At 40.5% G+C, this 72,089-nt stretch overlaps 2 protein-coding genes across 5 annotated transcripts in view; one reads left to right on the forward strand and one right to left on the reverse strand.

Moving 5' to 3' along the window:
- Nucleotides 1-2,199: 2,199 nt before the first annotated feature.
- eif2d (eukaryotic translation initiation factor 2D) lies at nt 2,200-53,907 on the reverse strand. 2 transcript variants are annotated; one of them, XM_048553245.2, is made up of 15 exons: nt 53,706-53,907; nt 48,709-48,899; nt 42,774-42,857; nt 39,477-39,567; nt 38,923-39,030; nt 22,490-22,869; nt 20,869-20,986; nt 19,760-19,805; nt 18,044-18,147; nt 16,303-16,455; nt 13,248-13,337; nt 10,639-10,734; nt 9,793-9,913; nt 4,699-4,873; nt 2,200-3,465 (listed from the first exon to the last, which is right to left on the reverse strand). In XM_048553245.2, the coding sequence occupies exons 1-15, from the start codon at nt 53,759-53,761 to the stop codon at nt 3,392-3,394; spliced, it is 1,887 nt and encodes a 628-aa protein (XP_048409202.1). In that variant the 5' UTR covers nt 53,762-53,907; the 3' UTR covers nt 2,200-3,391. The 2 variants fall into 2 exon arrangements, with proteins under 2 accessions (XP_048409202.1, XP_059509355.1); XM_059653372.1 differs by lacking the exon at nt 53,706-53,907 and adding an exon at nt 45,435-46,775 and having other exon boundaries at nt 48,709-48,821.
- A 5,668-nt stretch (nt 53,908-59,575) lies between these two features.
- The window catches only part of LOC125462948 (dual specificity tyrosine-phosphorylation-regulated kinase 2), a 19,365-nt gene continuing 6,851 nt past the window's right edge, over nt 59,576-72,089 (forward strand). For 2 of the 3 annotated variants that reach the window (XM_048553479.1, XM_048553480.2), the window contains exons 1-3: nt 59,576-59,981; nt 62,611-62,726; nt 68,665-69,880. In XM_048553479.1, the coding sequence (XP_048409436.1) occupies nt 59,930-59,981; nt 62,611-62,726; nt 68,665-69,880 (1,384 nt within the window). In that variant the 5' untranslated portion in view covers nt 59,576-59,929. Of the gene's footprint in view, nt 59,982-62,610; nt 62,727-68,664 lie in introns of all 3 variants that reach the window. The other variant, XM_048553477.2, reaches the window with a different exon arrangement.

The raw sequence follows: 72,089 nt of genomic DNA on the forward strand, positions 1-72,089 counted from the left end.
AAACCTGCCTTGATAAATAATTTTCTGCTAAGGGGATAGTCAGCCTCTATTTTTCTCTTTGCCAAAGGAGATTGGTTCACTTTGTTTTTGAATGGCATCTCTCCCTTTGAAGTGCTGCTGTCTGAAATTCCCTCAGCATTCTTCAGATGCAGTATTTCATAATTCCTCTTGATAAGCCACACAGGAACATTCCAAACAACCAATGAATTTATATCCCCGGCCATTTTTTTTTGAAAGAAATAAAATGTCATACTTAGAAGTTCAATAATTTGGGTCATGATCCATTGATATGACAATAAGAATGAGCCATTGAGTCAAACAGCATGAAAACAGACCCTTTGGTCCAACTCGTCCATACTGACCAGGCATCCCAATCTGAATCAATACAGTGTTGAGCTGGAGAAACACAACAGATCACGCGGCATCAGAGGAGCAGGAGAGTCAATGTCTCAAACCGGGACCTAGCCCCATTTGCCAGCATTTAGCCCATATCCCTCTAAAACTTTCCAGTTCATGTACCTATCCAGATGACTTTTAAATGTTGTAATTGTACCCACTTACACCACTTCCTCTGGCCGCTCATTCCAAACAGACACCACCTTCTGCGTGAAAAATATTACTCCTCATGTCTCTTTTAAATCTTTCCCCTCTCGCCTTAAACCTATGCCCTCTTGTCTTGGATTCCCCCACCCTGGGAATACATGGTTAGTTACATCTCTAGAGCAAGTAGGACTTAAAAAGGGACCTATTGGCCTGAAGACAAGGAAACTCCCACTGCACCACAATAGCTCTCCATTTTGCATGATAATGATGGATGAGGAACTGGCATTTTCTTAAATTACTCCAGTATTTCTGCCTCCAGTACCATGTCACACCTCATTGGGGTAGCACTTTGGAAATCAAGCCCCACTACTCCCAGAGTCATCACAAAAATTTGCAAAGTTCTCCAACTGACCAATCTTTTTAGACTCAGGTTAACAGAAGGCATGGACCAGGTTTCCGTACTTAGCAAGAATGACTATTTATAAGAAATAAATAGATTCCAGCTGTAGGTAAACACGTGAGCCATACATACGACTCTACTAATTAAAATCTAAACCACTTCTATCCATCCTCCCACCTAATCACATACAGTGGAAAGCTCAGAAAGCAGTTTAGGGACCCCGTCCACGGGATTCTAAGATATTCCTTATGCTTGTAAGGATCTGCTATTCAACAGTCTCTATGAACTTGAAGTCATCCAAAACAACACTGGCAATGGTCTTGACTTGCAGCAATCCAATTCCTGCATTACATCCATCATTATCTTGCAAAATGGAGAGCTGTTGCCATCTTAGGATTCCGCATGGATGTTTCTGGAGATGCCTGTGCCCATGCTATAATTGCAATAGAACCCATCCTGGATAGTGTTAAGTTCGATACTTATTCCTGTAAGTTTAATGCCTTGGTTGAATTTTCTATTAAAAGTCATGCTACAAGGGAGTGTAATAGATTTTGAAGTGGCACAATGCGAGATGTATCAATCCTTTATTTTGAGGATGACTGACTATTAATGTATTTTGGTACTTGTGCAGTAGCTTACAAGAAAATTGTATTATCCAGTTCTTCTGGGAAGGACAGTTAGTTCAACTGCTTCCTTTCGAGTAGCATCTCAATCTGCACCATTAGAGACTACTGAATGCTTGCTGACCTGCACTGGCTCCTGGTCAAGCATCATGTCGACTTAAAAATTCTTATTCTTGTTTTCAAAACTTTACATGGTCTTGTCCCTCCCCATCTTAGGGACTGTAAAGCAAATGTTGTCATGTTGTTATTGAGTTCTTGTGGATTACAATCTATGAGCCCTAGAATGTGAAGTCAGCTTTTAAGCTATCCTTGATTCTGAGGGATTGCTTAAAAAAATCTAAGGTAAAAACAAATTAAGGCACATGAGATAATACCAACTACACGCATGTTGTGGAATGCCATTGTTTCCAATTACTATTCCAAATTAATTTGGTCAAGGATTATTTTATGTTAAGGTAATGGTGAATATGAGGAAGGGCATTTGGTTATTTGAAACTGTGACTTCAAAGATCTCAACAAACTAGAAGAGCTGTAATTCAAAACTAAATTATATTTACTGTCATTTTACTGAAATATAAATTCTACGAACATTTTAAATATTCAACCCCCATTAATAACCAAAGTGATGAAAGGTTTCGTTCTTGCAATTTTTATTACAAGTCATCACATTTTTACATCATCTTATCACACTGAATTGGTTCTTAAGTCCTCCTCACAATATGTTACATTGCCATGTGCTGGTTGGGCACTGGGATAACTCAGATACACTACAATGATGCTTCGGGCCTTCCAGAGTGATTAATTTTTCCAGAAGCTAACTCAAATTACTTCCTGTGATTGATTACCTACACACTGAGTTTACATATAGTTTCCAGGTAGGAATAACAGTTGCTTCTTCAGAAAATAGTTTAACATAAAAATATATAGCAACCTGTTAGGTACTTTTAGTTATTATTTCAGTTTGCAAAAGTAAATTCCCAAAAGTGACAGAATCACTTCTGAGCTTAAGCTCATTAGTTGTTCACTTAGTCTGTATAAGTAATCTATGATCATATTTGTGTCTATCAACAGTGCATAAGGAATTCACACCGATGCCCCAGTGATACAGTTGGCCTTCTCAGGGGACCGGATTTGAAAGCCTGAAACTTGATAGATGAGGTTTGTCACAAAGAACTTGTTAATGACTTCCTCTGTTTCACTCCTGGCCAAAAATATGTCTGCTGGTATATCATGCTCAGGCAAGTTACTCCATGCAGAGCATTGAGACTGAATGTCGGAAGCCAGCTGAAGATAAGTAGGGTGCAACATGGACAGTTACAGGATGAACAAGGAAGAGATGACTGTGAAGACAGGAAATTGGGCAGATGGGATAAGGGGAAAGTTCTGGTTATGATGTGCATTGGTGAATTCAATTTTCAACCACATGTGGGCAAGATCCTCTTTGCCAGACAAGAACACAGTACTTTGCTGCAGAATGTGACAGGGTAAATGCTGAGATCCAGTGTCGAGGCAGCAACACCCTATTGTTGATCCAGTAAGTTTGGGTAATAGATGATTTCTGGTCTTCTTTGGATGTTCCCAGGACGAGCAAAGTCCTATGTAGAGTCATTCCAACGTAAATTAGATGGACGTCAGGCTTTAGTCTCTGAGTATTCACATTTATGTGCATTTCATTTTGGCACAGTTTTAGAAGAACTCAATGTGAGATGCCATGTGCTGCAGTGATAGAAAATCTGATATCGCAAATTAAACAACAAACTGACAAGAACAGGTCATGTCTGTGATTTTATTGCTGTGACTGCATTCATTCTTATTAGAAACTATGTTATCGCTTCTTCTTGCCAGATTTTGGAGCTTTTTCCAAGCCCCTAATATACTTTGGAGTGATCCCGTATTCCTCTGCAATATGATGACAAAAAAAACACTATCAAAACAATTCTCAGAACATGGCTTTCCTCAGTGTTAGTTATGAAGATGGCAATGCAAACTGAATGCTTGTTCTTTTAATACTTAATTAAGATATCACACAAAAGCAAACCACATCATGAATAATGCAATTCTTTACTATGGATATGATTTATAGAACAGATATAGAGGGAGCACCTTCTAATGAAATCACTTGCTTCTTCAATTCACCAATGGATAATTCCAATCACCCCCCCTCCAAGTTAAAAAGACTATATCATGTCTCCTCTTCCTCTTTCTCCCAAGTGTGCATTCTGATAGCTTTAACTGATGAGCTATACAGATGCTAGTAATGCCTACTTCTCAGGAAATAATAAAAAACGAAAACTTAAAAGTTAAACATTGGTACAGTATCATTTTAAATGTGCAGGTGTGCCAAACATCATGCTCACATTAAAACTGTGCCTCTTTGCTTTATATAAAGATAGATAAAGTTATATTAATTCTCACATTACATTTATTCCTTTCTAAAAAAAAGGGCTGCCAACCACTAGGTGACACAAAAAGTGTACGTGCAAATTGGCATCCAGTGTTGCTCGAAAGCATCAGAAAACAGCAGTCAGTCTCAAAGATACACTACTGGAAGTTCCATGGATGTGACAGAGGTCAGTTTGTGAGAACTTTGAAGTGTGGCTGTCACAGTGGGGTGAGAGCAGTGGCTTTGTTCCAGTGGCTCTCCATGAAGAGTCTGGGACCTGGACAAGGAGAAGAAAGGTATGGAAACAGGTACAGCAGCAGCCCCAGCCCTCGATCTCCCCAGGCAGCACCACTGCCTGAGAGGGTGGATAGCAAGGGAAAGGCAGCCAAGGACTGTTCGGGTGGAGTTGGGAGGGGGAGCTCTGCATCATCAGCTGCCCGTACATAGACGCTCCTGTGACCTATTGCAGCCAGCTAACATCAATGGCTGCTGCTGCACCAGTGCAGGGTCTTTTGAGAATTCTAGATGATGACACACTTTCAAGAAAAATCTCTTTGGTCATTGTTCTAATACATCTAGATTATGTTTACAGAGTTCATCCTACTTCAAAAAGAATGCACTAATGCCAATTATAAGGTAAGTTTCACATACTCTTAAAACAGAGAGATCACACAAAATCCTACAGGCTTAGGAATGAACAAAGCCGTGTTATATTACTGCAAATGCTTTGTTGAAGTAAAAATACTTGCCTGTTAGGAGCTTGGCAACATGATTAACCTGGTTGCCTTGAACCTGAAGTGCCATCTTGCCTTTTGTACCAGGGACTGGACTTACAGTTACACTGGCCTGAGCTTTTTGCTGAAGGGCATTTCCCAAGATTTGAGGGTCTAAACCAAATGCTTCAAGGTTTGTAATAATAGTTACCTGTCACAAAATATGCAAGGCAATAAACAGTAGTACAACAATAACATGCATTTACATCGCACACTTAATGTTCAAGGTACTTTAAACATTCATATGATGACATAGCGTTAAATTCAAAAAAAAGATAGAGAAGATGCTTAAGACAGCATACAGTACAAAAGCAAGGAGGTAAAGCTGAAACTGCATACGATACTGATGAGGCCACAACTGGAACACTGCATACAATTCTAGTCATTACGTTATAGGAAAGACATGATTGCACAAGAGAAGAGAACACAGAACATAGAACATTTCAGCACAATACAGGCCCTTCGGCCCTCGACGTTGTGTCGACCTGTCATACCAATCTGAAGCCCATCTAACCTACACTATTCCATGTACGTCCAAATGCTTATCCAATGACAACTTAAATGTACTTAAAGTTGGCAAATCTACTACTGTTGCAGGCAAAGTGTTCCATTCACTTACTACTCTCTGAGTAAAGAAACTACCTCTGACATCTGCCCTATTTCTTTCACTCAATTTAAAGCTATGCCCCTTCGTGCTCGCTGTCACCATCCTAGGAAAAAGGCTCTCCCTATCCACCCTAACTAACCCTCTGATTATCTTATATGCCTCAAATAAGTCACCTCTCAACTTTCGTCTCTCTAATGAAAACAGCCTCAAGTCCCTCAGCCTTTCCTCCATACCAGGCAACATCCTAGTAAATCTCCTCTGCACCCTTTCCAAAGCTTCCACATCCTTCTTATAATGCGGCGACCAGAACTGTACACAATACTCCAAGTGCGGCCGCACCAGAGTTTTGTACAGCTGCAGCATAACCTCTTGGTTTCAGAACTCGATCCCTCTATTAATAAAAGCTAAAACACTGTATGCCTTCTTAACAGCCCTGTCGACCTGGGTGGCAACTTTCAATGATCTGTGTACATGGACACAGATCTCTCTGCTCATCTACACTACTAAGAATCTTACCATTAGCCCTGTACTTTGCCTTCCGGTTACTCCTACCAAAGTGCATCACCTCACACTTGTCCGCATTAAACTCCATTTGCCACCTCTCAGCCCAGCTGTGCAGCTTTTCTATGTCTCTCTGTAACCTACAGCATCCTTCATCACTATCCACAACTCCACCGACCTTAGTGTTGTCTGCAAATTTACTAACCCAGTTGCAGCTGGCTGTTCCCAAGTACCTGCTACTCTTGTCCTTCTAGATAACAATGGTTACGGTTATGGTTTTGAAAGGTGCTGCCCAACAGGAGAAGGTGCTGCCCAGACTGAAGAGTCTGAGATTAAGAGGAAAGATTGAGTAGGCTGGGGTTGTTTCCTTAAAGCAGCAAAGGTTGAAAGGGGACCTTTACAGAAGTGCAAAAATTTATGAGGAGTACACATCCGGTCGATATGTACACACTTTTCCAATCCTACTGGTATCAATAATCAGACAGCACAGATTTAAGGCATGAGACAGAAGGCTAAGAGGAGAGTTGAGGATAATTTATTTTCACTCAGAGGGTGGTAACAGTTTAGTACTCACTACCTGAAAGGATGGTCTTGACCAAAATTTATGTGACAATTAAGCTATATTTAGATTTTCACTTACTTTGCTATAGGCCCTAGGGCTATCAACCAAAGCTAGAAAATATCATTAACGTTGTTAGATCTTTCTTGATCAGCACAAACACAATGTGCCTTATTCTGGGTGGCAAATGTCCATGGGGATTATAAAGCAAGAAACACAAAAGAGTGTAGGTGTTTAGGAACGTGATTATAGACTGAGATGACTAACAACACAACAGTCAACAATGAGCTCAAGTGGTGTAATGCACCAATGCCAACAACTGGAAGAATGGAGAGGTCTGGGAGCATAGAAATGAGGCTGAGATGGTAACTTTAAAGGTTAATGAAGGATAACAACAACTAAAAAAGATCATGATTTTGTATAAGCAGAAATGTAACTTAAAATGGGGGCTTTGGAAGACCAGAACCCAGTGCAACCAAAAAGTTCTAGGACGATAACTAGAACTTGGTGAGGAATAAAACATGGGGAGTTTTAGGTGAGCTGAGAACAACTATACTGCAACCGTGAAAGACTAAAGCCTGAGATGATGGCAATAAGATGACGGGCTTCATGGCAGCTCAGTGGTTAGAACCACTCCCTCAAAGCACTGGGAACCCAGGTTAGATTCTGGCCTTGGGTGTGAAGTTTGCATGTTCTACCTATGTGTGTGGGGATTTCTGCTGGGTTCTTCAGTTTCTTCCGACAGTCCAAAGATGTGCAGGCTAGGTGGATTGGCCATGCTAAATTGCCCTGTGGTGTTAGGGACATGCAAGCTACTTGGGTTAGCTATGGCAAATATGGGTTTATGGGGATAGAGTGGGGTTCTGGGTCAGGGTCTGGGTCTGGGTAGGGTGCTCTTAGAGGGTCGTTGCAGACTCAAATGGGCCAAATGGCCTTTTTTAGCACTGTAGGGATTCGTAGCACTGCAGGAAGACGAAAGGTAGGGAGTAGATAGAATGACTAGGATTGAAAAGACCAAAGGGGGCACCAAGAGAAGATAAGAAAAGGTGATAAAGAAGCAAGTTTAGCTCCAGAGTGCACTTCTGTACTGATGGTGTAATATTAGTACTCAGAACATCAATTTAGAATCTCACGACACACAAACTTCCGTAGACCTTGGCTGCATCAGTAGATCAGAGGAATTTTGATTAGGGGCTCTTTAGGCCTAACATCTTATGTGCGTTTTGCAACATTCACCACGGCAAAGACCGGTCTTTGAAGAATTCTGAATGAAGATGATAAATGGTATAATGTAATTCATGTTCATATAAACTTGTATAGGGCATTTGACACAGCAGTATATAACAGGTTTGTTAGCCTAAATAAAGCCTATGGAATTAAAAGGACAGATGCAACATAAGATACAAAATTGATTAAGAGACAGAAGGCAGAGATCAGCAAGGACTGGTTGATCTCCAGACTGAGCGAGCTATACAACTGTGTCCCCAAGGGGTGAGAATACGGCCTCTGTTCTTGTTGGCACAAATGTTCACCTAAACTTAGGCATACAGGGCATGATTTCAAAGGTTTAGACAACAACAGTAACTAATTGAGGACAGTAACAAACTTACAGAGGACTGATAAACTTGTGAAATGATCACTTGACAGACAAAATTTGCTGTAGAGACATGCAAACTGTATACATTTTGGTAAGATAACAGTTACTGAAATGTCTGCAGAACAACAATGAATCAGCTTGGCGAGCCATCCAACCATAACACCCACAACCCGAGCTACAAATCTACTCCAAAACCTTAATAACAATAATATGAATCAAATGGTACAATTTTAAAAGAGATACAGGAAAGAGGATCCTCAGCATGTACATACACAAATGTTTGAAGACGGCAGGATAAGTTAAGGCTGTTACAAGGCGCTTACACTACAACTTCATGAAACACTTGAGACCTCAATCTAGAGATCTTCGGACTCCTCAAAGCCTGTCTGCCATCTACAAGGCACAAGTCAGGAGTGTGATGTAATACTCCCCATGGATGACTGCAGCTGCAACAATACTCAAGAAGCTTGACAACATCCAGGACAAAGTAGTCTGCTTGATTGGCACTACATCCACAAGTATCCACTCTCTCAAACAGAGTGTACCACCTACAGGATGCACTGCAGAAGTTCACCAAAGATCCTCAGGCAGCACCTTCCAAACCCACATCTGCTTCTATCGAGAAGGACAAGGGCACCAGAGATATGGGAACACCACTACCTTCAAGTTCCCCTCCAAGCCACTCATCATCCTAACTTGGAAATATATTGCCGTTCCCTCACTGTCGCTGGGTCAAAATCCTGGAATTCCCTCCCTAATGGCACTGTAGGTCAACCCACAGCAGGTGGACTGCAGCGGTCCATGAAGGCAGCTCACCACCACTTTCTCAAGGGCAACTTGGGACAGTCAATAAATGTTGGCCAGCCAGTGATGCCCACATCCCACAAATGAATAGAAAAAGAGTGTTAAGTTCTCGGCACTTCACTTCAGAGAGAAGTCAGAGCCTTAAAAAGGGTGCAGAAGAAATTTGAGAGAATGGGACTATTGTTAAAACACACTAGGAGACTGGAAAATATGTGATTGTCAGAAAACAACAGAGGACATTAGGAGAACTGCTAATGGCAGTCAAGATTATGAACGATGGAGTAAATAAAACGTGTTTATAATTGGAGGACACAGATTTAAGGTGATTGGTAGAAATGGAGGTAACACAGAGAAATTTTTTTACCCCCACTCAGGTGGTTGTCAGGAATGGGTGATGGAAACATTCAAAAATACTATTCAAAGGGAGCTGGATAAATACTTGAAGGGACATTTTACATCGACAGTTTAACTCCATTTGTGTAAAGTGCACAACATTACTGTAAGAACAGCAAAGGAGGGATGGACAAACAAACGAGACAAACTATGCTTAGAATGCAGACAGTATTCATTCCTCAGGCTAAACAATTCCACAAGAATTAAGCAGTCCTCCTGTGCATACAGAATGCAGTGCAACAAGCCCCACATTCCAAATCAAAACAGCTCTGATACAAATACATCTTATAAGAAGGTTGAAGATTGAGAAACAGTAACTCTGCAAATTCAACATTTTATATTCTATACCAAAACTTTTTTCATTCCAACTTCATGTGGCATCTTCAATTTTTTAAAAAATGACAGTGGTAAAGAGAAGTTTGTAATGAAAATTCACAATTTTGAATGCAAACTCCAAATATCACCAAACATTAATATAGTAAAAAAGAAAATCAGTGAATAAACATAAATCAATCATTCAGCTGGTAATGCACAATCCCATGTCGAAATTCTAACTCACAATGAAGTATCCATTATTGCTCCTTTGGTAAATGGATTTCTGCTACTGACCTTTTTATTTGATGCACGCTGTGCTACATCAATGTCAATGGGTTTAATTTGACCCTTTCGAACAACTGGCTTTTGTCCAGGAAAAGTCACTTCATGACATTCCTGCAGGCTCCTGAGGCACCTGTAAAATAAACTATAGCTGTAATTCACTACAGCAGCAAATTAGACTCAGCAGAAGTCTTGACTAAAATTTGATTAAATCAATCCCTATGAGGACAATTACTGACACCTCCAATAGCAGCAATAGTGCTATCTTTGCTTGCTTGAATGCAGAATATTTAAGTAATAAATTAGGAAATGTTCTCTAACACTTTTGAAGGACCTGAAATTGAAGTATGACAAGAACTGATCTTGGAAACAGATCAATCATTTTAAAACACATTCCTTAATTACACTGGCTTCTGATATTTTAAGGTCTGAAATTTAATATTTTCCTTATCATTAAATCCCTTTGTTCTTTGCTCCTCCAATCAATATAACCTTCTTCAGACTTATCACGTGTCTGAGAACTCAGGGTACCTCCACTGTAACCCATGGTGCAATCCCCATTCCCCGTGTCTCCATTGGTGGCACTTGACTTCAGCCACCTAACATTGAGCTCTGAAACTCCTTTTCCACTTCTCCACGCACAATAATGTCCTCAACATGCTACTCAGGTCTTTGGTCAAGATTTTTGTAATCCCTCCTTATATCTGCATCCTGGTCGTAGCATCTCTTTTTATCAGATTACAATTTTAGAATTACTTTTTCTTAAATAGATGCAAACTGTTCTCAATTTTGAAACTTCCTAGTGGGCAATGTGGTAAATTGACAGCCAGAATGCAGCATTTTAATAGCTCTGCTTACCTGGAAAAGAGATCATCCCATGTAAGTTTAGTTACATTATGGTACTCAGATTTTTCCAATATGCAATCACAAAGAGTAGGATTAATGGTGACATAACTGAGGAAGACACAAAAGTGAAACGATCACTATAAAATGCATAAATCTTAGAAGACTAATTATGCACTTTTGGACTGAAACAAACATCATACATGAGGAGATCTTCAAAAGAATCAAGTTTTAAGTTTCATAAAGTCATTGATTTGGTAGCTTTCTCTTTGAGGAACATGGCATTAATTTTACACGATAATATAATTCATGAAGACATTACAATGTTACTTATGCTCTTTGTCAGAAATACTAAACATGATTTTTCTAAGTGTGCTGCAGAATTACGTTTTTCTTTCAAATTATAATTTAGGGATAAAATATACCAACATGACAAGAAGTGAGTCTATTAGAGAAACGCATCAGGTACAAGTCATTACAATGAAAAGAAATATAATTAAGTCAAGCAAAATATAAACAAATCATGTAAAATACAATGGCTACACGATTATAGTACATAAAATATATTGTACAGACAATGCACAGAGGGATCTGGCATTATAAACCAGAAGAATGGCCTTCATGGCTGAAAGCACTTAAGTCAATTCATCTAAATGACTGACTGAATAATTGGATTACTCCAACTGTAACCATAATAAAATGGAACAAAAATAAATACTTCAAGAGTGGGCCACTAAAGGTTTAAACGCAGACACTGAAAAAAGAATGTAATAAATAGATGTAGGACAGAACCATTCACCCCCATCATTCAAACAGATCACAGCTGATGTGATCTGGGCCTCAACTTGACGTAACTAAGTGAATGATGAACACAGCAGGCCAAGCAGCATCTTAGGAGCACAAAAGCTGACGTTTCGGGCCTAGACCCTTCATCAGAAAAGGGGGGTGGGGAGAGGGTTCTGAAATAAATAGGGAGAGAGGGGGAGGCAGACTGAAGATGGATAGAGGAGAAGATAGGTGGTGATAACAACATAAGCGGGGAGGTAGGGAGGAGATTGGTCAGTCCGGGGAGGCTCGACAGGTCAAGGGGGTGGGATGAGGTTAGTAGGTAGGAAATGGAGGTGCAGCTTGAGTGGGGGGGGGGGGGGGGGGTGGAGGGAATAGGTGAGAGGAAGAATAGATTCGGGAGGTGGGGACGAGCTGGGCTGGTTTTGGGATGCAGTGGGTGGGTTGGTGGGGAAGAGATTTTGAAGCTTGTGAAATCCTCATTGATACCATTGGGCTGCAGGGTTCCCAAGCGGAATGTGAGCTGCTGTTCCTGCAACCTTTGGGTGGCATTGTTGTGGCACTGCAGGAGGCTCAGGATGGACACGTCGTCTAAGGAATGGAGGAGGGAGTTAAAATGATTCGCTGGGAGATGCAGTTGTTTATTGTGAACCGAGCGTAGGTGTTCTGCAAAGCGGTCCCCAAGCCTCCGCTTGGTTTCCCCAGTGTAGAGGCAGCCACAATGGGTACAGCGGATGCAGTATACCACATTGGCATCTGCTTGATGTGGAAAGTCATCTTGGTCCATCCTGGGCCTCCTGCAGTGCCTCCCATTCCTTAGACGACATGTCCATCCTGGGCCTCCTGCAGTGCCACAACAATGCCACCCAAAGGTTGCAGGAACAGCAACTCACATTCTGCTTGGGAACCCTGAAGCCAATGGTATCAATGTGGATTTCACAAGCTTCAAAATCTCCCCTCCCCCCAGTGCATCCCAAAACCAGCCCAGCTCATCCCCGCCTCCCTAACCTGTTCTTCCTCTCACCAATCCCCTCCTTCCCCCTCAAGCCACACCTCCATTTCCTACTGACTAACCTCATTCCGCCCCTTTGACATGTCCATCCTCCCTGGACTGACCTATCCCCTCCCTACCTATACTCTCCTCTCCACCTATCTTCTCCTCTATCCATCTTCGGTCCGCCTCCCGCTCTCTCTATTTATGTCAGAACCCTCTCCCCATCCCCCTTTTCTGATGAAGGGTCTCGGCCCGAAACATCAGCTTTTGCACTCCTAAGAAGCTGCTTGGTCTGCTGTGATCATCCGGCTCCACACTTTGTTCTCTCAGATTCTCCAGCAGTTCTCATTATCTCTGATCTCGACTTTCTTGGCTGTTCTGAGCACACACCCATCTTTCCATAAATCTCAACTCGCTGACAGATCAAAATTCAGCACTGAATATATTCAATTATCCAGGCTCCACTGCTCTCTGGTGCAGGCCATTCCAGATTTGGGCACGTCCAAGAAGATAAATTCCTCCACATTTTGAAAATGGGAAAAAAGTGCATTTTCTTACATGAGAAGAAAACGTGCATCCGAGTTTTAGATTCTCCCCCATTGCTTTTGAAACATTGATCAGTGAACCCTCATTGACAAATGACTGACTTAATAATACGTTTTCTGTTAACAAAAAAAGAAGGCACACTTGAGCCTCTCAGATGGAAGAATCTCCAGGTTTTTCCAATTACTGCAGTTTCTCAGTATAATTATGTCAATTTTCTGAGCCATTGTTTGTGCCTTTCCATGTACTTCAAAAAAGTATGCATCATATTTAATATTCATTTACGATACGTATTACTTACTTTTTATTATAGTCATCTATCAGTTCATTGGACTTCACATAATTTGTGATGATACTTCTAACATCTGCATTTGAAAGCACAGCATCTTTTCTGAACACAAAGAAAACAAGTTTACCAAGAAAGTTTTTAAAAAATTCTTTATTTCTGAAGATAATTTTGGATCTGAATGCATGTTTAAAGAAGCATGGAGATTAGAGTGAGCAGTGAGTTACCACGTCTCTAGGACCAAAATCAGAGTTCTGCCTGGTTTGGGAGCTTCATTCTACATATTTAGTCTAAAGAAAAATAGAGTTTCAGGAATCTTGAAACCATTCCTGGTGGAGAAGTCCCCAGCGTAAAACTGGCTTTAATTAGCCGCAAAATGATAAATTTGTTTCAAGACCACAAAAGTGAGTTACTGGGAGAAAATGAAATGCTTTGAATAGAATCGTTCGGAGTTTATAAGGCACGCACATGGCAATGTCAGGAACAATTATTACAAAATTCAAAGCATTTGTGGCAACAGAGGATATGTTAGAATACAAAATTATGACATAATAAAATTATGTGGTGATCGACAGTGTAAGGGTGTAGACTGTTTAGTAACATAAGATTAAAAGGATGATGTGTCTTGGGAATGCCTGGAAGCTAAAAGAAAAACATCCTTACATTTTTGGGTCTTTGTTACCCTTTCTCATCTTGACTTTTTTGGTATACAAACTATATTTAATATATTCAATACGCCAAGGTGTCGACACCAAGCTGAAAGTAACTATCAACCAGTTAATCTTAGATTATTCAGACAGTTATTGCACTATGTGATCATGAACAACAAAACTGAAAAGTATCCATCAAAAATTTAGTCCGATGGTATGTAAACCACAGAGTGGGCAATCCTGCTGGTTCAATCTACATGGCTTTGTTTTGAGAATGTGATCTCCTCGGTGGCTGATAGCATCCCAAGACTTTGAAAAGACTTTTCATCAAGTACTTTGTGAAAGGCTGCCATATAGCTTTGATCAGTAGCTATTGTTTGTGAGCTAGAGGCAGATAAGGAACTTATCTGGAATTTATAAAGTTGAGGAGAGGGGGCTTTATTAAGTTATTAAAGTTGGCAAACGCACTGAATGGAGCACAAAGGATCTAGAAGCCCAACCATTTCTGATCTATGTAACTTAGTTTACTTAAAACCACAAAGCACAGATCAGAGAGTCTGCAGTCTGAAAATGAAATTTGCCACACTTGCAAAGGTTTGTGCACAGGATGAGATGAAAAAAAGCATTGTACTCGATGATTAATGCAGCACAGCCAAATTAAAGCAGAGAGATCTGGGAATGGTAATGGATTCAACTTTGATCATATCCATTTACTGTAGAGCAGTAATTTACCAAGCCAACAGCATATGGAGCAGTTCTGTCAAATCAACAGAATTCAAACACAAAATTGTAAAATATGATGGTCGGGTAAAGAGAAATGTTCAAGTCCTCAAAACGTGACAGCGAAGGGCCGGGGTGAGTCACCAGTGTTGAAGGTCTCAATTATGAAAGAAAGGAAAAGTCTAGGAGAGGCTTTTGGCTTCAAGTGAGGCGAAGCAGAACAGGTCATGGTGATGTACACAGTACTAAGTGGGTTACAGGCTAATTTCAAGTTAAACCTTAAATGCAAGGCAAGTTAGCAAATGCACAAAAATAAAGTTCAGCTAGTTACCAATATCTTAGATGGTCTTGGTGTGATAGCAAAAGAAAACATCCCACAGTCATTCATAGGCTGCCACATGCTATGATGAGAAGGAATGATGGACTTCTATGAAAAACGTGCCACATAGAACGGTTGAAGCAGATGGCACTGATCATTTAACAACTTGCATCTAATACAATACATTTAACATGGTAAAATGTGAAGGGATTTCATAAAAGAGTGTACTAATCAAAATTTGACACCAACACAGTGACAAAGATATTAAGTCTAAAAGGCCAAAAGCTTGGTCAAAGAGGCAAATTTACAGTAGATTGTAATGAAGGACAGAGACATAATTAAAAAGTCAAGGGCCAGTCAGCTGAAAGGGTTATGCAGAGCCAAGGAAATCAGACACACATGTCCCAGAATCGAACGTGCACAAAAATCTGAGTTTTTTTTTTCTGTTTCGACAGGGGTTGTGGAAAACAGATGATACAGATTTGAAATACAGGGACAGATTAGGTCATGGAGAGTTCTGAAAAAAAGAATTAAAATTTTAAAATTGTAGGATTACCAATTCATTTGGGAGGAGGCAACATTAACCCCATGGGGTAGATGAGAAGTGGCAAGGAAGCTTGGGCAGAGTATAAAAACTGATATAAACCAGTGGGCCAAATTGTCTGTTGCCACTCAATAGATTCTTTTTCAACCTTGGTGTTCAGTGTTAATTATTTCTGCATAACTCCATTTCTGATCTATCTATAAGCTCAGAGAAAGTGAAAAATATTGGACCTCTCATGCTTTAAGAAGATCACAAAATCTCATAAGATTCTGGAACTGACACTATGGAGAGAAGTTAATGCCCCCTTTTATATATTCATTTTTGGGATGTGGGTGCCACTGGCTGGGTGAGCTTTTATTGTCAATACCTAGCTACCCTCCATGTAACAGCCAACAGTTGTCCTTCCTCTGTCACAAGATTACTGAATCTGGTTATTCATTGTATGAACAACCATCGTAACCTCACTTTCCACATCATTCCTAGCTTGTATCCATGTTCCTTGTCCTAAGAGTTATGGAAATCAAAAGTAAAAATTAAGAATGCTGGAAATATTCAGCAAGACCAGCAACATTTCACGTCAGCTGCACTGAATAATACATATACTGAAATAACACTTCTCAAAACTTTCATTATCTATAAGGTGCCATTCATGGATCCACACAGAGTTACGAATTCATGTTGTTTGTCAGTCATACTCTTTGCTCAGTCACTCACTGTGTAAAAATGAGAACACGTGGTCGGCCCTCGAAGGAATTTTCACTTCTAGAAAGATTAGTTGTTCACACATGTGGGAACAGGCTGTGATACACATTTCAGACAGAGTTTAAAAGTACCTACTTGAGATCCGCATGCTCAAACAGGGGAATTAATTTACTGGAAACTCTGTAAAAGGACTTGATTTCAGGTGGTTGGTAGGGTGTGTCACTCCCTCTGTCAATCTTCTCCATCTCTTCACTAGTGGCTGTTGCAGGAGCTTTAAAAGATTGCAGGCTGCAAGCAGAAAATATAATTCTAAATGACAAGCAGGCAAATCCATTTAATAGATGTCCTGATGAGTTAACTGCTCCTTTTCCCAGTAGGAAAATATATTGACATAAGTTAACTTCTTTTATAAGCATTTCACATTTTCAATTTCAATATACATGAACAGAATTGTCAGTAACGTCTGGCAATGAAAATCTGGTCTTCCTTCAGGAACTTTCGTGTTGGAATGAATGATTTAGTTCTATTTACAACACAGAATTAAACTTCATAAAACCTACAGCACAGAAACTAATGATTCAGTCCAACTAACTGACGCTGAAGTTTCCCAAGCACACATGCTTCCTTCTACTCTGATTGTTACTTTAGTCTGTACTGCTCTCACATCCCTCAGTTCGTTTCTCTTTTGTGTTTGTGTCAAGTCTCCCCATGTGTCAATGCTGTCTACTTCACTTACTCCTTTGGTGGTTACGTGATGCTTAGGAAAAAATGCGGTCATATCTATGAAGGGAAGCAAGACATTTGTGTAACTATTCATGGAATCAGTTATTTTAAACTTGGCAAACGTACCTATTACTTTAATTTTTACCAATAGCATATTATACTGACTCTTGTCTAATCCTGGCTTTTATTTTAAATTTGCAGAATTTTTTTCAATAAAATTAATGACAGTGACCTTTTGATACTGAAAATGAAATAATGTTAAAATATCTAGACAGGCGGAGGATGAGTGTGGAGTGGGAAGGTGATGATGAGGTCTGGAAAAATAAACAATATTCTTTCACAATTGCAACATTTCCTCCTCCATAACATGTTACATAATAATCACGTTACTCATGGATAAGATGACTAGCCAAGGTCTTTTGCTCGGGGGTAGGTAAGGGAGTCTTAACGGGCCTAAGGGGCAACCTTTTCATGCAGAGGGCAGTGTCTGTATGAAATGAGCTGCCAGAGGATGTGGAGGAGGCTGGCACAATTTTGACATTTAAAAGGCATCCGGATGAGTATATTGCTAGGAAGGAGTTAGAGGGATACAGATAAAATGCCAGCAAAAGGGACCAGATTAATTTAGGATATCTGGTCGGCATGGACATGTTAGAACGAAGAGAGTCTGTTCCATGTTCTATAGCTCTCTGTCTCTATAAATGACAACCCTGACAAAACTTCAGTCACGTATCTTCTGTAAAAACTAAAATTTGTGTTGTTACAAGTATTAGTTATTTGACATTGAACATCAGCTCACTGTCACTCTGCATTTCTTGATTAATGTTATGACAGCAAAAACAATACTACATGCACAAGTACAGAACCTATTAAGCATCAGTAGGTCGTTACCATCTTAGCCACAGTGAAATGTGCAATTGTTTTTCAGTTTTGCTCAACTGAAAAAACTAATTTTTGGTAAGAAAAATTATTTTTGTCCCAATCCAATTTTTTTCCTCATCACAGCAATAAAGTAATAGCAGAGTTTGCACAATACTTGTTCCATAAACAAGATCTGGAACCACAATCTGCAAATCAGAAACATTTGAAACTTAAGGCACTTTCTTTCTGGTATGGACTACTCATCAAAAAGTGCTTGTTTTTGTATACATACTCTGTGTGTTTCCAGTTCACACCAGTAATGCTTTCAACTCCTTTTGAGAGTTCCTTCACCTGAATTATCTGTCGTTGCTGCATGGTCTGTAGAAACTTGGAGAGCTGAGGACAAGATTGAAAAAAATCATTTCAACATCTAAGCAAATCAAACAGTCGTATGACAGAACTGAACTTGAGGACAGCAGTTAAAAGACACTTTGTCAAAACTTTTAATTTAATGCCCATGAAGATAATATGCAAGAATACAAACATGTGGCAAAAGTATTTATCCTGTATGAGAGAAGAATACCGACTAATTGGTTAATGGTTTCTGATTGGTAGAGATACTATCATGGATAACACACCAATTAGATGATGACAGACAAGTTTTGGTTCATTGTAAACCAGGCAAGTTGAATCTGATAGTGCAATGTCTTGACCAAAGAAATGAACCAGGCAATGGTAGTCGCCTATTTTGTTGAGTTGGAACAGGTCTAGTGTGTAGATTGTTCCTTCTGACTGTCAATCAAAAGGGCCTTGTGTATTAAGAAATGTAACTTCCTCTACACAGGTGTGCCATACTTTAAGCCCGACTGACAATTATAAATTGGCCATCAATGTACTTCTTCACATACTCGGGATTATTTAGCTAACGGTGACGATCCGTGAAATTGTATCTAATGTTAAGACACTGTGCTTGAGTTTTGCAAGCATGGACCTGTGTGTACGGCCAGCAAACTGTTGGTCATTAGCTAAACAGTACACTTTCCATGGCAATTCCTTCGATCGAAGTCCACTTGCCAATCAATCAATCAATCAATCCATTAGCACTTTCCTCTCATACAGTATAAATGGTGTTTCTCCTATAGATTGATATTCTTGTGATTTGTCCCAATTGGTCGGCAAGTCTACTTGGATTGTTCAAGGTTTTGCTATGGTGAACACAGCAGGGCACGAATACTCCCCCATACTTTTGCTTAGTTCTCAAAGGCATAATGCCTGGACACGGTCTTTCTGTCTGCAGGGGACACATCTATGAATATATATGGCATCTAGCACACGCAAATGAGGCACATTGTAAGCTTGGCTGATAATCTTAAGTTGGTTGAAACGAAAATGCAGAGCAATAGTTCCATGCATTGATGTATTGTCCATAGTATTGCCTTGAAAGATCCAAGTTGATTTGCTAATCAATCAGAATACTTTTGTCATACAGCATTAATTGTTGCTCCCTTTACACGTTAGCATTCAGGTGTCTGTCCTGATATTCTATCAAAATTATCTCTTTTCTCAAAAATATTCAACTTGTGCACTGTCAAATAACTACACAGGCTACGAACGGATAACATTCTTCAATCCATTTGCAAGGTGGAATACAACACAGGACAATATACAATAGCCATTCATAAGTATAGAAAATGTTCTTATGTCGGATCTTTAAAATCACACTCCTAAATGGGAACATGATTCATAAGTCAGATGCTTGGAAATTGGTGACCCCCTGCAATTGCATATTGAGGAAATTTTATTTTTAAAAAAGTTGATAAATATTTAACACGATGGACACAAGAAAACACAGGAAAACAGAATTAGATTATACAGCTCCACATGAACACATAGCTTGGCTGCAAGTGAACAAACTTGTCTCCTGCAGTGCAATTTCTAGAATTCTACAAAATTTATACTGCATTTCCTTTGTCTAGCCATTGCATGAAACTTCTCTCCATTAACTTACCTTTTTATAGCTTGATTTTTTGATATCTAATTGTTGGCCTTCGGGGCTATGCAGGAACAAAACAGCACAATATGTTAAAATAATTCTGCATAAATTATTGTTTTGGATATAACTGAGTAACAGTTAAGAATAAAAAAGGGCTCTCATCAGCCACGGGTCATCTTTGTCAAGCAGAAAATACATTTGGCTAGAGGGATGGAGTTGCTTTTTTGTGTGGTGCAGTCAGAAGATATAAGTCAATTCCCTAGAGGCTGGCAACACGATTGGCCTTTATCTACACCGTCACTTAGTACTGTCAATAGTTCCATCGTGACGCCAGTAGTATTGCCTGCCCAACTATCACAAGTCTTTATAGTCTTTACTAAAGTCTTAGCACAAGTCTTTATCAATAGCAGCAATGCTCAAACATTTTTTTTTTCTGTATCATCTTTTATTGGGAAAGTGAGAAGAGATGTGTCATGTTTTCATCATGGTGACATTAAGGAAAAGTGATATAATTATCCAGCTCAGAACAAACTTCATTATAGAATTCATGCTTTATTACAATGCAGCACAAACACTTTTTTTCATGATGGCTCTGAATATTTAAAAAGGCTGTCAGCGCTGTTTAAGATGTGTACCCAAACAGTGAATTTCTCCAATTCAGTGGCTGAGGGCAAAAGCATCCTGTGTACAGTTTGATTTTTCCACAAGCCAGGTCTATAACGACCAGTCAGTTATTTAATTTTTTTTAAGTGGGCATTTAGCCAAACTATAGAACAAGGGGTCCAGGACTATGCTTCAATGTTGAGGGGGCAAGTCCTGTTCCAATAACAGGCACAATCAATTTAAAATTAAAGCAGTTGTGTTCATTTCACATAAAATAGGTTCAGAATATGAATATCAAATCTTTAGCTGGGTTCGTCTTGTCCTAGTCTTTTAATATCAATAGTAGAATCTAGGAGCACAAAACAAGATGTAAGATATCCATTCATATATTTTCTCCAATCCTTTGGAAGCCTTGTAAACAAGTCCTTTCCTATCCCACCAATGGAGTTGTAGCTACAATAAAAGTACAGTGTCACTACAGCTCCAACAATTATAATTGTGATTGAAAATACTACACTTACCAACAGGGATATACATGAACCTTGAGAAATGTACTTGTGAGCAAAGGCAGATCTGCTTTCTTCACTTTAAACTTCAAAGCATGAAGGAAACACTGGAGAAGGAGCTCATCCATTTGCTCTGGAGAAACAGGATGGGGAAAATGAAGCTATTTTGCTGCACTGGAAAATGCAACTGCCCATTAGAGAATTCAACTGAACAGCAGAGTGCTCCTAAATTGACTTGACAAGTCAGTCAACTGCAAGTTCCAGGGGCGGCTAAGTTTCAACAGACAGAATTAAAACGAATGCACAAAATGAAAATGGGCAATTGCCCAATGTTTAATTTAGCTACATCACTAGAGGAGGCATCCTAGCTTTTACTACTTGTACCTTTCCTTTGAAATTTAGAACACCTTTCACTATTTTCCTAGATAACCATGTTATTCTATGTGAACCCTTTTAATACTTAAATTCTTACTTGAGTATTCAAATTTACTTGCATTTTGGAAGAATACGTTTTGCAGCTTTAAACACCACAATAGCTTACTCATACCAACGTTGTTCAGTTTAAGTTTGCCAATCATTCAATTTTTAAATTTAATTCCAAATTTTCATATCATTTGTTTAATACAAATTTTTCAACAAATCAGTCTTTCATGCATAAAACGATGATTACGTTTTAAATTGACTAAGTTGTAAAATACATCCTTCTTTTCACAAAAATAAAACAAATAAAAATAAAAATAAAAGCTAGTTATGCAAAACTAAACTCTGACCACTGCAAAATGTCTTTTTTTCAAAATGGAACACAAAGTTTTCTTTGAAAATGACCAACTCTTGTACCTCTAATTTGAGTAAAAATGCAAAGAAAGAATCTACTAATTTTTTTTTTAAAAACAGTCGCAAATGGTGTGGGGAGAAAACAAAAGAAAAAGTGGCCTCAGAGTTCAGTCTGTCATGACTATTCAAAAATAATTATTAAATTTATTTGACTTTAAAAATCTCCTACTGCTGTCCAGATACACATTGTTTGAAATTATTAGGTAGCTTTTTAAAAACTTTATTGGGTAACTCATTAAAAGAAAAATCAGAGAAACAACACGTCACTTTTTAAAATCGGACAACACCGGTGAGGCTAGGATCTGTCACTGGTCCTTGATTGTGCTTGTACTGAGTGGCTCCATTGACATTCAGAGGGCAGACTACAGTCAAGTACGCAGCCAAGTGTCTGGAGTCACAGGTAGGCCAGACCAAGTAAGATGGCATATTTTCCTTCTGAAAGGACATTACTGAATGAGGTGGGGCTTTTATGATAATTAATGATAGTTTGATCGTCACCAAAATAAACTTTTATTCCAGATTTACTAACATTGTAAATTCCACCAGATGCCAGGATGTGAACCTCACAGCATGAGCATGGATTTCTGGACTACTAGTCTAGTAACATTTACCACTACACTACCACCTTGCCTGGTTATGTGGAATTTCAATTTTTTTTTCAAATTTTACACAAGGAATGAGAATCTAAATGGGTATCTTTTTAAAAGCCTGAACCAGGTACAATTTCTCAACAAGTTCTCTTTTACATTGCAACCCAAGTGTTTGATAATACATGTTTCTTAAAAATAAACCTCCTTCCTACCTTGTACAGTCCCAATGATTTTTGTAGCGTTTTGATCATTCTCAAGGTGCTGGTGGTTTTCAATGTCTTCTGCTACTTCTTTCAGATCAACAATCTCGCCGTCATAAGTCTCTCGGTCACTCACTCGAACAGTTGCTGAAGATGTGTGTTCTGATTCAGTTTCCAAGTTCAGACAAAGACTACGCAAGTCAGGTGTATCCTCCTCCAAACTGTCCAGATCTGCAGTCACATTCCCAATACCATCTGCATCAGCAGCCACTTCTTCCTTCTTTTCCCCTTCTCCTTCTTCCTCCTCCTCCTCCTCCAACTGATCTCTAATTGGCCCAGGGTCATGGTACATGTGAGGAATCACAGGTGGGCTAGTTTTTTCTCCAAATGCCCTTAAAAAAAAAATTTGTTCAACTGAAAGAAAATGCTTTTTCTCTCTACCCTTTTCACAGTGCACCCTCTGATTAAACTAGCTGCCATGGTATGTCCAAAGGCAAGTCCACAGACTTTCCATTTCCAATTTTGCAAACTGAAGGAGTGGGCGTGAGCAAAAAAGAGATGATCAGACTATTTCGCCACCCAATCAATCTAGTTCATAAGAAAAATTCACCATATACTTAAACATGGATCATGTATTAGATTTGAACCGTAATGTAGACAAGAGAATAATTGAGGGAAGGCAAATACTAATTTTTCAAAATTACAAAATGATGATCAAATTAAAAGGAAAATTTGGTAATCTTGTAAATAACAATTACTGATTTCCCAGGGTTATTTGTTGCAAGTTGAATTCTTTTATAACATTAGCAGCTAAGTTCCAACAAAACTCCAACCAACACACACAGAGATTGCCTCTAACTTTCTCTACATATTTAAAAGATATACATTAAACAACTGACTCTAAAGACAGGTTATTCCTGGTGCATAAACAAAGTTGCTGGAAAAGCTCAGCAGGTCTGGCAGCATCTGTGAAGGAGAAAAAAAGTTAACGTTTCGGGTCCGGTGACCCCTCCTGTTCTGAGGAAGGGTCACCGGACCCAGAGCGTTAACTCTGTTCTGTCCTTCACAGATGCTGCCAGACCTGCTGAGCTTTTCAAGCAACTTCGTTTACGTTCCTGATTTACAGTACGCACAATTCTTTTGGTTTTTATTTAGGTTATTCCTGGCGCCGTGGTCAATATTGATTTCTCAGTCAATATCACTAAATCAGATTACCTGATCATTATTTCATTGCTGTTTCTGGGAATTTACTGTCTACAAATTGGTTGCCACATTTGTGCATCACTACATTGACTACACTTCAAAAGTACTTCTTTAGCTGAGGTGTTTGTTAATGGAAAAAAACCACCATAAATGTGAGTCTTCAGAGATAGTAGGAACTGCAGATGCTGGAGAATTTGAGACAACAAGGTGTAGAACTGGATGAACATAGCCGGCCAAGCAGCATCAGACGTGCAGTAAAGCTGACATTTCGGGCCTCGATCCTTCTTCAGAAATGGCCATTTCTGAAGAAGGGTCCATGCCCAAAACGCCAGCTTTCCTGCACTTCTGATGCTGCTTGGCCAGCTATGTTCACCCAGTTCTACACCTTGTTGTCTGATATATTTAAGTCTTTCTTTTTCTAGCTTCCACTCACTTCTTGGTCATTTCTACCATGTCCAGTATTATCATTCACACAAGTATACCAGTTAGGAGCAGCATTCGCCATTCAACTTCTTCAGCCTGCTCCATTCATCACCTTCACTCCCTTTCTTTCATTTCTCTTTGCTTTTCCATTTTGTCGGCTCGGTTTGCCAGTAGAAAATGTTGTTGTTCTCTCAGTGTTCAGGTCCTCTTCCACTGCTGTGACGTATTTCAATTAATCTTTCACAAATTGGTATGTCTCTGCCCACAACTATAGCGCACAGCATGCATAGGAACACTGTCAACCATTTAAACTTCTTCAGCATGGTTTGCTATGATCCTTGCCTTTATGCCATTTACCAGCTCTCCTCTCATATCTCAATACCTTTACATAGCATAACAATTTCTCATTGAAGTTCTAAACATTTCAGTTGAGTGTGACACAACATTTGGGGCAGCAAGTTCTAAATTCCCATCATCCTTTCTAAGTCACAGACATATATTTTGAAAACTCACAGCAAAGATAATAAAGCCAAGTCGGAACAGTTGAAAAAGCTATATGAAAGCTAATTAAAAGTCTATAGGCCAAGAATCTTTTATTAAAATTGTCAAAAAAATGAAAGGAAGTAAGACGACTTTCTGTATGTACAATAATGATAACATGATTGTGGAAGTAGGGATGAGGACAAGAAGCTTTCTTACTGTTTTGCATGAATTCACTACATTAAAGAGTAACTCAAACCAAAATCCCATTCTGCGAGGAATAAAATGTCAAAAAACATTGGGCAACACTCTTAGTCAAACTGAATTCTGGAATATAATTAGATGGTAGAGGAATGTTCCTCCTGCATGATGTATGAGGTGAGCGACGCCATTAGTGTCCCATCCAAATACGTCTGCAGGAAGTGCACCCAACTCTTGCTCCTCCAAGATCGCATCAGGGAACTGGAGCGGGAGCTGGATGAACTTCGGATCATTCAAGAGCCAGAGTCAGTGACAGACAAGAGTTACAGGGAAGTAGTTACTCCTAAGCATGAAGAAAGCTGGGTAACTGTTAGAAGAGAGAAAAAGCAATTAGTGCAGGGATTCCCTGTGGTTGTTCCCCCGAAAAACAAGTATACCGTTTTGGATTCTGTTGCGGGGGACGACTTACCAGGAGCATGCAGTAGGGTGCAGATCTCTGGCACAGAGTCTGTCCCTCTTGCACAGAAGGGATGGGGGGATAGGAAGAGAGTGATAGTCATTGGGGACTCAATAGTTAGAGGGACTGATAGAAGGTTTGCTGGGAACAAAAGAGACTCACCGTTGGTGCGTTACTTCCCAGGGGCCAGGGTCCATGATGTCTCAGATCAAGTCTTTGGGGTCCTGAAGGGAGAGGGTGACCAGCCCCAAGTCGTGGTTCACATAGGCAGAAAGAGGGATAGGGAAGTCAGGCAGGATTTCAGGGAGCTAGGGTGGAAACTGAGAGCTAGAACAAACAGAGTGGTTATCTCTGGTTTGTTACCCGTGCCACGTGATAGCAAGGCAAAGAACAGGGAGAGATTTCAGCTGAACACGTGGCTGCAGGGATGGTGCAGGAGGAAGGGCTTCAGGTACATGGACAATTGGGGCTCATTCTGGGGAAGGTGGGACCTCTACAAACAAGACGGTCTCTACTTGAACCAGAGGGGCACTAATATTCTGGGTGGGAAATTTGCTAGTGCTATTCGGGTGGATTTAAACTAGCTCAGAAGGGGGGGGATGGGAAACTGAGGTATAGTCCTAGTACACAGGAGGATAAGCGTGGGGAGGACATGGACAGGACCTCACTGTCACAGGCGTGTGCTGGCAGACAGCAAGCTGGGTTGAAGTGTGTCTACTTTAACGCCAGGAGTATCCAGAATAAGGTAGGTGAGCTTGCAGCTTGGATAGGTACCTGGGACTTTCATGTTATAGCCATTTCGGAGACATGGATAGTACAGGGTCAGGAATGGATGTTGCAGGTTCCAGGGTTTAGATCTTTCATTAAGGTCAGGAAGGTGGTAAAAGAGGGGGAGGTGCGGCTTTGTTAGTCAAGGGCAGTATAACGGTGGCTGAAAGAACTTTTGATGAGGACTCGTCTACTGAGGTGGTATGGGCTGAGGTCAGAAACAGGAGAGGAGAGGTAACACTGCTGGGAGTTTTTTTATAGGCCCCGCAAAGTTCCAGGGATGTGGAGGAGAGGATCAGCAAAACTATTCTGGGCAGGAGTGAAAAGAACAGGGTGGTCATTAGGGGAGACTAACTTCCCTAACATTGACTGGAAATACTATAACTCAAGTGCGTCGGATGGATCAGTTTTTGTCCAATGTGTGCAGGAGGGTTTCCTGACTCAGCATGTCGAAGGGCCGACAAGAGGGGAGGTCTCACTGGATCTGGTACTTGGTAATGAACCAGGCCAGGTGTTTGATTTAGTGGTAGGTGAGCACTTTGGAGAGAGTGACCATAATTCGGTTATGTTTACTTTAGCAATGGAAAGGCATAGGAACATGCCAGAGGGCAAGAATTATAAATGGGGGAAAGGCAATTACAATGCGATTAGGTAACACTTAGGAGGCATAGAACGGGGTAGCAAAATGCAGGGGGTGGGGACAATCAAAATGTGGAGCTGGTTTACGGAACAGATATTGCGTGTCCTTGATAGGTATGTCCCTGTCAGGCAGGGAGGAGGCGATAAGTTAAGGGAACCGTGGTTTACTAAAGAAATTGTATCTCTTGTTAAGTGGAAGAGAGAGGCTTATGTGACAATGGGACAAGATGGTTCAGATGAGGCGATGGAGAGTTACAGGTTAGCTAGGAAGGATTTAAAGAGAGAATTAAGAAGAGCAAGGAGGGGACATGAGCAGAGATTGCCAAGTAGAATAAAGGAGAACACTAAAGCTTTCTATAGGTATGTGAGGAATAAGAGGATGACTAGGGTAGAAATACAGCCAGTCAAAGACAGTAGTGGGAAGTTGTGTGTGGACCATGTGGAGCTTGGAGAGGTGCTATTTCTCATCTGTTTTCACTGAGGAACAGGAGAATATTATAGAGGAGATGACTGAGTTACGGGCTACTAGAATTGAAAGGATTAAGGTTAGTAAGGAGGAGGTGTTATCAATTCTAGAAGGTGTGAAGGTAGATAAATCCCCTGGGCCAGATGGGATTTTTTTGAGGATTGTCTGGGAAGCTAGGGAGGAGATGGCGGAGCCTTTGGCCTTGATCTTTGAGTCCTCATTGTCTACAGGTTTAGTACCAGAGGGCTGGAGGATTGCAAATGTTGTGCCCTTGTTCAAGAAGGGCAGTAGGGATGACCCAGGTAATTATAGACCTGTGAGCCTTATATCTGTTGTAGGAAAAATTTTGGAAAGGATTATAAGAGACAGGATTTATAATCATCTAGCAAGCAACAATTTGATTGGAGACAGTCAGCATGGATTCATCAAGGGCAGGGAGTGTCTCACAAATCTGAGTTTTTTGAGAAGGTGACCAAGCATGTGGATGAGGGTAGGGCAGTTGACATGGTGTACATGGACTTCAGTAAAGCCTTTGATAAGGTTCCACATGGTAGGCTATTGGAGAAAATACAGAGGCACGGGATTGAGGGAGATTTAGCAGTTTGGATTAGAAACTGGCTTTCTTTAAGGCGGCAACGAGTGGTGGTTGACGGAAAATATTCAGCCTGGAGTCCGGTTACTAGTGGTGTGCCTCAAGGATCTGTTTTGGGACCACTGCTGTTTGTCATTTTTATAAATGACTTGGGCGCAGGCATTGGTGAATGGGTTAGTAAGTTTGCAGATGACACTAAAGTCGGTGGAGTGGTGGACAGTGCGGAAGAATGTTGCAGGGAGACTTGGATAAACTGCAGAATTGGGCCAAAAGGGGGCAAATGGAGTTTAATACGGATAAATGTGAGGTGATTCACTTTGGGAAGAATAATAGAAAGGCAGAATACTGGGTCAATGGAAAGATTCTTGGTAGTGTAGATGTGCAGAGGGATCTTGGTGTCCATGTACAAAGATCCCTGAAAGTTGCCACCTAGGCTGATAGTGCTGTTAAGGCGGCTTACGGTGTATTAGATTTTATTGGTAGAGGGATTGAGTTCCAGAGCCGTGATGTCATGCTGCAACTGTACAAAACGCTAGTGCAGCCTTGTTTGAAATACTGCATGCAGTTATGGTCGCTCCATTACAGGAAGGATGTGGAAGAAAGGTGCAGAGGAGATTTACCAGGATGTTGCCTGGTCTGGAGCGCAGGCCCTATGAAGAAAGGCTGAGGGACTTGGGTCTGTTCTCATTGGAGAAAAGGAGGCTAACAGGGGATTTAATAGAGACCATACAAGATGATCAGAGGATTAGATAGAGTGGACAGTGAGAGTCTTTTTCCAAGGATGATGACTTCAGCTTGTACAAGGGGGCATAGCTACAAATTGTGGGGTGATAGATTTAAGACAGATGTCAGAGGCAGGTTCTTTACTCAGAGAGTGGTAAGGGTGTGGAACGCCCTGCCTGCCTATGCAGTTAACTCAGCTACATTAGGGGCATTTAAACAGTCCCTGGATAAGCATATGGATAATGATGGGATGGTGTAGGGGGAGGAGCTTAGATTAGTTCACAGGTTGGCGCAACATCAAGGGCCGAAGGGCCTGTTCTGTGCTGTATTGTTCTATGTTCTATTATTGTAGATAAAAATTGACACATTAAAAAAACTGGTATGAATCTACTAAGTACAAAGCTACATGAACACAATTTCCATTGATTTCAACTGCATGCTGCAAATGAATCAACAGCCAATTGTACAATATGTTAAGGTTCAGATAAACAAAGATTATTTAAGCTAAATGATTGAAGCTGAAAATTTTCACTGTTTCAATGCAGTAGTGACATGAGTGGTATCTATTAACAGGATGCCACTGCAACGTCAGTTAAGGCGGCTCTTCGGTCCAACAACTAATGGATCATATCTCACAGCATGTCCCTTCAACTGTTCACAATAGAGAGAGTACTGACCGTGCTCAATCGAACTGTGCTTGCAAAACTGAGAACATATTGTCCAACATTATCCAACCTGTAGGAATAACACTAATAACAACCAATTTGGCACTACTAGGCCGTGAGACCATCATATGATTGAACTTTACATTCAGTGTGAGGGACATAAGCAAGTCTAACATGAACTTTATAAATTTAAATAACAGCAACAATGAGGGCATACAAACAGAACTGTTTAAACAGAATTGACAAATTAGATTAAAGGATGGATCAAAAGAGATGCAGTGGCAGACATTTATGGGGAACTCCAAGAGACAGACACATCTATGGCTGACTATAGAAAGGTAGTATCAAACTTTAAAAAGAAGCATGTAATTGTGCAAAGAAAAACTGCAGGTGGTGGTTTGGAGGATTTGAAAGAATATAGAAAACAGCAAAAGAGTATCAAAATATTAATGAGTGAAAAATTAGAGTACAGGAGAAAGCTAGCAAGAAATATCAAGAACAAACAAAATTATTTTTCTGTAAATATTTTTAAGAATTAACAATATGAGTACAGAAAATGAATCTGGGAATTAATAATGGAAAATAACGAGACGGTAGGTGAATTGAATCAGTATTTTGCATTGGTTTTCATGAGAGAAGTCAAGTATCATCCTAGGACCAGTGATTAATTAGGAAATGAAAAGCAGTAAAGAACTCAGGAAAATCACAATCAACAGAGGAGTAGTACTAAGTAAAATGGGGAAACCGTAAGTATCTGAGTCTTGATGGACTTCATCCTAGGGCTTTCAAACAAGTGGCTAGAGTCAATGCATTGATTTTAATTTTCCAAAGCTGGTTTTCCGAAGACTACCACCTAGAACAAGTACAAAAAGAGAGCTAACATCATTGTCGAGTGATGAGTAAAAGTTTCCTATCTAAGGATGGTGATGCAGGATGTAAAAAAAAAAGTAGTTGGCACAACAGAATAATATCATTGGAGAAAATAAACAATTAGCTTCCCAATCGCTCCCAGGAAAAAAAGAAGCTGGTTCCCTTGCAGGTCTTTCCCCAGCCCATTCCTGGTATAGGTCTCCCACCCCACCCTGGAGTAGATGGCCTCCTGCTGCTCACAGTGCAGAAAGCATCCCTCCTCTGCTGGTGTCTCACCATCCCCCGTGATGATATTATGACTTTAAGGCGTGTTTTTTGTCTTTTTTTTAAGCAAGAGGTTTTGAGCCCATAGGTGCAGAACTGTCTCCTCCAAGTTGGTAAATAACTTGAGGCCTTTGGTGTTTTTTTAAAACATTGGAACAATGCAAGCAGCATGAATGGGTGGAGTCAGGCTCCCAAAGAATCAGAGTTTTAGTTTAGCTCTCAGTAATTGCTAGGGTTTTGAGGCTGGGTGAAGAAGCTGTCTTTCTCACTGTCACTGCTAAAAGCTGAAGTTCCCTCTACCAGAATTTTCTCTTGATGTTCTTTCCTCCTGGACTAGAGAAATTTTGCACATGAGACAATCTATTTTACTGAATTTGCTTTGCCAAGGATGTGTTTATGGGATGTTGCTATATTGGAACAATTGCTTTTTAGTGGAAAAGAAAAGCTCAAGATTTTAAGCGGTAGCGTACTGACATGGATAGAAGATTGTTTTGTTAACAACAAAGAGTAGGCACAGAAGTGTCCTTTTTCAGGTTGGAAAGATGTAATACGCGATATGCCACAGGGATCGGTACTGGAATTTCATCTGTTGCAAATTTACTTAAATGACTTGGATGATGGGATGGACGATACAGTTGCTACATTTTTTGATGATACAAAGATAGGTAGGAAAATATGTTGTGAACTGGACGTAAGGAGAGACACAGAGTGGGTTAAGAGAGTAGCAAAATTGGCAAATTGAATATAATATCGTAAAATGCGAAATGTCCATTTTGACTGGAAGAATAAAAATGCATTTAATCTAAATGGTGAGAGATTGCAGAGTTCTGAGATGCAGAGAGATCTGGGTGTTCTAGTGTGTGAATCACAAGGGCTAGTACACAGGTACAGCAAGTAATTAGGAAAGTTAATTGAGTGTTATCATAACTAGTATTGAGGTTATGTTTCTATTACACCAGATATGGATGAAAATGTAGGTGGTCTCATTAGTAAGTTTGCAGGCAACATATAGATAGTAAAGAAAGTTGTCAAAGGATACAGCAGGATATAGATCAGTTGGAATGTTGTGCGGAAAATGGCAGATGAATTTTAATCTAGACAAGAGATGATGCACTTTGGAGGTCAAAGGCAAGAGAAAAGTATAGTAAAGGGCAGGACCTTAGGAACATTGATATACTGAGGGATCTTGGGGTGCAAGTCTATAGCTCAGCTCCCAGATCAACACAAATAGATGAGTTGGTAAAGCAGCATATGACGCTGCTTGCCATCATTGGTCAGGACACTGAGTATAAAGGTCGGCAAGTCATGTGACAACTGTATAAAACTTTAGTCTGGCTGCCACGCTTTAAGAAGCATGTACAGGCTTTGGAGAGGGTGCAAGAGAGGTTTACCAGAATGATGTGTGGATGAAATTTGGTTTGTTTTCCATCAGGTCACCCCCGCAGCCTCCCAACACTGTAAAGAAATGCATAAAAATATGAGGGATTGACAGGATGGATGGTGAGAATCTTTTCCCTGGGATGGAAATGTCAAATATAGAGGTCATAGGTTCAAGATGAGAGGGGGAAAGTTTAAAGGAGATGTGCAAGACAAGTCTTTTTTTTAAACCCAGAGGTTGGTAGGTGCCTGGAATGTATTGCCAAGGGAGGTGGTAGAAGCAAATATAATAGCCACGTACAAAAGGCATTTAGACAGACACATGAACAAGCAAGGAATACAGGGGTACACAGCACAAACGGGAAACAGAGAGATACAGCAGATAGGACTTAGTCAAGAAATGGCACCATGGTCAGTGCAGTCAGTGGGCTGGAGGGTCTGTCCCTGTGTTCTACTGGTCTATGTTCTACTTCCTGGTTACTATCCACAGCAATACCTTGCCAAGCAAACGATGCAAGTCAAATTCTAAATTTCAGCAAAAGCGGAGCATACAAAGTTAACTGTTCCTTGGTGCATTCTCTATGCTAATGCCTCAACCAAACCGTTTCTATTTGCCCTAAATTGGCATCCTTTTCTCATATAGTATAAGTTGTTTCTTTGAAATTTGGTATTCTTGCCTTCTGCCCTGATGAAAGAAAAATGAAAAGCTTGAACTACAAGTCTAGGTGTTATTGTAAGTTCCTTTTTTTAGGTTTTGTGTTATTAAGGCCTTATATGAGGTACAGAGTGAGATGGCTAGTAGATTTACAGAAGTTATAACATAGTAGGATCAGTCAGATAGATGGGTCCCTGTCAAGAAAGGTAAGAAGGTAGTTCAAAGGTTTCCGCTGGCTATTCCTCTATCAAATAGGTATTCAGCTTTTGGAACCATAGAAGGGGATAGTCTCGCCGAGGAAAATGGAAGAGGCAGTCAACAATTGGACACTTGGAATGTATCTTATGTTAGGCAGTGTTTGACAAAATTCAACAGAATTGTTGTTACAGGGGATTCTCTTGTCAGCGGCATAAGACAGAAAATTCTGTGGCAACCAGTGTAAATTTAGCATGGTTTGTTGCTTTCCTGGTGCAAGGATTAAGGATGTCTCTAAACTTTTCAATCATATTGCAAAAGATGAGATTGAAAAGCCAGAAACTATTGTACACATTGGTAGGAATTTTTAGAAAACAGATTAAAGTAGAAGTACATTTAAGAGGTTAGGTATATTAAGAACTAGGACCTTAGAAGTAGTCATTTCTGGTTTACTCCCAATGCCAAACTCAAATGAGGGAAGGAACAAAAGCTTAAAGGAGATGAACCAATGGCTGAAGAGCTGGTGTATTGTTCAGTGTGTTAGATTTTTGCACAGTTGAAATGTCTTTTAGAATAGAAAAGACTTGTTCAAAAAGGATGAGTCTAACCTAAACTAGAAAGGGTCCAATATCTTAGCAGGAAGATTTGCTCATCCCATTAAGGGAGATTTTATACTGATGGAGAGAGGGAATGAAGGATTCTTAATAGCAGAGAAACAGAAGGATTCTGAATGTGAGGACAGCAAATCAATTAGAAAAGAAAGTCAAGACACCGAGTCAGAGTATATAGTAACTCTGAAGAACTACTGAAGTGCATTTATTTCAGTGCAAGGGGGGTTACAGATGAGGCTGATGAACTCGGCATGTTTAAGAACGTGGAATAGGATATCATAGCTTTTACAGAAACTTGGCTGAGATGGATGAGACCGGCAGCTCAATGTCCTGGGTTTTAGATACTGTAGGAAGGATAGAAAAGGAGGCAAGAAAGGTTGGGGGCAGGGGTGTGCATTTTTGATTTGGGAATACATTACTTCTGTAACTAGGGAAGACTTTTCTGAAAAATCATCCAGTGATAATATTTGTGTAGAAATTACCAAGAAGAAAGGAAAGATCACTTTAACAGGACTGGAGTATTGGCCCCCAATCGTAAGAGGGAAATTCAGAAACAAATATGTAGGGGAATCTCAGATATATGTAAATATAATAAGGCTGTAATAATGGGGGATTTTAATTTTCCAAACATTGACTGGGCCTACCATAATATTAAAGATTTGAATGGTGAAAAATTTATCAAATGTGTTCAAGGAAATTTTCTTTGTCAATACATGAATGCTCCAGTAGAGAAAGAGCAAAACTAGACCTTCTGTTAGGCAATAAGGCAGGGCATATGACTGAAGTAAAAGTGGGGGAATACCTTGGATCTATTGATCATAATTCAATTAGTGTCAAAATGGCTAGGAGAATGGATGAACCTTCTATAAAAATTAAATATTTTAATTGGAGTAAAGCAATTTTATGGTATGGGACAAAAACTTTCAAAAGTTGACTGGAGTAGACTGTTCGCTGGTAAAAGGACATCTGATAAGTGGGAGGCATCTGACAAGAGCGTGATGACCAGAGTTCAGAGGCATTACATTCCTATCAGAGTGAAGGGTAAAAAGGCTGCTAGGATTAAGGAACAATGAATGAATAAAAATGTTGGGGTTCTAGTCTAGAATAAGGGAGAATCTTATTTTAGATACAAACAACTCGGCTGACTCGAATCTCTTAATATAAACAGTGTAGGGGCATTCTTAAAAAAGAAATCAGGAAGGCAAAGAGGGGATATGAGTTGGCATTGGATGATAAGGCTAAGGATAATCCAAAGGGATTCTACAAATTCATTAAGAGCAAGAGGGTAACTAGAGAGTGGCGCCACTTAAAAATCAAGGAGGTCATCTTTGTGTTGAACCCCAGGAGATGGGAGAGATACTAAAGTAATATTTTGCATCATGGAACACTTTGGAAAGTAAGGGAGAAAATTGAGAGGCCCCTTGAAGAAATACTTGCATCATCTATAACTACGGGTGAGGTACCTGATGACTGGAGGATGGCTGTTATACCTTTGTTTAAGAAAGGTTATAAAGGAGAAATTGGGGAAGCATAGACCTGAGAATCTAACTTCAGTTGTGGGTAAATTGATGGAGACGATTCTGAAAGCTAGGATTTATGGCCATTTATAAAGGCAAAAACTGATCAGGGATAGTCAGAGATAATGGGAACTACAGATGCTGGAGAATCCAAGATCACAAAGTCTGAAGCTGGATGAACACAGCAGGCCTGAAACGTCAGCTTTTGTGCTCCTGATATGCTGCTTGGCCTGCTGTGTTCATCCAGCTTCAGACTTTGTTATCAGGGATAGTCAGTATGGTTTTGTGCAAGGAAAATTGCAACTCACAAACAATTGAGTTTTTTTCAGGATGTTACCAAAAAAGCTTAATGATGGCAGTGCAGTAGACATTGTTTACTAGAATTTTAGCAGAGCGTTTGACAAGGTTCTGCATGGTACGCTAATTAGTAAAGTTAGATCACATGGGATTCAGGGTGAGTCTGTCAATTGCATATATAATTGACTTAACAGCAAGAGACAGACAGTAATAGTGAGGGTTGCTTTTAAGACTGGGAGCCTGTGTACCAGCAGTATTCCATTGGGATTGGTTCTGGGTCCTCCTGGGTTTGTCATTTATATAAATGATTTGGATGAGAATATAGAAGGCATGGTTACTAAGTTTGTGGACACTACCAAAAATGATGGCATAATAGACTGTGAAGGAGGTTTTCAAAGATTACAAAGGGATCTTGATCAAATGGGTCAAAGGATTGAAAGACAGCAGATGCATTTTAGTACAAACAAGGGTAGGGTTTAAACAATTAGTGGTAGGGCCTTGGATTGTATTGTAGAACACACGGATGTAGGGGTGCAGGTACATGATTCTTTGAAGTTTGCATCATACATAGACAGTGTGATTAAAAGGAATTTGGCATGTTTGCCTTCATTGCTCAGTCCTTTGAGTATAGGAGTTGGGAAGTCATGCTGAAATTGTACAGGACATTGGTGGGGCCTCTTCTGGAATACTGTGTCCAGTTTTGATTGCCCAGTTAGGGGAAGGACATTATCAAGCTGGAGAAGGTTCAGAAGAGATTTATCAGGATGTTGTTGCGTATGAAAGGTGTGAGTTATAAAGAAAGGCTGCATAGGCTGCGATTTTGCTCACTGGAACGCAGGAGGTTGAGAGGTGACTTGAAAGAAGTTGACAAAATAATGAGAGGGATAGAGAGTTAATGGTAGCTGTCTTTTCCCTAGCATTGGGGATTTCAAGATAAGGGGGACACATTTTTAAGGTGAGAGCCAAGAGATTTTTAAAAAATGACAAGAAGCAGTTTTTTTTTAAACATAGAGGGTGGTTTGTGTTTAAAAGACATTTGGATAGATTTAGGAAAGGTTTGGAGGGATATGGGCCAAGAGAAGGCCGGTGGGACTAGTTTAGTTTGGGGTTATGTTCGGTGTGGACTGTTGAACCGAAGGGTCTGTTTCCATGCTGAATGGCTCATGCTTTTTTTCCTGGCAATACTAAGCAAGTTTTTTTTTATTTCTATAACACCCACAGTACAATTTTCTTATTAGGGGATAATTCTTAAAGTTTTTGAGAAGATTTGTAGCTTGTGTTGTTAATGAGGTTGTAGACTTGCTCGCTCAGTTGGTGTGTTTGGTTGTGGACATTGTGTCACCTTGCTAGGCAAGATCGTTAGTGTGCCCCCGGAGAAGCATTGGTGTTCTATCCCGCTCGTTATTTATATGCCCAGTTTGCTGGAGTGGTTCACTTCCCTTCCGGTTTTGTGTTTTTCAGTGCTTTGACAATTGGGTGCAGTTCAATGCGTTTGTTGATGGAGTTCTGGTCAGAATGCCAGGCCTCCAGGAACTCATTAGAATGTCTCTATTTGACAAGGGATGTGTCGTTCCAGTTGAATTTGTGTCCTTCTGTGTGTACTTAGACCAGTGAGGATTGGTCATGTCTCTTGATGGCTATTTGGGGTTCGCGTACCCTTGTTGTCAGTTTTCTTCCAGTTTGGGCTAAATAATGCTTCGTGCATGGTGTTTTATATATTACGTTAGTTTTATTGGTTGTGGGTATAGGATCATTAAAATTCGTCAATAGCTGTCACAGGATGGTTGTTGGTTTGTAGGCTACCCTGATACCTAGGGGTCTGAGTAGTCTCGTGGTCATCTCTGATATGTCTTTGATGTATAGTAGCGTGACTAGTGTATCTGGGCATGTTATGTCTTCTTGCTGCGGTCTGTCGCAGAAGAAATGGCGGATTATGCTTTCTGGGTATCCATTCCTTTTAAAACTCTGTATAAGTGCGCCTGTTCTGCTTTGCACAATTCCAGGTTGCTGCAGTGTGTTGTGGCCCGTTTGAATAATGTCCTGATGCAGCTCCATTTATGGCTGTTGGGGTGGCTGCTGGTGTAATTAAGTATTTGGTCTGTATGTGTAGTGTTTTTGTATATGCTATGTTGTTCTTACGTTCTATGTCTAGGAACAGTAGTCAGTTATTGTTCTCTTCTTCTTTTGTGAATTTTATTCCAGTGAGGATATTGTTTATGTGTGTTGGTTGGTTTCTTCTAGTCTTGTGTTTTGTAATCACGAAGGTGTCATCTACATAGGGGACCCAGACTCTGGGAGGATAGTGGGCAGCGCTGCTTGTTTTAACCGTTGCATTACCACATCTGCAATCGGTCCTGATACTGGGGATCCCATTGGTGTTCCTTAGATTTGTCTAAATCTACGGTCGTTGAAAGTGAAGTGGGTTGTGAGGCACAGATCCAGCAGTTTCAGGGTGCTTTCTTTATTGATGCTGCTGATGTCGTCAGGTGGCTGTCTTGCCTTGCTGATTCGTCCAGCAGTATGGCAATTGTATCTTTGGCTAGGTCATTGTTTATGGATGTAAACAGACAAAGGATATCATCTCATCTTCTTCTATTCTAGTGTCCTTGCGTGACATGCTTTTGTCCAAAAGTGATGCCAACCACCCCTGCAAACCGACGCATATAAATAACAAGTGGGACAGAACAGCAATGCTTCACCAGAGGTGCACTGAAGACGTTACCTAGCATGAAACGGCTATAATCGAACACACCGGCTCAGCAAGTAAGTCTGCAACCTCAGGTGATAATTCTATTCAGTTAATGAGAAAAACAATGCATTATGTATCTGTTAATGTGACCTCAGCATCTGAGAAATTTAATAACTTAATTTTCATCTTCCATGAAGTCAAGTCCCTGGACTCAAGGGACTGAGTGATAGGGAGAGGTTGGACAAGCTATGTCTTTTTTCTTTACAACATAGGAGACCGAGGGGACATCTTATAGAAGTGTATAAGAACATGAGAGGCATGGATAGGGTGAATGCACTCAGACATTTTCCCTGGCTTGGGAATCGATGACTAGAGGTTATCAGTTTAAGGTAAGAAGGGAAAGAATACACGAGAACATGAGGGGCAACTTTTCTGACACAGAGGGTGGTAGTAGTGTGACTCAATGTTAAAAAGTTTTGCAGGTATGTTTGTAGTACATGTTCCTGTGTGAATGCAAACTATAATACAATACTCAGATTTTGTCTCTCCAGACTCTATTGGTTAAAGGTTCTATTGGTTGGCAGGTATAATTATTGTGCAATGGCTTGGGAGAGGAATCTATGAGAAATATAGAATGGGGCTGGGGGAATGAGATTTGCTTAATATGAGAAGGAAGAACAGAATGGAATGGGTTTGAAACAAGAGGGATAACAGTGGTAGGACTGAACGGCATGGGATGGAAATTCAGAGGGTCAATGCTTGTGTACCAGTAGTATAAACACAGAAAATAGGTGCAGAAATAGGCCATTCGACCCTTCAAACCTGCACCGTCATTCAACATGATCATGGCTGACTGTACAATTCCCACTCCTGCTTTCTCTCCACATCCTTTTCGCCAAAAGGGCCACATTCAGCTCCCTCCTGAATATATCAAACGAACTGACTTCAACAACTTTCTGTGGCCGAGAATTCCAAAGGCGCACAACTCTCCGAGTGAAGGAATTTTTGTCATTTCATTTCTTAGTGCCTTAATGTTTATTCATAGACTGTGACCCCCCAATTCTGAACTTCCCCAACACCGAAAACATTTTTCCCACATCTAGCCTGTCCAATCCTATCAGGATTTTGTATATTTCCATGAAATCACCCCCCCACCATGCTTCTCAATTCCAGTAAGTACAAGCCCAGTTGTACACAAGTGCATGCAATGTATAATAAATTGACGAGAGAAACAATTACTGATATTAACAGATATTTTGTTAAAATGCTTCAAATGAATTGCCATTCTTTAAATACTTGTTCTTGAGGTCATGTAGAATTTGTAAATATAAATTGAGTACGTTCCATTCTTACCACAATAAATCCAGATATGTATGGAGAATTGTGACACCCTTTCCCTTCATACCAGTTGCAAGCATATCGGTTGTTGGCATAGTGACTAAGCCTATCGCCACTGGAGCTCTGCAATAAATTGGTTAAAAAGAATAAGATAAAATAATACAAACTATATTTAGTCTAAATGTAAATAGGATTATCCTGTCCCAAGCTGCTTGCACCAGCTTGTGTATCTTTCTTTAAAAAATAATTTAATTTCTGGGTCTGCTTTGTGACCTTTAGGTTGGAGGTGTTTCAATTTATTTTGTTTTGGATCCTCACAGTATTGGAAAGCAGACAACTTTATTTCACTTGTGCATCAACTAGTAACATCTATAGAACAGCAAGAGTACCAGAGAAAGAAAACACTAGGCTAACAAGTCAAATGGTCATCTCCGTAATTCCACCTTCTGATCTATGATTTTTCTGTGGAATGCATAGTGCAAGCCTTATTGTATTGTATAAAAGGAACAAAGATGTCAAAAGACTGAACTTCACAAAAGGGATAACAATCAACATCTATAGTACGATACCTGTTTTCAACAAGGTTAATGGCACAAAGATCTCCCTGCTGTAGCTCAGGAAGGCCAGAAGATGGCACAACCACTCCAGGTAACATAAGATCTACAACAGCAAAATAATTTACAACTTGCAGTGAATCCTAATGAACAAATGCTCATTACAAAATTAATTTAACACAACAAAATACTTTCTAGTCATATGTAGATCATTTTCATTGCATGAGAAATAGAATAATGAATATCAATGATCCAGCTACATAGATTTAATATTTGCAGGAAATGGTTATAAGACTAAAACAGCAATTTTTTTCAAGGGCAAGCTGAAGCAAAATACAAATAAAATTATTTACACAACTAGTACACTGCCTCTAAAGGTACTAAACTGGTCAGAATTCTATTAGCATGTTGTGTGCAGTTCTGGTTAACTCATTATAAAAGGGACGTTCATGCATTGAATAAACTAAAACGACAAGGAAGATCTCAAGTATGAAAGAGTACAAAGGATCTTAATCTTGGTCAGTGAGCAAGCTCAGGGTCAAATAACTACCTTCATACAAAAATGGCACTGACAAGATATTAATTTATATGAGTAAAAAGGCTGAAAACTTAAATACAATTGTGAAAGTAGATTTAAAACAGATGGTCGAAAAATATCCTTTGTTTAGATGTCCACAGGGAAAGCATGGCACTCAAATGTATCAGGGAAATTCAAGAAATAGTCAGATGCCAGACTGGATAAAATGAAATAGGAGAAAGCACACTATTTTATTCTGTCTTCCTTGAGAATGTCTTTTGTTCTCTTAAAGCTTCATTATGTTTTTAGAAATAGAAACAGATAAATAGACTTGTCACATAACTAGAAGTTTCTCGATGTTTATGATATGTGAGAAACCGCAATTTATGTAACACACAAATTTTAGAAATAAAACCTAAAAAATAGCAGTACAAGAAGTGTTTACAGAATGTCTCAGTTTTTTTTTTCCAAAAACTAAAATCTGTAACAAAAACATGAAATGAAAAGGTACATAACTAAAATTATTTCTAGGTCTGATCTCCAACATTACAATCTAATTCAGGGTTTCTGACAATGTTATAAATCTCAAAAGCAAAATTTACCTTATGAACATAATCTTGATGCATCACTAGACTACCATCTTGCAATCTTTCCCTCACATTTGAATGTGTTTTGAAAGTTTAAAATTATAAGGGATGCATTTTCCCACAAGTAACTGTACTAGATTGTCCAGCTGCTTAGAGATTTCTCAGCAAGAGTATAAACAAGCTGAGTTTATCATCTTATGCACAACAGCCTCGAAGTGCTTGTATAGGAGTGTCGTACAAGAGTAAGACTAGCTGTGCATTGGCACAGTCAATATGGAGACACAAAATTGGTAATACTGGATGTGATGTTGTTTGTACACCCCAAATGATTTTCTTTTAAATTGTTTACTTAAGTATTAAATGGCAAGTACTTCAAAAGACATATTTTCTAGGTAACCCAAATGACATTCTCAACAAGGCAGCTGATCAAGCTCAGACATAACGGGAACCGCAGATGCTGAAGAACACGAGATAACAAAGTGTAGAGCTGGACAAACACAGCAGGTCAAGCAGCATCTTAGAAGCACAAAAGCTGACGTTTTGGGCCTAGGCAGACAGACAGGTCAAGGGGTTAGCAGGAAGGAAATGGTGGGGGGGGGCAGCTTGAGGTGGGAGGAGGGGATAGATGAAAAGAAGAACAGGTTAGGAGGCGGGGATGAGTTGGACTGGTTTTGGGATGCAGTAGGGGGAGGGGAGATTTTGAAGCTTGTGGAATCCACATTGATACCATTGGGCTGCAAGGGTGCCCAAGCAGAATATGAGTTGCTATTCCTGCAACCTTCGAGTGGCATCGTTGTGGCACTGCAGGGGGCCCAGGATGGACATGTCGTCTAAGGATAGGGAGGGGGGGGGGGGGGGGGGGGAGTTGAAATGGTTTGCGACCGGGAGGACCAGTTGTTTATTGTGAACCGAGCATAGGTGTTCTGCAACGCAGTCCCCAAACCTTGCTTGGTTTCCCCAGTGTAGAGGAGGCCAAACAGGTACAGTGAATGCAGTACGCCACATTTCACAAGCGCCAAAATCTCCCCTCCCCCAACCTTCCCCTCACCTATCCCTTCCTCCCACCTCAAGCTGCACCCGCATTTCCTTTCTGCTAACCTCATCCCGCCCCCTTGACCTGTCCGTCCTCCCTGGACTGACCTATCCCCTCCCTACCTCCCTATCTACACTCACCTCTACTGGCTGCATCCCCGCCCCTTTAACTTGTCGGTCTCCTCTCCACCTATCTTCTCCTCTATCCATCTGTGATCTGCCTCCCCCTCTCTCCCTATTTATTTCAGAACCCTCACCCCCTCCCCTTTTTTCTGAAGAGGTGTCTTGGCCCAAAACGTCAGCTTTTGTGCTCCTAAGATGCTGCTTGGCCTGCTGTGTTGATCCAGCTCCACACTTTGTTATCTCACGCTCAGGCATTCCTGGTTTGGAAGATGTGGGAAGACAGCAAGGCATGTAAGGCAATATTACAGCTAAGATGTCTGTGCTTCTCTAATTCTGGCTTTTTGTAATCCTCCTAGTTTTAATTCTTCCACCATATTTGGCTGCACTCAAAGATCTGGAGTGCACTCTGCGCAAATCACTAACTTGTTCTGTTCCTTTAAGGCATTTCTTTAACTTAATTCTATGACCAAGCTATTGTTCATCTGGCCGGATCTTTTTCTATGTGAGCCATCTTGTTTTATAATGCGCATGTGAAGCACATTTGATGTTTTATTAAAAGCATTCTGTAAGTTGTTGCTGACTCACAAAGAAGGTGCTTCTTTCCTAAAAATAGAGAACTTTTGTGTCTCCCATGAAATTGGTATCTTCCATTAAATTTCCCAAAAGTGTATTCCTAAACATAATCCGACAAATGGACTCAATGACTTGTGATGACTTCTCCATAATTAGGGTGAAATAAACCGGAAAAATTACAAAATTAAACGAAAATAGTCACAAATTAATCAACAGGAAGAAACACACAAGGTAATTTACAGAACTGGCTGATACATTTGAAAGGCAGTGATATTAAAGATTTTGAGCTTAAAGTGAAATTAAAGACATGAATGAGTTCCTTAAAATTTAGTTCTTATCTGAACTTTTGCTTATCTCTACACATTCAAATTAATACAGTATCAAAATAAACATAAGTGTGAATTATTACACGGGCCATAATTATTATAATTCTGTCTCTTTACAACATGTTTTTGAGCCTCTGTGATTCAGATGCCTCACCTGCTCCTCCAGCGAGTTTTGTCAGTACAACAGGCCATGTTGTGAAAGCAGCCAGGAGATCTGGGCAGGACCACAGGGTATACACTGTCCAACAGAAATAAACAGGTTAAATTATTAAACTACATTTGTCATGGGGAAAAGGAATTCTGACACTGACGAGTAGTGTGAAATGGGCACCATCAGATCAACTGCCAATTAAACATATCTCCTCATTTTCAACAAGAAGAATGTAAAACAGCAACTGATCTAATAATCTGTTTTAAACTTGCCCACATAATCACACGATCAGAACAATTCACATAGGCTTAAAAATGATAACGAACTGGTTATATGAGATGCTTATAATGAACATGACCAATAGTTACTCAACTATCAAACAGTGAACAGTTTTACTCAGTACAGTAATTGACAATGGATATAACCACAGGACAAGTTTTCATCTTTTCAGTGTTTTACTGTAACAAAGTACAATTAACATGAACTAAATTAAACAAAATGTACTAATGACATGCTTGTGCAGCTCCACTCACAACACACTGCACTTATGTAATTTAAATGCTCAACCTCAAATATTAGAGTTCAACTCCAAATGAACTTTTTCTAACTTTATCCTGTGTACATGGTTGAACATACATATGTTTGCATAAAGTAACAGCTGCAATTGTATAAGACAGAACCAAGTTATTCAGAATTAGGCTGTAACTGTGAGCATTGAAACTTGTGTGATATCAGATTAACATAGAACAACACAAGGACTGGCTACTGGGTACACTGGTAACAGGTCAATTGTCTCACATGATTTTGTAAGGTGAGGAGACATATTAATTATTTTGGTTATAAGAAAGAAGGTTAAATTATTGCAGCAGATAGAAAAAAGATCCAAAAGGCAATGGATAGCTGGTGTTGCTTAGCTCTACCCAGAATCTGAGAGCTACTGAAGTCTCAGCATAGAACTTTGAAGAAGCTACTCAAGTTTGACACAAATCCAGTCTAAATTCTTGCACGGGGAACCCTGCAGCCCAATGGTATCAATGTGGACTTCACCAGCTTCAAAATCTCCCCTTCCCCCACCGCATCCCAAAACCAGCCCAGTTCGTCCCCTCCCCCAATGCACCACACAACCAGCCCAGCTCTTCCCCTCCACCCACTGCATCCCAAAACCAATCCAACCTGTCTCTGCTTCCCTAACCTGTTCTTCCTCTCACCCATCCCTTCCTCCTACCCCAAGCTGCACCTCCATCTCCTACCTACTAACCTCATCCCACCTCCTTGACCTGTCCGTCTTCCCTGGACTGACCTATCCCCTCCCTACCTCCCCACCTATACTCTCCTCTCCACCTATCTTCTTTTCTCTCCATCTTCGGTCCGCCTCCCCCTCTCTCCCTATTTATTCCAGAACCCTCACCCCATCCCCCTCTCTGATGAAGGGTCTAGGCCCAAAACGTCAGCTTTTGTGCTCCTGAGATGCTGCTGGGCCTGCTGTGTTCATCCAGCTTCACACTTTATTATCTTAAATTCTTGCGCGGTTTGTTGGTCCATATCCAAAGCCAGAAGTATAATCTGTTGAGCAGTGGTTATTCTTGTCATGTTTATTATATCCTATTTTACACTTACTAAATATTTTGATTTTGCTACAATTTGACAGTCGTGCTATAAAATTTGTTCACACATCTAAATTCCTTACACCACTTACACTGAATCATCCCTGTGACTTCCACCTGCAATGGCTAATTCAGCAGCTCGTTCATTGAATTTCCAAAAGTTCCTTCTGTTCCATCATCTTCATTTTAAAAAAGAGCCAGCACTCACTGTTTTCCCACTAGCATAAATATGGGTCTTTCCCCACTATTCACAGCAGCTGCATTATGTCTCTCTCTCTCTCTCTGTCTCTCTTCCCCCCAGCAACCCCCACACCCCCTTCTCTCCCTGTCACGGGCTATCTCCAGCCAGAGGTTTAGCATAATCATCACCCAATTCAGGGCACTGCATTTCACGTTAGAAAAGATAAATTGAAACTTGGAATGTCCACCTAGTCTGAACCTTGTGTTACAATTAGGATGACACACAATTTATTACACATCCACTGACAACCACTGCTCACTGTACTCAATCTTCAAACCACGCCCCCATCCTGACAAGGGACAAGAGCGGAATCCCAGAGGTGAGGTGAGAGTTACAGCCCCTCAAATCAAAGTTGCATTTGATGGAGTATGGCATCAAGTCGCCCTAGTAAAATTGGAATCAATGGATATCAGGGGCAAACTCTCTGCTAGTTGGAGTCATATCTGGCACATAGGAAGATGGTCGTGGTTACTGGAGATCAGTCACTTCACCTCCAGGGCATCTCTGCAGGAGCTTCTCAGGGTAGTGCCTTAGGCCCAACCATCTTCAGCTGCTTCAATGATCTTCCCTCCATCATATGGTTAAAAATGGGGACGTTCACTGATGATTGCACAATATTCAGTACTATTTGCAACCCCTCAGATACTGAAGCAGTCCATGTTCAAATACAACACCATCTGGAATGCCCAGGCTTGGCTGACAATAGCAAATAACATTCACTCCACACAAATGCCAAGCAATGACCATTTCTGCTCGAAAAAAGTCTAATCACAGCCCTTTGACATTCAAGTGCATACAAGGTGCACTGCAGAAACTCACCAAAAGATCCTTTCACAGCACCTTTCAGACCCACGACCACCTCCATCTTGAAAGACAAGAGCAGCAGATACTTGGAAATACTGCCACCTGCAAGTACCCTTTCAAGCCACTCGTCATCCTGAATATCACCTTTTCTTCACTGTTTCTGGGTCAAAATCCTGGAATTCCTCCCCAAGGACATTGCGGGTTAACCAGAGCACAGGACTGCAGCTGTTCAAGGCGGCATCTCACCGCTACCTTTACAGAAGCAACTAGGTATAGGCAACAAGTGACGAACAAAACTAGTTGCTGGAAAAGCTCAGCAGGTCTGGCAGCAGCTGTGGAGGAGAAAACAGAGTTAAAGTTTTGGGTCCGGTGATCCTTCTTCGGGTCACCGGAGTTCTTTTGGTTTTTATGGGCAATAAATGCTGGTCAACCAGTGACACCCACGTCTAAGTGAATTAAGAAAAGATGTAGAGGTTAAGTCTGTACATCCAGTGGCTGTTGGCACTGATTTTGGATCTCAGCATGCAGCCGGAACAGCTGGCTGATAGGTTTTGTACATCACATAGATAGCTGTGATCCTGGGTGGATTCAAGACACGAGAAATGAAACTTCAGTTGGAAGCCAAGTAGGGTGAGTCTGAGCAAGAGGCAGTCACTGAGGAATGAGATGAGGCTGGAACAAGTTTTCACAAATACTCTTGTCAGACACTTGCAGCAAGAACAAAAGCAATGATGGCAAAGGAGAAGAAAGGCTAGAAAGGAAATCCCGCTAGACAGGGGAAGAGAACTTCTTCAAAGTGTAGGCATACCCTTGAAGGGTCACTGGACTCAAAAGATCAACTCTGCTTTCTCCCCACAGATGCTGCCATTCTGGCCAAATTTCTGTTTTTGTTTCAGATCTTCAGCATCCCCAGCACTTTGTTTTGTTTTAGTGTTTAATTCACTGTCACAGCTCTTCCAGATATGCCAATCTTGAAGGGTTACTGGACTCAAAAAGTTAAGTCTCCTCAATCTCCATAGATGTTGCCAGTCCTGTTGAACTTCTGCATCAACTTCTGTTTTTGTTTCAGATTTTCAGAATCCACAGTTCTTCGTTTTATTCCTGTTTGGTTAATCGGTTACACAAAAGTGTTCCATAGTCCTATGAAACTTCATTTAACAATTTCTTGTTGGCAATTGATTTTCATTGGGTTCTTTAGGAGATTTCTGGATGCACGGGAAATGCTCATGAGAATCTTCAATTTCTTGGGCAATTCCCAGACAGTCTGCTATGTCTGGTTTGTGTGTTGTTCTGACAGCAACTCCAGTCTCTCCTTCTCCAATGACTATCTGGTTATCAGAACATCTGGGCCAATGTCTACAGAAGAAAGAACCATTATCATATTTACTTAAGGGGGGTATTTCGCCCAATGTTAGTAAATTATAAGTTTGCATTTGCTACAGTCACATATACTTTGCTCATAGACCAGATGTCTTCATTGAAGCAGATCTACTTTAACTCATCATGTTATTTTTAACATGATTAATTTGCGTCCTGCAATATTATAAAATTACTCAACATATTGGTTAATTTATGGGATAATATTTACTGTAAATTATATTTATATTATTATAGAAACAGATCCATTTGTTTTCCCAAACAATAGTGATGACAGACAATTAGGCTGATTGTGAAACAAAGAAATTAAAAGAAAAGTTGTTCAAGTAAATCTTATGGTACAGAGTGCACAAATAAAAACAAAATCGCATGACGAACACCACTGCCTGCTACTGATGGTCACTTCAAAGTCACCAAAATATATCTATATGTCCCTTTCCTATCCTGTACTTATTCATTTTCTAGGTGTGTGTTTATGGTGCTGTTCCTATTTCTCTCTCCTTACATCAACATATTTTTGTCCCTTATCTCTGCTTTCGTTTGTTCTACTTTGGTCCGTTACATTTCTGTCCTTGCGTGTGCTTTCTGCTAGAGGTGGCACACAGAGGAGTGTGCTCAGACTAAACTTCCAATTTACCATCATGTCTGGCAGGAACAAACTGACATTAAATACAGTTTGGAGTTACAAAAGGCATCAGCCGGCAGCACCAACCAGCACCGGGGAAAGATCTAGTCAGGGACGTATTTGTCATCTGGCAGTGAAGTAGGACCGAGCAGTCCCCAAGCCTATCCTATCCCAGGCCCCAAGATGATTTTCCATATCAAGCAGAGGTTCACCTGCACATCTGCTAATGTGGTATACTGTATCCATTGTATCCGGTGTGGCTTCCTCTGCATTGGGGAAACCAAGCGGAGGCTTGGGGACCGCTTTGCAGAACACCTCCGCTCGGTTCGCAACAAACAACTGCACCTCCGAGTCGCGAATGATTTCAACTCCCCCTCCCATTCTTTAGATGACACGTCCATCATGGGCCTCCTGCACTGCCACAATGATGCCACCCGAAGGTTGCAGGAACAGCAACTCATATTCCGCTTGGGAACCCTGCAGCCATATGGTATCAATGCGGACTTCACCAGCTTCAAAATCTCCCCTTCCCCCACCGCATCCCAAAAACAGCCCAGTTCGTCGCCTCCTCCCACTGCATCCCAAAACCAGCCCAGCCTGTCTCTGCCTCCCTAATCTGTTCTTCCTCTCACCCATCCCTTCCTCCCACCTCAAGCCGCACCTCCATTTCCTACCTACTAACCTCATCCCACCTCCTTGACCTGTCCGTCTTCCCTGGACTGACCTATCCCCTCCCTACCTCCCCACCTATACTCTCCTCTCCACCTATCTTCTTTTCTCTCCATCTTCGGTCTGCCTCCCCCTCTCTCCCTATTTATTCCAGAACCCTCACCCCATCCACCTCTCTGATGAAGGGTCTGGGCTCGAAATGTCAGCTTTTGTGCTCCTGAGTTAAAGCAGGCACTTCACTGTAACAGTCCTCCAAAATGATAATTTAATACAATCAAAGGTTGAAAAGCTGTGCGGAAGTGAGCTAGAGCTATTATGAGCATTCCAAGAAAAAAAAAATTCTCTGGTCAGAGCAAAAGAATTGGGCAGATATTCTCAATTTGCACAACGCAGTCTGCAGCTCTGTCTATTAGTAAGAAACTTTGGCACATGGATTCCTCGCAGTAATTCAAAGCAAACTCCCTTTTATACCTGAGCAAAATATATTACATTTGAGAGGCCAAACTAAGTGACAGGATTGTGGATATTCCAAAATTTTGTTACAAACAACAGTTTTGTGTTTTTTTTAATGTATGTGATGCCAGCAGAAAATAAAAGCTTTTTAGAACACATACGCACCTGTTGGATAAAGTCTCTTGTTCATTTCAAAGAAGATGGGGCTCTTACTCAAAACATAGGCAGTCACCACGTCTCCTTTATGCAAATACATTTTCACCACATTGAGCTCCTCCTTATTTGGTATGAGATGTGATAGCTCAGCACTGGATAAAGATGGAAAGGCAGACTGTACGTCAGCCTTGAGCTTCCTCCTGGGGAATGACAAGCAATTTGGTGGGTTGCTTAAAATAACAATTCCTTACACTTTGCTGAAATATTAATTTCAACCATAACCTTACATTTGGATTTCCATCCTCAAAGTGTGCAATTACATTGCGTTGGAATAAGACTGAACTTTCTTGTTCTCTTGATTTAAATGATTGATTTTCAATGGCTTGTCCAAACCTATCTGCATATTCTCCATGAAAAGCTTTTTTCTAAGTATAATAATATTCTGATGTCTCTACCTACTTAGCAGTGCATGACATGAAAGCGGTATCCTATATGTCCATACAATTATATGCTCTATTACCTGTAACTAAACAGTCACGTGCAGTACTTCAAACCCAAAAACTCGCTAATAAATTACTATTCCACTCTAACTATACAGCTGTTCATGCTCCAAGTTCTATGCACTGATAACAACTGTAAACAATTAATGGAAAACAGAGATAGTAAGAACTGCCGATGCTGGAGTCAGAGATAAGTGTGGAGCTGGAGAAATTTTTTCTGAAGAAGGGCCCCGACCTGAAACCTCAGCTTGCTTGCTCCTCTGATGCTGCCTGGCTTGCTGCGTTCCTCCAGCTCTACAGTGTTATGATTGAAAACAGTCTTGCAATTTCTGAAGGTAATGCTCACTTTCAAACACTGAAGAAATAAAAAAAAAAGTCCTAGTAGAACTTGAAAGTCGGACAGCAGTTTGCCACTCATCTAGTTATGGATCCCAAATTTGCTTTTATTGAATCGGCCATTGAGAAAGAGCTTTATTCAAATCAGATAAGAAGGAGTTTTATCACTGGTGGTGTGTCTTATTATGCAATTAATTTTCTTCAGAAACATTTAAAAAGATCAGAACCCAAGATCACAATGTTGTGATGATTGCTTTGTGCCCACAATTCTTAATTTGCATTCGTGGGAAAAAAAATTCCTTAAGTTGTTATACACTCTCCTCCTAGCGGGAGCATCTTCTCCAAGCCCACTTTACGCAGGTGATACACCTTTTGTTCAAAATACTTTTGGTAATAAAGGTAAGAGTTATAAAATTAATCAATCTCCAAGTATATTACTTGATGCTTTGCACATCAGCAATAACATTTTTTTTTCTCCCCCTGCCTGCCCCAACCACTGCCAATTCTGATCTATTGGCACGTAGACCTCAAAAGTAAAGTACCCAGTCACCAAACAAACAATCTCTGACATCAGTGTGGAGCTGAAGGATTGCAGCGGATCAGGCAGCATCAGAGGAGCGGGAAATTCAACCTTCCCCGAAACATCAATTTTCCTACTTCTTTGATGCTGCCTGACGTACTGTGTTCCTCCGGTTCCATGCTGTATTGACTCTGATTTCAGCATCTGCAGATCTTGCTATCTCCTAATCTTTAACATAATTGAATTTTGGATCAGATTGCCAACAATAGAAGCAACTTGTCATTTTTGGTCTAAGTACAAATGTACTGCCCATTCCATTGATTTGAAATTATTTAAAGTTATTATAAGCTGAAACTACATTTAATACAAGTACCCTGTCTCCCACCATCCAAAGTCAAGCAAAAGGAGATGACAAGTGCCTTCCCTCCACTTGCCCATCTACAAACAAGTAAAAACATTTATAGGATTTCTTCCTTGCCAGAATTTTACCCCACACTTTCTATTTCAGTGTGGTTTAAGGCTTGTAAATCCTGAAACAAATCAACCCGAGGCCATATACATATCTGAACATGGAAAAGCTGTTATCAACAAAGTTATAGCAGGGAACATAGAAAAGTTCAAGGTTATCAGCAAGAGTCAACAGGTTTTTGTTAAAGAGAAATCATGTTTAACCAGCTGAATTCTGTAAGTAGGAACATGTTGTAATTTAAGGGGAAACAGTTAGATATAGTGGATTTAGATTTTTAGAATTCATTTGATAAACATGCCACATTGAAGATTATTGTGGAAAATAAGAACTTCTGTTCTTGGGTTCCCAACTTTCTTCCACTGTGACTCTATTTTAGGGGCATGAAAATTAATGAGACCCCTCAGTGAGAACTGAGAACAAGGGCACGTTACAGCAGTAACATGGCTATTGTAATTTGTTTAGAACTTCAATCAGCTGTTACTATCTTTAATTTCACAACCCCCAAATTTTAGTTTATAAGCCCTGTTTGGGTCCTAGCCACTACATTGGGAAGCCCTGGTGTAACAGCGTATTATATTAGCATGGATAGAAAGTTGGCTAGCTAACAGAAACCATTGCATATCCACGAATGGGTCATTTTCTGGTTAGCAAAATGTAAGACTGACGTATCACAGAGGCCAGTGCTGAAGCCTGACTATTTTGCAATTTATGTAAATGGTATGGATGAAGGGAGCAAAGATAGGGCTGTTAAATTTGTAAATGATGTCAACTTGGGTCAAAAGAGTGAAATGGGCTAGAGGCATGGAGTCGTGCGGAGTGGCCGAGAGGCCGGAGCGGAGTGGGCTGGAGGCATACAGCAGTATGGAGTGGCAGAGGGCCAGAGCAAAGCGGGCATGGCGCAGTGCGCAGCGGCTGATGGCTGGAGTGAAGTGGGCTGGAGGCATTAGAGCATAGTAGGACAGTTGTTGGTCTGAGGATCGGGATGGGCAGTCAGTGGCTTGTGAGGCCAATCAGACCACATGCGGAAGCCCCTGGACTGATGTACTGCAATATGGTAATGTTTATCCTTTTAACTGTAGGTCTTATTTTCTCAATTGTGCATTGAATCACTGTTAAGGTAATGTAACTTTTTTCTTCTTTCTTTCTTTCTCACACAGTGGTTCATTGGTTAGCACTGCTGCCTCACAGCACCAGGGACCCAGATTCGATTCCAGCCTTGGGCAACTGTCAGTGTGGAGTGTGCACATTTTCCCCATGTCTGCGTGGGTTTCCTCCGGGTGCTCCGGTTTCCACCCACAGTCCAAAGATGCGCAGACTAGGTGAAGTGGCCATGCTAAATTGCCCGCAGTATTCAGGAATATGTAACTTAGGTGGGTTATAGGGGGATGGGATACTCCAAGGATTGATGTGGACTTGTTGGGCCAAAGGGCCTATTTCCACACTGTAGAGATTCTATGATGATGATTTGTACCTAGGTACTTTGCACCCAAGGTGAGAGGCGACACTAAAGTTTTTACTGCACTCCTGTACTTGAGTACATGTGACAATAAAACCTAATAATAAAAAAAAGTAGTTGTGAAAAAAAGGACAGGAGACTATAAAGACATATGGTTCTGAGGACCCAAAATATTAACACTGATTTTTTCTTCACAGATGCTGCCAGACCTGTTGAGCTTTTCCAGCAACTTTTTACGTACAAAGACACATGGATAGGTTGAGTGAGTGGGGCAAAAATCTAGCAAAAGGAGTATAACATTGAATTATGTGAAAATGCCAATTTTGACAGGAAGAATAAAAAAACAAACTTTATGTTCTGAGATTGCAGAGTTCTCTGATGCTGACGGATCTGGTATCCTGACTGCATGTATCAAAGAAGATTTATGCATGTGCAGTAAGTAATTAAGAAAACAAACACTGTTATAATTTATCGTGAGTGGAATTGAACACAAAAGTATGTTTCAGACATATAAGGCATCGATGAGACCACATTTGGATTACTGTGCATAGTATGGATCACCTTATCTAAGAACGATGTAGTGTGTTGGAAGAAGTTCATAGAAGTACTTTGACAGATTATAGCTTCTTAATTTGGCACTTAGGCAGAACCTCTTTCCTCGCCCTGCTTACGTCAATGGTACCTAAGTGGACCATGATAACCAGACGTGCCCTCTCTCTCTGCCAGTTTATTTCCAGCCCTGAACAGGTTCCCAAATCCTTGTACAGGCTACACAACCTTCTGGACACTCGGTCTTCACTGCAGATAATAATGTCAATCAATCTTCCAATACTGTGCCTTACCATGGCAACTCTTCTTTTTGCTATAGCTATTTGAATGGGTTTCTGAATTCCAATGTTATCCACCCTGCTGTTCTCACTCTCATCTAAACACACAGAAAGAACCTCAAACCTTTTGGACAATAGCAAAGGTTGAGACTCCAGCACTTCTGTCTTCTGGATCTTGTTACCTCACTTGCAGTCACAGTCACAATCACCCTGACCAGGGACCAAATCAGATGACCCTATCCTAAGGGGTGTGGCCGCCTTCTGATACAATATATTCAGATAACTTTCCCCTTCCTTAATGTGTCCCAGTGTCTAAGTTCGGGCTAAAACAAGCTGTCCTGCGGATACAAAGGTTAGGCTATGATGGGAGATTTTCATACAAGATGAATTTAACACACTTTTCCCCATGTCATGTTACTCTGGGTCGTCCCTAGCTTGTGACATGCACTACAACAGATACAAGTCTGAGTTTTCCTTGCACTCATCGCGTATCGTGGGTGAAACTAACTGTCCATGTCCATAACAAAAAAAAAAACGACTTTGCAATTAGTGTAGGGACAAAATAAAGGAGGCGTGAGGTTAGGCTGGTTTCACGAGTCCCTGAAGGTCTCCTAAGATACGTGACTGAAAATTATAAGACGTTCTATGCAAAAAAACACAAAACAAACTTCCACTACTGAAAATTAACAGGATAATGCGAGTCAAAACGGTAACTCCGAGACTGCAGTTTAGCTGCTGGGGTGACCGTGGCATTGACGTGTGAATATTATATTCTGACGTCCTGGAGTTTACTGATTCCGATTATTTGTCAACGAGATGAATGTTTCACCTCTAAGGCGGTCATCCTCTCCCCAGGCCCGGCCGCGGAACACACCACCAGCGGACACCATGAGCTCACCTATCCGACCCTTTGATCGCTGTGTTGGACTTGACGCGAAAAGGTTTGGCAAACATCTTCGTTTATTTTCTGTTTTCCTGCTAGTCCAGTAAGGGAGTCGCATTTCTTGTTTAGTTGAATTACAACTGATTTAATCGTCTTATCCTCCTCGAACGCTGATTCCGCCATGAATACATCGCGCCATCTTGTTCCCGCCTTCAGTTTTCCGGGTGGAACACAAGCTTCTAAAGGGGCTGCACCAGAGGTTCCGACCCACATCATAGTCAGGCACTACTACAAAACAAATTGTAGATCTTAAACTCACTGTCCCTTTTATAACTTGATTACAACGAGAAAAATAGTTCAGGCAAAACATCGAAAACACAATAGAAGTACAAAGCTAAAAAGAGAACTGTATTCAATACAAAGAAGGAGATAAAGTATATGGAGTTTAAAGTCCTTTCCCCAGGTATTAAGCTGTGACCAAGTTGCTTACCAGCTGTGAACACTGCAGCTATCTTTGAGCTCCCAGGCTTTGTTTATTTCACCAATTTGTGTTGTCAGCACTTACTTTGAACTTTCCAGGTAAAAGCAATGAAAGTGAGCTTCTTTCAGTTGGACCAATACAAAGCCTACCCCTGCTTTGCTCAAGCAGTTGCTGGAAATACAGTTCATTTGTGACTTCCTGGGACTGGGGTCATTGTTTCCAGACTGTCTTTCATCTTCAATATATGAAACTTATCATTCATGAGTAAAGTAAATATTGGAAATGTAAGTGTCTTCATCCCTGGAAAGTTTGTCTCTTCTGATAGAAATGTTAATTTTAGTTCAGATGATTTTGTTTATTCCACATTGGTTTCCTGAAACTTGATTCAGGCCAAGACCAAGTGAACAAAATTCTTACGTTAATGTTTCCTTTGTTAAACCATTTCAGTTCACCCTGAAAGTCCCAGGTATTAAAATCAGATTATGGAAGTTGAAAGTCGGTAATCCACATTTTACTACTGTCATAAATTTTGTCCTTACTTTTATATAATACTTAAGTTTAGTATTGCTTATATAGTGAAATAACAAACATGTCACAATCCTTGTTGCTTTTAAACTCCACTACTCATTGTATATGATCATTGAAAGGTGTTGGGTGGAGCATTTTCCCTACAGTGCAAATTGTGGAGCAAATTTAAGGTGCTAATGTGTTGCTACTGTTATTTTTTTCAAATTCATTCATGGACATTGGCATCACTAGCATGTGTTCCTTGCCCATCCCCAGCTGTCCTTGAGATAGTGGTGGTGCTTAGTTTTCCACAAGTGTGCAATCACAAAGTGACAAACTTACAGAAGTGCTTTCCATTATATATCTTGCAAAGAGCTATGTAAAAAAAATGTAGTGAGGACTGTGAAGTCAATTTATTTGTCAAAGGAAAATGTCCTCTATTACTGTCCTAATAATTTATTTAAAGGAAAATTTTAAATAGTTTATTTTACAAGCACCAGCTGCCTCAAAGCACTCTATGGGGAATGAGATAGTAGGGACTGCAGATGCTAGAAAATCTGAGGTAACAAAGTGTAAAGCTGGATGAACACAACAGGCCAAGCAGCATCAGAGGAGCAGGAAAGCTGACATTTCGGGCCCTAAACATTAGCTTTCCTGCTCCTCTGATGCTGCTTGGCCTGTTTTGTTCATCCAGCTCTACACCTTGTTATCTGCGGTGAATGAAGTAGCTTTGAAGTGTAGACAATGCTGTATAGTAAGAAAAATGGCATCATTCAGCAGTACTAAAATGTTGGAGCGAGTGAGTAAGTGAATGTTGAAGATAAGAAACTTTCAGAATGGACTTCATAATTGAGTGGTCAATGCATCTAGCTGCAGATGTAGCTAAGAAAAAATGATCAGGTCTGGCAGCATCTGTGAAGGAAAAAACAGTGTCAATGCTTCGGGTCCATTTCTGAGGAAGGGTCACTGGACCCGAAACGTTAATTCTGTTTTATTCTTCACAGATGCTGCCAAACCTGCTGAGCTTTTCCAGCAACTTTGTTTTTGTTCCTGATTTACAGCATCCACAGTTCTTTCAGATTTTATTACGAAACAATTATGTTTTGTAATGAATGAACCAACATGGGCCAGCACCATGTCCTTGCCAAAGGGCAGCAATGAGTGAGGAGAAAAGGCACCAGTGAGCAGGGAGAAGGGGTGAAGGAGGAGATCCTCCCATCAACAGTTGGTTGGGTAAGAGTAGGGTGCATATTGGAAGTCATCCCAACAGCAGTCTGAATGCAGAGTGGCACATGAAGGTTCTCCAAGCAGGCAATGGTGAGCAGGTACGTGATGAGGTCTGGCGTAAGAAGAAGATCTGCCTAGCAGCAAGTGCAACATTGAGTAGCAGGAAAAGAGGTTGGCCCAGCAGCAGGTGGCCATGAGTGCCTAGATTCAGAGAGTTATATAGCATGAAAACAGGCCCTTTGGTTCAACTCATCCATGCTGACTAATTTTCCCAAACTAAACTAGTTCCAATTGCCTGTATTTGGCTTATATCTCCCTAAACACTTCCTGTTTATATACCTATGCAAATGTCCTTTAAATGTTGTAATTGTACCTGAATCCACCATTTCCTCTGGCCATTCAATCCACATATCCTCTGTGCGAAAAAGTTGTTTATCAGGTCTCTTTTTAAATCCTTCTCCTTTCACCTTAAAAATATGCTCCCTAGTTTTGAACTCCATCACCCTCAGGAAAAGAACTTTGCTACTCACCTTATCTATGCCCCTCGTGATTTTATAAACCTCTACAAAGTCAACTCTCAACCTCTTATACTCCAGCAAAAAAGTCCTATCCTATCCTTATAGCTCAAATCCTACAGTTCCAGCAACATCCTGGAAAATTTTTTCTGAACCCTCTCTAATTTAATAATATCCTTCGTATAGTACAGCAACCAGAATTATACACAGTACTCCAAAACTGGCCTCATCAATGTCCTGTACAATCTAAACATGACTTCGCAACTCCTATTTTTAATGATCTGAGCTATGAAGGCATGCATGGTGAAGCCTTCTTAAGCACCCTGTCTATGAGTGATGAAGCTTTCAAAGAATTATGTACCCGAACTCCTAGGTTCTGAACCTAAGAACATAAAAAATAGAAGGACGCCACACGGTCTCGCAATCTGCCCTACTATTCAAGAACATAACTGATCCGTCCCAGACCTCAACTCCTCTTTCATAGTTGTCAAATGCCTGATATTTCAAAAATCTATCTACCTCCTCTTTAAACATGGAAATCCTTCATATCTGAAAATAAATACAAGTTTTGAATACAAGTGTCCCCTTATTCTGTAACTATGTCCTCTATTTCAAGATTCCCTAACTAGTGAATCCATAGAATCCCTGCAGTGTGGAAACAACTCATTTTGTCCAATGAGTCCACACCTACCCTCCAAAGAGATTTTCACTCAGACCCACCTCCCTACCCTATCCATGTGACCCTGCATTTCCCATGGCTAATCCACCTTGCCTGCATATCCCTGAACGCTATGGGTAATGTAGCACAGCCAATCCACTTAACATGTACATCTTTTGCCTGTGGAAGAGAACTGGAGCGCCTAGAGGAAACCCACCCAAGCAAAAGGAGAATGTGCAAACTTCACACAGACAGTTGTTCAAGGATGGAATTGAACCCGGGTCTCTGGCATGGTGAGGCAGCACTGAGTGGCCATCTTCCTAAAATCTGTCCTGTCAAACACTCTCAGAATCTTGTGTGTTTCAATAAGATCACCACTCATTCTTCTAAACTCTAATGAATAAGGACCTGTTTATCTGTTTTTGATAAGTCAAACTCTTCATCCTGGGAAGCAACGTAGTGAGCCACTTTTGAATATCTTCCGATGCTTGCTCATTTTTGAATATGGGGACCAAACCTGTACACCAAATCTATGCATGCCTTCACCAAGACACTGAGCATTATAAAATATCAGCCACTGCATGTGCACTGACTTTCTTTTTTGTCCATTTATCCAACCCACTCAAGACAACATTTTCTTCACAATCTTTGATCGCCCTTATTTAAGCTAAGGATACTTGTTTGATCCCCAACCTGGACTCATAGAGTCCCTGCAGTGTGAAAAAAAAGCCTTTTGTCCCAACAATTCTACACCAAACCGCAGAACATCCGACCTAAGCAACGTAGTGAGCCACTTTTGAATATCTTCCGATGCTTGCTCATTTTTGAATATGGGGACCAAACCTGTACACCAAATCTATGCATGCCTTCACCAAGACACTGAGCATTATAAAATATCAGCCACTGCATGTGCACTGACTTTCTTTTTTGTCCATTTATACAACCCACTCAAGACAACATTTTCTTCACAATCTTTGATCGCCCTTATTTAAGCTAAGGATACTTGTTTGATCCCCAACCTGGACTCATAGAGTCCCTGCAGTGTGAAAAAAGGCCTTTTGTCCCAACAATTCTACACCAAACCGCAGAACATCCGACCTAATCTTCACATCCCTCAACACTATGGGCAATTTAGCATGGCCAATTCACCTAACCCACACATCTTTGGACTGTGGGAGGAAACCCACGCTGACACGGGGAGAATGTGCAGACTCCACATGGACAGTCACCCTAGGGTGGAATTGAACCCAGATTGCTGGTGCTGTGAGGCAGCAGTGCTAACCACTGTGCCGCCCAACTCGCTCAAACTGAATTTGTGATTTTATCACGTTTTGACTGTGATTCCCTGGAGGATCCTTAACTATGGGATCTCTGATTAATCCTATCTCATTACACATTACTATGTCTATAATAGCCTGTTCCTGGCTGTTTTGTATGATGTACTGCTCTAAAATGCAATCATGATGCACTCCAAAAATTTGTCTTCCATGCCACTCTTGCCATTCTAATTTGTCTAATCAATATTCAGATTAAAATCATCCATGACAACTGTAGTGCTCTCCTTACATGTCCCAATTATGTGCTGACTTATTCTCTGTCCTACAGTTAAGTGGGGCTAACTGAAAACTCCCACCTCTGATTTCTTTTTCTTGCTTTTCCTTATTTTCATGCAAACCGATTCCACATCATGACCTTTTGCACCTATATTATTACTGACCACTGCGTGGATACCTTCTATTATTAACAAAGCCACCCACACCTTTTCCTATTTTTCTGAAACATTGAATACCCTTGAATAGTGAGTTCACAGTCTTGGTCACCCTGCAACCCCATCATGTAATAGGTATCAAGTCTCATTAATATATTTCTACTTGCGTCCAGTACAGGAGGAAAGAGGGTCTTCCTCGCAGTAATGAACTGTTTAGGGCAAGGAGATCCTCCTTGCAGCAGGGAGTACCAGAGAGTGTGCAGGAAAAGAAGGTCATTCAGCGGCAGGGACAGCAGTGCGTAGACAAAAAGAAGTCCTCTCATTGCATTGTCTGGGAGAAAGCGGCCCATCCAGCAGGAAGGGTAGCAGTCAGTATGGAGAAAATATGTTCTCCCAGCAACCGGTTTCGTGGGGGGGGGGGGGGGGGGGTGAGAGCAGGTGGAAATCTTCCCAACAGCATGGCCAGTAGTGAAGGGGGAAGGAGATGCAAAAGAGGCCCTCCTAGCAATAAGGGCAGCAGCGTGCACGGGCAAAGGAGGTCCTCCCAGGTGCAATGTGTGTTTTGTTTATGGGGGCTGGTCAATGAAGGAGGTCCTCTCTGCAGCAGAGTGAGTATTTTGTTGCAATGGGTGGGTGGACAGAAGAAGGTCCTTCTAGAGGCAGCAGTGAGCGTGGTGAAAAGGAAGTCCTCCCAGCACTAGGGGCAGCAGATAGTGGGACGGGCAGTGACGGGAGCTGCCTGTCGCTGGTGGGGGCGCGGCGTGGCTCTGAGCTTCGGACACCAGTTGGTGCGGAGGGGCTGAGAGGGAGGATCCGGGTGGTTGTTGCCCCCACCCCCTCGGTTCGCCTCAGCCCAGGGTGGGTATGTGACGCTGGGGAGCGTACACTGACTGATTGAACAGATCGAGCCAGTCGGCGGAGAGCAGCTAACGGACAAACGGCCGCCTGGAGGTAGCGGGATCCGGCGGCACGCTCGGCCCAGACAGTGAGAGAAGAGGCCGGCTGGCGGGCTGGACTGGGCCTGGACACGGAGCCCGGACGCACCGCATCCTACCTCCCCGTCTTTCAGCAGAGGCAGATGACCAGCTCCGGGAACCTGTGTAAGCAATGGTCGGCGATTGGAGGCAGCTGAACGCTCTCTGAATGATAGCCATGTTAACGAGGAAAACAGCGGCCCCCGGACACTTGGCCACGGGTAAAAGAAGCTCCTGAGTCTCACTCCCTGTCTGTCAGTTCATCGAGTACCTCCCCCTTCCCCTCCATTTCTATCGGGGCTCCTATCAGCTGTCACTACACTCAGTTGTTCTTTTTAAATCTGATCTGTGTCTTAATATCCTATTATATGCTGTTGTATTTCTATTATATAAAGTCATGGTGGAATACTTTGATCATTTTCAGTTTGTGCTGAAGGACTTAAATCTCAGGCTTGGGTTTCTGGTAGTTTCTAACTATTAAATAATGCAGATCCGTCAGTTTTTTTTACTTACCATAATTTGTATTGTGCAGTGTATGGTTTTATTCTATTCAGTTTAGATCACGCTCCCGCAGACATGTTTAATCTGCCTCCGAACCACTTTATGCTTGCCCGTTTTCATTAAAAAAAGTGATAAACTTATCTTAGATTTCCAGTTGAGGATGAAAGCTCTCCATGTTGTTCTTGTATCACTTAATTTGTTCATTTAATGCAACCACTTGACAGGACAATGACAAACAAAACAGCGATAGCTGGAAAAACTCAGCAGGTCTGGCTGCATTTGTGGAGAGAAAGAATTGATGTTTCGTGTCCAGACCTGCTAGGTTTTTCCAGCAATTTCAGTTTTTGTTTTTGACTTTCAGCATCCTCTGTTCTTTGTTTTTTTTTTGTCGGGGTGATGAGTCGCACAAGTCACAACAGTGGGACATGTTCAAATGTTTTAATTACAGCATGAGCTTTTGCGTGTGTAAGAGTACGTGGCAAACACCACCCCCTGTGAAATATGTTCTCTTTTGTTATGTAGTTTTCTACCCTTCAGAATGTATTGTCAGGCCCTGATGACTTCAGTTAACTTGTCAATGCCTTGTCATGTAATGTTTGAGCACTGGGTTCAAGAATGACTACTTTTAACTTTCTCTTTTCAGCAAAGGTTAATTCTGAGTTTTGACTGTTGAACTAACTAACCATGTTCCATGTTCACACATTCTTGTGAATAGAATATCCTGCTTGATCTTTTTGTTTGAAAATAGAGTTGGAATCCAACGACTGATGGCTCTAAATAATTATGACACAACAATGGTGGCTGTTTCTATGGATCCCAGTTGACACATATTACACATACTGTCGGTGGCAGATCTTAAAAGTTTTCAGGTGTATTTATACCATATGATAACCATGTATATGGAGTGAAAACTTTAATATTTCACCTCCTTCATGAAGTCTTTGAGTTCATGAAATATAGTTTTGCATAACTTATTTGAACATAGGTAATGTAATTTATTACTCGCCTATACAGATTAATTGTTAATATAACAGTGACGTAAATCTAATGGGTTATTGTACAGTTGCATATCTTTCAAAAATAACCTATGATCAGCTCCATCGATAACTCACTTATCACAAAATGTTACAGACTGTAGATTGCACCTTTATAAATTGTAATCACGTTGCCACATAATGCCATCTTGCAATTGTTACTTGACTTTACCTCAGGTTTGCAAACATGCCAAGCTGTGGCACTAATGTTAACCTGCAGCAGGAAACCGAATCTTGTGGTTCAGGTAATCTTTAAATCCAGTGTCTCTTGCACTCCTGATTTTGTTTGACTGCTGTCAGTAACATTGTACCATATTCCCAGTTGTGTTAATCTGGTTAATGAATGCATGGAACAATGAAATCCAGTCTGTGCTTCGCCAAATTGGAACAGAGAGCTTCTTTCTGAAACTCTGTTTTGTTCAGTCCTCTGATCAGTCTAGCTGTTAACATCTCATCTTAATTCAATGAAATCTCTACTGGAATTGTAGAAATCTCACTACACCTTACGGCCACAAGAATTGATGGAGCTGTACTGCTACTTTTTCTACATTGGATTGCCTGTCCTAATATCAATTCCATGCTTTATCCCATTAGCATTAATATTTTGCTCATTGAAATGTTCAAGTGCCCCTTAAATGTCATGATTGATACTGCTTCAAAAGATAATTGCAATTCCAGTAACATTGTGTTTGCTAACCTCCTCTTCTGCACCGGTGGAACTGAGAACAAGTGGCTACATGCATTCAGATTCTCACAAGTGGAAAAGACTTAAAAACCTCAAAGGAATGACCTTTCCTTTAAAATGCACAGCCATTTTGTACTGTATTATACTGCTTTCAAAGGAGGGAGAGTCACATAGCTACCGATAAGGAGAACCTTCAGTGACAAGAATGATTTGCTGTTGAAGACTTGGATGACCTTTTTAGATTATTTACTGTTTGGGATGCCTTACAGGATCAGGCTGCATTAAAACTTAACCTACACTATATACCATGTGAGAGAGGGTGGTTTTAGTAAAAGATTGTCAGCCTATTTGCTGGTTTTGCATGTTCTACCAATGCACCTTTCACAGCCTGAAGGGGATTAAGACTTCTCAGACCATGTTTTATAAAATGTCACACATGCTTTTATTGGCAGGAGAGAAGAGAAAGAAAAATCATTGCACCTTTTAGTGAGGCCTTCAGTGGGGAAGACAAGTGGCAACCTTGTGTGAACATAGTCTAGTTGTTTGCTGTAAATTTGCCTCTCACATTAGTGTGTACTTGCCGAGTCCATTACTCCAGTAATGGTGTGGTTTTGATTTTTCTGTTTACAGCCCAATTTGGGGATGTCTTATATGACTCATACATGCGTGTAGATCAAGCTGAGAGCCAAGCCTTGTGTGTGGAGAAGGAAAGCCCCGTGGGATTGCCATCTCTTAATAGCTTAACGGTAAGCATATTCACAGTGTCTGCCATACCACAAAATGATGCAATTTTATTATTCTCTTAAAATTACTTGCAGGACAGGTTCTTAAATTTTCATCAACCTGACTGAGGATTTCAGGAAATAGATTCAAATGCAGAGGATTGTTTTTCAATATTGTAACAGGTTTGCTAGGAAGCATACAAGCATGATAATTTTTCATTTCACCACAACCATCCCCTAATTGCCTCTTTAACTTATTTAGTCCAACATTAGCCCGTGAGGCTGCAGGTGATAGCACTTGCGCTGCTGTAAACTTAGATTGTAATTGTTCTGGGGGTACCCAACAAGTTAACCCCGGCTGAGGGAACACACTAACATGAAAAGTAGAGCAGGATCGACCGTTTGGTCCCTCAATCCTGCTGGGCCATTCATGGTTGGTTGGTTCGTGTTTGGAATTCCATATTGCCCCACCTATCCTTGATCTTTGAGTGCCTTGCATGACAAGAATTTATCCACCTCTACATTAAAAACATTTAAATGACCACAGTGACACCATATTCTGAAGCAAACTGCTAAAATCTCTCAATCCTCTGTAAGGGCTCCCCTAATTTAAAAATGTTCCCCTGTCCTGGACACAATCAAGAGGACACTTTATAAGACTCCCTAGTCAAGACCAAAAACCAAGTTTCTGGAAAAGCCCAGCAGGTCTGGCAGCATCTGTGAAGGGAAAAACAGAGTTAACGTTTCAGGTCCAGTGACCCTTCCTCAGAACCGTGTCAAGACCCTTTAGGATCTTACACACTTGAATCAAGTCACACCTTCTAAAACCCCAGTGGAAACGAATCCTGTCTACTCAATCTAGATATCAATCTAAGATAGCTTCTCTGACTCTCCTCCAATGATTTTTTAAAAAATAAGTAGACTAAAATTATGTATCTATTTTGAGATGTGGTCTCAATAATGACGTGTATCATTGAAGCATAATTCCTTACTCCTAAGTTCTATTCCTCTCATCATAAAGGATTAAGTCCTGTTAGCCTTCTCAATCATGTGTTGTAACTGCATTCTAAATTTTTGTGACTTGTGCAGTAGGACACCCAGATTCCTTTGCACCATTGAATACCACAGTGCTTCTCTGTTGAAGTAATACTCTGTTTCTCCCAAGTGCAGAAGTGAACTTCACATATTTTCATACTAAACTACATCTGCAGATTTTTGCCCAATCAATTTACCTATCTATATCAGTCTACAAACTTCTTGTATCTTCTTCACAGCATAGTTTCCAAATTCTGTTGTCTGCAACTTTATCTGTCTTGCCTAATTTCCCCTATTTAAATAATTAATGTAAATTATTAAAAAAGGATGTGGCTTCTGTGCAGACCCCTACAGATCTCCACTCATCACACCCTGCTAATCGGACATAAACCCATTTATCAGTGCTGTGTTTTCTGCCAGCCGATCTTGTATTCATGCTAATATTATTGCCCCCGACATGATAACCTTTTGTTTTCTGCAATAACCTCTCACGTGGCATCTAATCAAATGCATTCTGGAAATCCAAGTGCAGTACATTGACAAGGTTCCTTTTATCCACAGCATGTATTCCTCCTTCAGAGAACTTGAGTAAACGGGATAAACATGATTATTTGAGTTTTCCTAATTACATAGCCTAATGATAAAGTCAAAAACTGTCTCCTCGACTAAAATCAAGCCAACTAGTCTAGTTTTCTGCTTCACCTCTTGAATAGAGGGTTTATATTTGTCAGATCCAGCCATACTTGAATTTAGGAAACTTTTGAAAATTAGTCCCCATTCATCTCTTATTTCATTAGCCACCTTTTGTCACACCCAAGGAACATGTCCATCTAGACCTGGAGACTTTTCAGCCCGTAGTTCCATCAGTTGGCTCAGGATTACTTCCCTAGTGATTGAATTTTACTAAATTCCTCTGTACGTTCCACCATCTGAAGTATAGCAATTATTGGATTGCCTTTTTCTGTTGTCCAGAATAAAGGCAGAAGCGTGATATTTAACCATTATTTATTATTAACGTCCCATTGTCACTCTTTAGAGAACCAACTTCCTTCACATAATCTTTTGCTTTTTAAGTACCTATGAAAACTCTTGCTATCTGGCTTCACTTTTCTAGCTAGCCTCCTCTCATAGTCTAATTTCTTCGTTCTGGTGTAACCTTTCAGTCATCCTGTGCAGTTATGTAAGTTCTGACCAATTATCTGACCTGCTATACAACTTTGCAGTAGTATATTTTATCGTTAAGTTTACTTTTCCTGGTATCTTTAGTTAACCAAAGATGTTGGATCCTCCTTTCCTCTTACAGTAGGAATATACTTATTCTGAGTATTCTGAAATATCCTCTCCAATGTCTGCCACTGCTTCTCCATTGATCCATTCCCTAGTCTCAGATGTCTGTTCACTTCAGTCAGATCAGCTTTCATGCCTGTAGTTGCCATTATTTATGTTTAAAATATTAATTGTGGACCCAATCATCTCGCTTTCAAACTGGATGTAATTTTTTTAAAGTTCATCATGGGCTGAGGGCATCGCTGGCTAAGCGGCATTTATTGCCCATCCCCAATTGCCCAGCACGCAGTTAAGAGTCAACCACGTTGCTGTAGGTCTGGAGTCACATGTAGGCCAGACCAGGTGAGGATGGCAGTTTCTTTCCTGAAGGAGACTAGTGAACCAGATGGGTTTTTCCTGACAATTGGCAATGAATTATGGTCATCACTAGACTCTTAATTCCAGATATTCATTGCATTCAAATTCCACCATCTGCCATGGTGAGATTCGAACCTGGGTCCCCAGAATGTTATCTGCGTCTCTGGATTAACAGTCTGGTGATAATACCACTAGGCCATTGCCTCTCCTGGAAAATTTAATCATTGTGTGGTCACTGCTACTTAGGCATGCCTTTACTCTCCTGTATCATATTACACAGTACCAAGTCTAATAAAACCTGTGCTCTCTACTTAAGCAACTATTTCAAAAGCATTCTATGAACTCCTTATCCAGGCAACTACTGCCAGTTTAATTTTCCAATTTCATATGTGGATTAAAGACTCCGACAATCACACTGCTTTATCAGAAGTATTCAATATTTCTTCCAGATTGTTGTGCTTGCTGTTACAGGGCTTGAAGACCACTCCCATTACTGATTTCTTCCCTCTTTTGTTCCTGCGGTATCTGTTATAAGCATTTCTCTTACCCCTTAGATCCCAAGACCTAAGCACTATTCAGGCAATGGCTGAGTTGATCTTGGCTGACATTATCACCCATACACTCTGTCCCTCTTCCACATCCTAAATTAATGCAGATGTTCTGGGATCAGTTTTACTGCTTATATTGCAAACCTATGGTGTGCTTCTTTGCAAACAGGTTTTGGAGTGTGTCCAATCACGTTTCGTAATATTCAGTAGTCTGTTAATAAGTCTCTCCTTGTGCTTTTACTTCTCCCAGACAAGAAAAGACTCCTGGCAGCACGTATTGTCTTCTTTTAAAACTGCACTTGTTCATAACACGTAGACAATCAATACATGCAGTCCTTGGTAGTGACATGCAAGAAATTCATTTCAGCAAAACCAGTCTCTGTTGTCTTACACACCCTTTAGAGTAATACCCTTTACTTTATACTGTCTCTCCACCTTTTGTATACTTCAAAATGAACCTCATCTGCCACCTGTCTGTCCACTCTTCCAATATATCAATGTCTTTTGAGGTTCTATATTTTAATACCTCTCTGGTCTATAGAATAAGGAATTTTTAGTGCCAGTTCTGAAGGAACATTACAAATGTCTGCATGGTCCGCGTAGAAAATGCATAGATTGTGTCAAGTCCCTGTGAATATATGGAGATTTACTGATGTTTAGTTAGGCATATTTATTACTTCGTCTGTTTTACCTCCAATAATACCTTGCATTTGCATTGACAAGCAGAAAACAACATCAGATGGTCCTAAGTAACTAGAGAAAGAAGTAAAGATCCTGTTTCATTTTATCATAACTTCTGACCCCTTCTGAAACATACTTTCCACACAATGCTTTTGATACCTATGTCATCCCACTGCTTGTTTGAAGGAACTAGGATTAAAAACTGGAGTCAGGCCTCATAATTCTCTTTGCTTTGGTTGTCTGGAGGTGAACAGGAGCCCACCGGATTGCTTTGAGATTTAAGGAGGGCTCCAAGTTGTGAATGCTTCACTTCTGCATTAATGTGTTTCTGACTCCTTCGGTATTCCAATCGTCCAATTTCATGTGTAATACAGATTATTTCAGCGGGAAAGACATTTTTAAAAATCTAGCATATATCTTGTTCATTGAATTAATAAGACCATAAGATATGAGATGTAGGCCATTCAGCCCATCGAGTCTTCTACCGTTCAGTGAAATCATGCCTGATCTAATAATGCTAATTTCCATTTTCCTGCCATTTTCCCCTGACCCTTTCATTCAGTCTGTGGTGAATGTCATCTAATAAAATATTGCTGTTTGCTTAAAGGAAGCATCTGAACTATTGCATTAGTCTCAGCATTTCCTTGTTAAGCTTTGGTGTTCCACTTTCACTGACAATAGTAACCTTACTTAGTTACTTCACTATTTTAGAAGCCAAAGATCTGCAAATACCCTGGGTCTAAATTGATACATACCTGTTCTTATTATTCGTAACTCCTAGTTGACCAAAGCATTTTTTTTTTCATCTTGAAAGAATTGCCCATGTGTACCTGTAGTTATGTTTGGAGTGGTGGCAGAAGGGAATCTATCCTTGAGTATTGGTACTGATTTTAAATATAAACCAAAAATGTGAGTACTGAGTGGAACGTTTTTCTTTTGTCATGGTGCCGAGAAGGTGGAATATTTGAACATTTATTGTCTCATCTATTGATAATGTCTAAGTAATAAGGCCGTGAGGCTGACTGTCGTTCAGTTTTAAATGCCGGTTGTCTCCAAAGGTGATCTGAGTTAAAATGTTAACCCTGAATGTTACAAAGCCATAGGTTACAGCAGTATTGAGAATGTAGGTCCTAAGAGTTCACCTGCATGTTAACCACAAAAGTGGAGATTAAGGGGACTGAAACAAATGCAGCAAGGGCTGGATATTATGCCAGTTTGGACTGAAAATATATGTTGTCACAAAGCACAGATACACTAAAAAATAGTTAATTGTTTGAAAACTCTTTGTAAATACTGGTTCTTTTTTGTATTCAATATATGATGGAACTGCGAGCACATGAATGCAGTGTCCAACACTCTGGCCACAAACAGCATGTGGTTAATCGGGAACTGAAATGTGGCTAATTGAATTCCTGATGACTAAATTAAAAGAAAGAACAATAGATATTGGCAATGTACATGTGTTCTCAACAAAAGTTTACTTACATGGCATTTGTATATTTACTTAACTTAGGCTCATCATCTCAAATACAAAAATAGTTGAGCGTTACTGAATTTTTATGAATTGTGAGCATGTTACTTTGCTGCAGAATAGTGATGGACATTTCAGTAAATACGTTTGCGATGTATTTTTATGTCTTATATAGAACACAAGATATTTTCCATTTTAAAAAGTGCATTTAGCCACAGAGGGTGGTGCCTGTATGGAATGAGTTCCCAGAGGAAATGTTGGAGGCTGGTCCAGTTAGAATGTTTAAAAGGCATCTGGGCGGGTACAAGAATAGGGAAGATTGAGAGGGATATGGGCCAAGTGCTGGCAAATGGGACTAGATTAATTTAGGATATCTGGTCGGCATGACAAGCTGAACTAAAGGGTCTGTTTCCATGCTGTACATCTCTAGAATGCTAGAGCCACAGCTGCACTCAATAGTTTTTATTGAATAGTACTGTTTTAAAGGATGCTAATGAAACATTTGTTATTGGGCAGTTTTGTCTAACAGTAATACTGTTTTTGTTCAGAAAAACTGAGCATTTTCCTTCTATTCAAATTTTAGATTGGCAAGAGCACAATGAAAGATCATCTGCCAGCGCCATGTCGGACTCAAGTCAAGGTGCAACATTTATTTGAAGATGCTGGAAACAGGCGCAATAATACAACTGCGCAGTCTACTGTTGCTCGAACTTGTAAAACAGCACTCCCTTCACTTAAACAAAAGAGCCCTGATGGTACAGCATCATCTAAATCAGATGGCATTTTGCCCAAGTCAAAAGCTGCCATATCACCAGCTCAAGCCATGAAGATGCACATGCATCAGTTGTCTTCCTATGAGCATCAGGAAATCTTTAACTATCCTGAAGTTTACTTTATGGGCTTAAATGCAAAAAAGCGACAAGGTGTTGTAGGTGGCTCAAACAATTGTGGTTATGATGATGATCAAGCGGCATACATACTTCTGCCTCATGATCATATAGCATATAGATATGAGGTACTTAAAGTTATTGGAAAGGGAAGCTTTGGGCAGGTAGCTAAAGTGTATGACCACAAATTGCGGCAGCACCTGGCATTGAAGGTAGTGCGAAATGAAAAGCGGTTCCACCGGCAGGCTGTAGAGGAAATCCGAATTCTGGAGCACTTGAAAAAGCAAGACAAAAACTTGCAAATGAATATTATCCACATGCTGGAAAATTTCACATTCCGCAACCACACCTGTATGACCTTCGAACTGTTGAGCATGAACCTGTATGAGCTAATCAAAAGAAACAAGTTCCAGGGATTCAGCCTGCAGTTAGTACGGAAGTTTGCCCATTCCATCCTACAGTGCCTGGAAGCATTGCAAAAAAATCGAATTATTCATTGTGATTTGAAGCCAGAAAATATTTTACTGAAGCAGCAAGGCCGTAGCGGCATCAAAGTGATTGATTTTGGGTCCAGCTGTTACGAACATCAGCGCATTTTCACATACATCCAGTCACGATTTTATCGAGCACCTGAGGTTATCCTTGGCATGCGTTATGGGATGCCCATTGACATGTGGAGCTTTGGTTGTATCCTTGCTGAACTATTGATGGGATACCCTCTCTTTCCTGGGGAAGATGAAGGAGATCAGTTGGCCTGTATTATGGAACTTCTGGGGGTTCCACCTCAGAAAATGTTGGATCAGTGCAAAAGAGCCAAGAACTTCTTCACCTCCAAGAATCAACCTCGTTATTGCAGTATCACCACACTCCCCGATCACACTGTTATTGTGAATGGTGGTCGCTCCAAAAGAGGTAAGCTGCGAGGACCACCAGGTAGCAGGAGCTGGGTGACGGCATTGAAGGGTTGCGATGACTCACTATTCATCAGCTTCCTAAAGAGGTGTTTGGATTGGGAGCCATCTAATCGCATAACACCCACCCAGGCTTTGAGACATTCATGGCTAGTTAAACGTTTACCTAAACCACCAACTGTGGAGAAGACTACACCAGTTAAATCAACACCAGATACCAATAGTTCCTTGCCTGGAATTGTTTCAAAGTTACCCCAAAATCTTGGCACAGGCACCAAACTGAGGACCAATTTGGTGCAGATGGCTGATTCAAATGGAAATAATATACCTCTACGTACTGTGCTTCCAAAATTAGTTAGCTAAGGCTATTGTGTGCTGCAAATTAAACCGGAGAACGTGTCAAATGCAAAAAAAGTTTCTTATATAGGTCTTTTTGCTGGTAAATATTTAACAGGTATTTCCAAATTATGTATTTCAATTTGAAAGAAACTACCGTAATTTCCAATTTGCATTAAAGTGCATAAAATTATTCTTTATCCATCTGACCCACTCAAGACTATTGTAATTTTTAATCTGAATTAAAATATGAATACCCCTAGTTTGAGAATAATATGAAGTAAATGTACTGTGGTTAAATCTCACTTAATAGTTTTAACTACCCTGGGATGAGTGACTGAATATAAAATACTGTGCTCAAGACTTGTTTATGTCAAGTCTCATTTAAGTTCTTTTGGCCACGTTTGATCTTAGTTAAGATTTCTTTAAAAAATCCATTGTTATTCTTCTAATACAGTTAATTTTATTAATAAGGATCCTATAAGATACCAATAAGTTTCCCATTCCTCTGCCTCCCAAATGTACCAGCAAACTGAATTTTACTTCAATGAGACTTTGGTGGAAATTAAGAAGACTTAACGTCCAGCCACTAACAATCCTGTTCATTCAGTGATTGGGCTTAAAACATCTGGTAATTAATTGCCACTGGATGCCAAATGGCCAATTTTTTTTTGTTGTTGTGTTGTCAGTCACAAAATGGCCTGTGAGGTCAAAAAGCTCATTTGTGGTTGGGTACTGCAAACCAGTTCTATTTCAACCTGTTACACACAATATCCAGCTACCATCCTAATCCAGGAATGAACTGTCAGCTCCCAAACATGCTTTGCATCAGAAATCTGTTAATCACCTTTGTGAAAGAAACCCTAAGCCTTTTATTCTTCTGGATGACAGTTTGTTCTATGTTTTGCTTCAGATAAATATATCTCTCTGAACTCTTCAGATAGGGGCTTTCAAAATTTAAATACCTGGTTGTTGTCCTGTGTTCCTCACTTGGGTCCCGTCTCTCATTCTGAACTTTAAATGTCCTTGGTTGTTGAGCACTTTTGGAGAAGAAACAATTAATTGGCAAATTTGAGCAAGATTTGTGGCAACTGAATTTCACCTAGCATTCTCTCTCACGAGGAAGGAAATTTTAGGATGGGCCTTTGTAATACACTGAGTTATTTTGCAATTTTTTTAATAATCTCTAGGTGCCATCTTGGAGAAAACTTCAAAAATTTGGCTTTGTAAATGTGCTAATGGGGATTAATATCAGCAGTTGAGTAAGTAGACTAACAAAGTGGGAGAGCAAATGAAGAACACATTTGTAGTAAATGCTTTTCACGATGCCAGATAAGCACCAAGGCTTAACCAGAATTCACTGTTGTTACTAATTGATTAGCGATTTATATTCAAAATGAAAGCAGAGCAGAGTTTGTGGGTTGTGGAATCTGAAGTGTTGCAGAAATCTATAATACTGCAGTGCCTTGATTGCATTACACTGGTGACAATTCATTGCCAGTATAGCAGCCTGATTGCTGTCGTGTTAAGGGCAAATAGAGCAACATTTTCGTAAAGTCTGCACTGTGAAGTAATGCCAAGAAATATTGAGTGTATTTTTGCTATTACTTGAAATATTGGAAATCTGCAACAAACAGTGCAAAAAGGAATGTTTCACATCAGCACTTTTGTGTTTCTACATGTCAGTTTCTCGAGGATAATTGGATGAAACCCCTATACACCCTGACTCTTCACCAATTGTAGTTTGTAAAATTCAGACATATAAGTGAGGCTTGAAATTGCCTGTCCACAATGCACAGGTTATTTTGGAGTGAAACCATTCACTTCAGGTATGATCCAGATGTCCTCCCCCTGCATTGGTAAATTTTCGTAAA

This window comes from Stegostoma tigrinum, chromosome 21 (assembly GCF_030684315.1).
Source record: "Stegostoma tigrinum isolate sSteTig4 chromosome 21, sSteTig4.hap1, whole genome shotgun sequence".
Classification (NCBI taxonomy): domain Eukaryota; kingdom Metazoa; phylum Chordata; class Chondrichthyes; order Orectolobiformes; family Stegostomatidae; genus Stegostoma; species Stegostoma tigrinum.

Coding starts and splice junctions, on each gene's coding strand:
- eif2d (XM_048553245.2), bottom strand. CDS start 53,761: ATGTTTGCCAAACCTTTTCGCGTCAAGTCCAACACAGCGATCAAAGGG. Junction 42,858..48,708: donor CAAGAGACTTTATCCAACAG/GTGCGTATGTGT, acceptor TCTGTTGGACAG/TGTATACCCTGTGGTCCTGC. Junction 19,806..20,868: donor GTTCATGTATATCCCTGTTG/GTAAGTGTAGTA, acceptor GTTCCTGCATAG/CCCCGAAGGCCAACAATTAG.